The sequence below is a fragment of the Mustela nigripes genome, chromosome 6, assembly GCF_022355385.1.
Source record: "Mustela nigripes isolate SB6536 chromosome 6, MUSNIG.SB6536, whole genome shotgun sequence".
In the NCBI taxonomy this organism is placed as follows: Eukaryota; Metazoa; Chordata; class Mammalia; order Carnivora; family Mustelidae; genus Mustela; species Mustela nigripes.
Genome location: NC_081562.1, coordinates 5,921,766 through 5,992,109, shown reverse-complemented (window position 1 = coordinate 5,992,109; position 70,344 = coordinate 5,921,766). Strand labels below are relative to the sequence as shown.

General features: G+C 51.3%; 2 protein-coding genes and 1 long non-coding RNA gene across 11 annotated transcripts in view; 1 reads left to right on the top strand and 2 right to left on the bottom strand.

Annotated features, from left to right (window-relative positions):
* Positions 1–11,438: 11,438 nt before the first annotated feature.
* ARFGAP3 (ADP ribosylation factor GTPase activating protein 3) lies at positions 11,439–57,657 on the bottom strand. Its single transcript, XM_059401856.1, has 16 exons — positions 57,461–57,657; positions 51,932–52,050; positions 48,121–48,193; positions 47,002–47,133; positions 45,783–45,866; positions 42,615–42,702; positions 37,221–37,280; positions 35,766–35,812; positions 35,028–35,170; positions 31,858–31,986; positions 31,085–31,207; positions 26,172–26,303; positions 20,839–20,962; positions 20,103–20,193; positions 13,795–13,916; positions 11,439–12,506 (listed from the first exon to the last, which is right to left on the bottom strand). Exons 1-16 carry the CDS (start codon positions 57,527–57,529, stop codon positions 12,489–12,491), a joined length of 1,554 nt encoding a protein of 517 aa, XP_059257839.1. The 5' UTR covers positions 57,530–57,657; the 3' UTR covers positions 11,439–12,488.
* Positions 57,658–57,803: 146 nt separating this feature from the next.
* Positions 57,804–63,746, top strand: LOC132019147 (uncharacterized). Its single transcript, XR_009404711.1, has 2 exons — positions 57,804–58,227; positions 60,551–63,746. It is a non-coding gene; the product is annotated as an uncharacterized LOC132019147 (long non-coding RNA).
* Positions 63,747–69,455: 5,709 nt separating this feature from the next.
* PACSIN2 (protein kinase C and casein kinase substrate in neurons 2) overlaps positions 69,456–70,344 on the bottom strand; it is a 134,189-nt gene continuing 133,300 nt past the window's right edge. For all 9 annotated transcript variants that reach the window (XM_059401853.1, XM_059401852.1, XM_059401851.1 and 6 more), the window contains one exon: positions 69,456–70,344. This exon is cut by the window's right edge and continues 809 nt beyond it. The gene's annotated coding sequence lies outside the window, so the exon portion shown is untranslated.

The window sequence follows — 70,344 nt, the reverse complement described above, 5'->3', positions numbered from 1 at the left end:
TTTAAAGATTTTATGTATTTATTTGACAGACAGAGATCACAAGTAGGCAGAGAGGCAGACAGAAAGAGAGAGGGGGGAAGCAGGCTCACTGCTGAGCAGAGAGCCTGATGCGGGGCTCCATCCCAGAACCCTGGGATCATGACCTGAGCTGAAGGCAGAGGCTTTAACCCACTGAGCTACCCAGGTGCCCCTGGATTCAATTTGTTTTGATTCTTATCTTTCCCCATCTCCCTCCCCACCAAAGCAAGGCAAGGAGGGCTCTGTTGCGTCATGGAAAAATGGAAAGACCTTTGTGCATGACCTCTCATTCCAGTTGTATTTGGTGCTCCCTCAAGACCGAGGTCAGTATGACTTTTCCTCTGTTGAAACAAAGGGGGTGGTTCATACACGCAGCACACACGCACACACGCTTTCTCCCGAGCCTGGGTTCTCGGTGACACTCAGAAGCCATCAAGCACTTCTCGCTCATCTGCAAACTGTCAGAGGCCAAGAACTGAGACGCCAGTGGTTTCGTCCAAAAGACAAGAGTGTCTACTAGTCCCCTCACGTGGTCTTCCTTCCCATTCCACCCAGTACGTAGTTGACATTCTGGGACCTCCAACCACGTATTTGCATTAAGGAATTCTGCAAGCCGCATGTCATACTTCCTGGACATGACACCTGACAGTCTGTCTTGGGGTGTATGCATGTCCTCAGGTCCCCGTGGCAAAACAGCATGCGCAGGGCACGTAAGCAACAGAAATTTATGTCCCCCAGTTCTGAAGGTCAGAAGTCCAAGACTAAGGTGGCTTCTTCTGAGGCCTCCTCTCTCATTGGCTTGTAGACAGCCGCCTTCTCCTTGACCTTTGGGTGCATCTGAAGACCCTATGTGCAAACACGATCACGCTCAGAGGTACCAGGGTTTAGGATTTCAACTTCCGAATTTGGGTGGGGTCACAATTGAGCTACAGAGTTTTTCTACCTTCTCAGATCAGTTTCTCTTTTTCTGCTAGAAGGAAGGGAGCGTTGCCTGGTGTCTCTCTAGAGTTTGGACATCTCCTCTGCCTTTGGCATCAAAATTAATCAATTTTGTAGTAGAAACAAGGAATTTTTTTTTTTTTTTTTTTTTTTTTTTTGCTTGTTCCAGAAATCACACTAGGCTACGGTTTACGGGAAGAAGCCATGGTGCCGTCTTCAAAAACAAGCCACCAGCCCTCCTATCCTAACTGGCAGAGTTGCATCCCTACCGCAGTGGGGGGCAGGGTCTGATTAAATCGGTCTATTTCCCATTGTCATCCTTCCAGCTCCTTCCACCTCCGGCTGCTCTGGGGAAGCATTGCACCTGCGGGTTTGCTGCCCGGGGCACGCAGTTCATTGTCTGGTTTTCCAGCCTTCTCCTGCTTCCGTGTTCCTGCTCACCCTGTTGTTTGGAGTTCTAGAATCCCTATGTCTCATTGCAGCCCCACATTTATGACTGAGGGAGTCACATGGAGCCGTGGATTCCGGCTCTGAGTTGGAGGGCTATAATGCAATATTATAGTGATAAAGAAAACTCAGATTTCACACATGCAAACTCTAACAGGCAAATGACATGCAAATGCATCTGGCTGAGGTGAACCGGCCAGGACAGTCCTTGGGGCTCCCGTGCTATGATTATTTTTTTTTAATAAAAGATTTTATTTATTTATTTGACACAGAGAGATCACAAGTAGACAGAGAGGCAGGCAGAGAGAGAGAGGGAGAGGGAAGCAGGCTCCCCGATGAGCAGAGAGCCCGATGCAGGACTTGATCCCAGGACCCTGAGATCATGACTCGAGCCGAAGGCAGCGGCTTAACCCACTGAACCACCCAGGCGCCCCCCGTGCTATGATTATTGAGGGCAATGATTATTAAGAACACAGGGAGATGTCTGCGAAATATCGTTATCAACTTCGCATCACACATTGGTGAATTTATATCACAAAATGTTTGTTGCTTTTTTCTCTACGAGGGTGAACTCCCTAGAGGACCCCTGGATAGACGACTAGGGGTCTGCCCAGATTGTTGAATCGCCTTGCTCTAGGGGCTGGAGACCAGATCCGCTGTGGTTTCTCCACCTTGGGAGTCTCACGATTTTGCAAGGAGGCATGTGTAAAGATGAGGCAGGGGTGCTTCGGGGCCAGGCAGGCCTTGGCAGCCAGAGACGGGGGCTCTGAGCTGGGCTCCTCCATTTACTAACTGTCCTACCCCATATGGTCTAACAGCCTTGGTTCCTTCCTTCACCTGCGTCTTGAGGGTGAGAATATCTCATGGGGTTTCAAAGTCCCTGCACAGAGTAGATGCTCAGGCAATGTGCCCCCTCCCTCTGGAGGGCACCCACCACTCTCCTGCCCTGAACCCTCCCCCTTCATCCCAGAGCACCCCTACCCAACAGCGTGGTGCCCATGGGAGCCCCAGTTCTCCTCCTCCTTCTTAAGATTTTATTTATTTATATGATGGAGAGAAAGAAGCAGAGCATGAATGGGAGGAAGGGGCAGAGGGAGAAGGAGACAGACTCCCTGCTGAGTGCAGAGCTCTAGGCAGGCTCCATCCCAGGACCCCAACATCACACACAACCGAGCCCAAGTCCGATGCCTAACCTACTGAGCTACCCAGGCGCTCTGGGAGCTGGGACACCACCCTCAGGTCACTTTTGATTGGTCGGGGGGCGGGTCCCAACTGGATGAAAGCCAATCAGAGTCCTTTCCTGGAAGTCCTTGCCAGCCTGGAACCAGGAGGGCTGGCGCAGAGGGCGACGCCTGGCGGCAAGTCCAGGAGTTGCAGGCCAGGGGCTCCTGCGGTTCAAGGAAGCAGTCCGGGGGGAGGGACCGGGGCAGGGGAGAAACTCTGGGAGAAGGTGCCGCCCACGCGGGAGCGCCGGCGTCTGGCTATTTCTGAGGCTCGTATAGCCATCTGTGCTCTCCCAGCTTCAGATTCGCTCCCCAGCCCCTCCACGGGGTCTGGGGGGACCCCCACGGCAGACTCCGCTCTCATTCACCCCCCTGGGAGGCCACCCTCGGCCTCTGCCCCAATCTTCCCCCACACAGTTTGCGTGGATAAAGTCGGTTTTCTGGGAGATTCAGCGGGTGACAGGCCACCATGCAAGGACTCCCATGTCGTTCCCTGTCGCCCCCTGCCGCCACCCCCACCCCCACCAGCACACACCGCTGTCCCAGGCCCTCTCCCCCACTGCCCCCAAACCCTCCTCTTTGCACAAAGCACCAAAGCCAGCCTGAGTCGCCCACGGGACCACCCAAGGTTCTGCAAACAGGAACCTAGCTTCTTTATTCACCTGACGCCCAACCCTGGAGGAATTGGGGTTCTCCTCCCAGAGAGGCTGTGCAGTGTTCCCCGGGGAACCAGAATCTTCTCTCGTTCCTGGCCCAGCCTCCTCCCCTCCCCCATAGCTGGGGCCTGCGCTTTCTGCGGAGCCTGGCAGGACAGGTGGCTGTGGCAGGGGGGAGCCAGGCCTCGCAGTCCATTTCATGGGAGTCTTGGCTCCTGTGCCCTGGTGGCTTGGGCCCTCCCTTGGCTCCTGAAAGGCAAGTCACAGGGTGAGGCCTCCTGGGTAATGCCCAGCGTCGCACAAGGAGTGGAACAAGGTGGCGTGCCCTCCTCCTACCCCTGGGAAGCCCTCTTTGTCCCTGACTTTGTCTTCTGCCTGCAGGGCCTTGGAGGACTCAGCAGGTGGTGCCCAGGTGGCCCGTGGCCAAGCTGGCTCTGTGGGAATAGACTCAGGTTGAGATGTCTGATGGGACCAGGCTGCGGCGCCCACCTTAGGGCCTCCAGGGACCGCTAATGCCACAGCCCTGACATGCGGCTTTGTTCTTGAACAGCTCTCTTTCTTAAATGAGTCTCATTGACAGAGGAAGCTAGGAGTGGGGTGGCCTCTGGGTCTTTGGTGAAGTCCCCAGGTTCCTACAGGACACGTCTCTCTAAACTGCTGTCCCCTGGCCACCTCCGGCCAAGCAGGCTTCTCCATCACCCTTTGGGGCTAGCCACAGGTTTCTCTGGTCTGAGAGAAATTCAGGGATCTCAGGCACTGTCCCAACACTAGCCATGTCCCTGCCGAGAGCTGTTGGGCATTGGGCCCCTGGAACACAACTTCGTGACTTCGTGACTCTGAGTCCCCAGGCCTTCCTGGTGGTCTGTCATTAGTGTACCTCTGAGCCCTGTCGTCTGGGGCCTTTTTGGTGACTTGGTTCTTAAGGTAACCACAGCCTCCCCTCCTGGCCCTCTATTCCCCTGAGCATGTTCTGCCTCTGAGACCTGCCCGAGGGCCGATCAGAGGCTCCGAGCCTCGGCCGGTGGGGCTGACTGGGCGGGCAGCTTGACAAGGGCCTGAATTGCGGACCGGAGCATGTCCGCTGCCCATCTACCCACAGTCTGCTCGTGTCTGACTTCAGATGTGGTGTTGTTCTGGCTTCCACTCAGCACACGACTTTATAAGAAAGTTTCTTGAACTGCCTTGACCAAATGACTTCACACAGCCCTGAGCCAGAGGGGCATTTATGCAAAACCCACAAAACTCAAACCTTGCGACACACCATGGGGAGCGCCCTGAGAAGGCACGCACGCAGGCATATTCTCTGCAAAATTCGAGGAAGTGAGACATTCCTATCGCAATCGGTCAATCCCACCGTCTTTTTCCACACTTGACCCCACCTGCCTCTACAGCTCTCCCTGGGTGTGGGCATCGGGCGAGCTTTGGGGTGGGCAAAAGTATGTTGATACCCAGCTACAGAGAAGCGGAGTCTGGGTGTCTACGGTTTGGGTTGGGTGGGATGCATTTGTGTGGTTTGTACTCACCGCTCTGGCCCCCCAGGTGCAGCCACACAAATGGTGTCCCATGGTGACAGCATCCCCCAGGCCAGGCCCAGAAGACATACGGGGAACGGGGGAGGCATGTGGCACTCCCAGCGGTGTGTAATGTACAATGTTCAACGAAGCTTGAAACATACAGAGCCACAGGCCAGCTGGAGGAATATTCTCCCAAACACCAGGAGGTCAAAGCATATGCAGGGAACTAAACGGTCACCAACGCGTGGTCAAAACTATCAATAATAAAATAATAATAATAATAATACCTTCAATCGACCATGCTGGAATCAGGCTGAATTAGCCTTCTGTTCTGTCTATTAAAAATGATATTTCAAGATGGTCATTTTACAAAGAGGCGATCAGAGAGTATATAGGTCAAAAAAAAGTATCATAGAGATGCATTGGGCACCTCTGGTGAAACAGTGTTAAGTTTTTGGATCTTATCATTATTTCTTTACTCTTAATATTCACTTCAGTACCTCATCTGGCATTCACGGTTTTGCATCTTTTTCTCTCAGAAAGAGGCATCCAGACAGTCCGTGTAGTGTCGGGCTGTGCCCTTCCTGTAGTTGCCAAGGGTTCCTTAGGGATGCCGGCGGGGGCGGGGGGGCCCTCCTGGGTCAGGTGGGGTCTCGCTCCATCTTGTCAAATGTCACAGGGAGGGTCTGCTCCGGCTCACTGCCCAGTGGCTGGATTATATCCAAGATCCAGGTCAGTCCTGCCCCGGAGTTAAGAAGCCCCAAGTGGTCCCAAATGTCACCAGACTTAACCCTCTTCTTGTTCTCCGACTGTTTCTCTTTGCTGGAATTCCGTGCTTGTTTAAGAGATGCAGTACTGTTTCCTATCTCGCTGAGGATTCTTTTTTTTTTTCCCAAGATTTTATTTATTTATTTGACAGTGAAAGACACAGTGAGAGAGGGAACACAGGCAGGGGGAGCTGAAGAGGGGGAAGCAGGCTTCCTGCTGAGCAAGGAGCCCGATGCGGGGCTCGATCCCAGGACCCTGAGATCAGGACCTGAGCTGAAGGCAGAGGCTTCACGACTGAGCCACCCAGGCACCCCTCTCTGAGGATTCTAATTATATTAAAAATTTTTTTTTTTTTTAAGATTTTATTTATTTATTTGTAAGAGAGAGAGAGTGAGAGCGAGCACAGGCAGACAGAGTGGAAGGCAGAGTCAGAGGGAGAAGCAGGCTCCCTGCGGAGCAAGGAGCCCGATGTGGGACTCGATCCCAGGACGCTGGGATCATGACCTGAGCCGAAGGCAGCTGCTTAACCAACTGAGCCACCCAGGCGTCCCGATATATTAAAAATTTTTTAATCTCCTGCAGCATCACCTCCTTCCACATCTTCCTGTTTATGACTGTGTTCATTCTTCACTTTATGTACATCCCCAAAGTGTCTGGTGACCCTCAGCGTCCGCCCATACTTAAGGAGGGGGCACCGGCACGTCCTGTTTGCACTCTGGGCCCCTGCCCGGGGTGCATGCGCGTGGGAGTTACTGTAAGGTAGACCAGATGGACCGTTCTATTGGGAGAACTGCTGATGCCAGTATTTTGGGGTCTTTTCTCTTGGGGGGCTCAGATTACCAGAGAAGGATGTTACAATGTCTTGCCTAGAGAGCAGCAATCCGGGGGCCAAGGGGAAGACCAGGGGTTTTATGGAAGGTAAAATGGCCCTCACAGATGCCCATGCCTTAATCCCTGGAATTTATGAATATGTTTTTTTTTTAAGATTTTATTTATTTGTTTGAGAGAGAGAGAGAGAGAGAGAGCAAGCATGAGTGGGGGAGGGGGAAGCTGAAGGAGAAGCAGACTCCCTGCTGAATAGGGAGCCCAAGGCAGGGCTCAATCCCAGGACCCCAGATCATGAGACCTGAGCGGAAGGCAGACCCTTAACCTTAACCCTTAAGGCACCCGCAGAATTTGTGACTATGTCATAAAAACAAAAGGAGCTTTGCAGGTATAATGAAGGATTGTGGCCAGCTGCTGGCTCTGCCATGGGGAGGTTCCAGCTGTGGAGGGCGACAGGAAAGCCGGCAGGAAAGCAAGACTTTGGTCCCAAAGCTGCAGTGAGCTTCCAAGAATGAGACTCCCCGCTGAGCCCGCAGCCGGGAAGGCAGGCCCTCCCCGCCCCAGGCAGGTCTCAGGCCGCCTCCCACCTCCCTCTGACTTTTTCAGGGGACCAAAAGATGTCACTTGGGCAGAAGAATTACTTTGAGCTGGAGGCAAATGAGAATCGACAGTTGACAGAGGCAGAAAGATGCCGCCCCGGAGCTTCCTTTATCTGCCTAAAAGCAGAAACTTTGGGGGCGCCTGGGTGGCTCAGTGGGTTAAAGCCTCTGCCTTCGGCTCAGGTCATGATCTCAGGGGTGGGGGGGAAGTCTCTGCTCAGCAGGGAGCCTGCTCCCCCCCCCCCCCCCCCCCCCCCTGCCTACTTGTGATCTCTGTCTGTCAAATAAATAAAATTTTAAAAAATTAAAAAATTAAAAAAAAAAAAAAAAAGAAACTTTGGAAACCTGGGATGGCCATGAGTCCCCTCTCAGGGGACATTTTGTACCAGGAAGGAAACAGAAAGTCAGCTCCCAGATGCACCTGCACCAACAGACCTTCGTCCTGGAGGTCCCCGGGGACCTTTACCAGTTCACAATCTCTGGCCCTTGGAAGCCCAAATCCCTGTTTGGTTGTCCTGCCCCTTCTCCAGGGATGCACTCACGTCTGGTGGGAGCCCTGTGGGAGCCCAAGGCCCACCCGCTCCGAGGAGATGCTCGCTGTGGGGCCTGCTGCGTGCTCGCGCATCGCGCACGCGCCCGTACACCTCTGGTTGGTTTCCTCCCGGCGGTCCGACGTCCGACGTTCGTCTTCTATTCCGGCCTCCCAGCCAGAGAGCCTGGGAGCGTGGAAGGAAAAAGAACTTCCTTCACTACACTTAGCACACTGACGCCAGAGAGGAGGCCTCAGGGCCATGTTTGGGCCTCCCAGACCCTCCCCTCCAAAGCCCGAGGGACCTGAGGGGTGAGCAGGACAGAGGTCCGCACGGTGCCTGCATTCGGGGGGCAGGACCAGGCTTGGGGAGCCCGCTGGGGCGCTGCGTGATGGTGACCCGGTGTACCCGAGGGCACGGAGCAGGCACTGTGGGGAGTGAGCGGGGCTGCTGGAGCCCTCGCAAAGGGAGGCCCCTTGGCCCCACTCATGACCTGGGCACGCGTGGACCCGCTCCTTGCCTCAGTCGCTTCCTCTGTGGGGCGGTGTGTGGTGCCTACCCGCCTGCAGGGGCCTCGCCCATCCCCCCCCCAGCTGTGGGCCTTGCAGGGACCCCCGAGGGGAGCGCAGGCATTTCTTGGTTTCTGCCTGGTTTGAAGGATGAAGTGATTAGATCATTATCACCTGTCACAGACTCCTAGCCTCCAGCACGGCCCTGAGGGCTCCTGGGGAAGGGCCCGGAGGAGGGTCAGACTCAGAGCAGAAAGGAGCCAGGAGGGTCTCAGCTGGGAAGACGGGAGCCACGTGAGGTTCCAGGGCCACTCCGCAGGGCCTGGGAGGCTGCGGAGGGCTGGAGGAGGGGGTGGGTGGCTGCAGTGACCTCCAGGTCAGCTGTGGACCTGGGGCTGGGGACGCTCCGGAAGGAGGCTCTGCAGACCCACGGGCTGCCTGTGCGTAGAGGGTGGGAGCCATGGCGGGAGGCCCGAGCAGCTGGCAGGTGCTGCCGGCATTCCTAGGGTTCCAGGGAGGGGTGTCCTGGGGGTTCCACAAGAACATCCAGAGCCTAACTTGAATGCCTGGCCGTATTGGCCTGAGGTGGAGCCCCATGTGCCCGGCAAACCCATGCCTTCCCTAAGCCCGGCCGGGGCTGTGTGCAGCTGCCGGGGGAACGCCCCGAGGGACGCCAGGCCCCCCAGCTGTGGTGTGTGGTGCAGATGTAGGTGCCGCTGGCCAGGCCGCGGGAGAGTCAGAGGGGGCCAGGGAGGAACTGGGGCTTAGGAGACTGAGGTCATGTCTTTTGCAGGTGCCGGGACAGAGAATCAGGGCTTCGGGGCACAGCTGGGATACTCACCTGGGCCACCCCTGAAAACCCAGCTCGGGGGCTGCGGCCAGGTCCAAGAGCGGCACCAGCAGAGGGAGGGGGAGGGAGATCAGGCGCTGGAAGCCTGTTTGCAAAACCAGCCTGTGTGGCCAGAGTCCGCTGGAGTCCGCTCCCGTGCCAGCCCTGCCTCCGCCCGTCTGTCCATCCATCCATCTACGCCAGGCTGCTCTTACTTTAGGTGAGATGAATGAGCCGGGCAAGCAGAACGACAGGAACTACAGACAGAAGACAAAGGACCGAGAGTGGAAGGAAGGGAGAAGGCGAGTGAGCCTTTGTACACGGATCACACGGCAGAGCAAACACGCGCAGCTGAGCCGGCGACTGCAGAGCGCGGCAGGGCGGCTGGGGGAGGGCAGCTCGGCCCCGCGTCCCAAGTGCTGGAGCAGCTGCCCTGACACTGGGAGGCCACAGTCACCCCAGGTCCCACACCCGATGCCAGCGTGCCTGTGTCCTCATCTTGCCCCAGTGGCACGGTCCGCCATGTGCCCTGTGCCTTGGGAGCCGGGTGTGAGCAGGAAGAGGGCTGGAACACACCAGAATGGGGGTGGGGGTGGCAGCAATGGCCTGAAGCTCCCATATGGAGTCTTGTCTCCTGTCATCCTGCACATCACCCTCGGGGGGGGGGGGGGGGGCGGGGGGCCGGACAAAATTCCTCCATTCGAGATACATGCCAGGCACCGTTCTGGCCAGGCGGGAGTCAGGGACCGGGCTGGAGCCGCAGCCTGCCCTCGGGAAGCCTGTGTTCTAAGGACAATGCCAGTGCTCTGGAAACACACAGACGAGAGAGGGAGGTCTGGGAAAGGACGGGGATCAGGGTCATGGAGGGGACTTTAGAGAAGATTGCTCCTGGGGAAGGAGACTGGAAGAGAAGGTCCTGGGGCAGGAGAAAGGGACACAGTGGGTTAGCAGGGGGAGTGCAGGGGGGAGGGTGAGGACCCCCGCCTGTGCTCTGGGGCGGCGGAGCCAGGGAGCAGACCCCCGGCAGCAGGCTCTGGGTGCGCGAGACTCTGGGTGCGCCTTGGGGTGGTGCTGCTGGATTCCTGCGAGGGGCGGGGGTCACATCGGACCGCCAGGTTTCCAGGCTGAGCACCTAGAAGGGTAGGAAGGGCACAGTGGGCAGGGCAGGGGTACAGGGCTTACTCCTGAGAGCTAGCAGGGGCGGGGGGAGGGGGCTGAGCCCAGAGGCCATGAGAGCTCAGACTGCCTCCTCTTCCTCCTGGGGGCCTGGTGGTGCGAGGTAAAAGCCCGGGGAAGCCCTCTCCCCACTACACCCCCTCTCCCCACTACACCGGCTACACTTCCCAACCGCACTTCAAGGTGATCAAAAAATTCTGCATTTCCAAGGAGAATTTGTTCTGCTCAAGGCTGTGAAAATAAGCCCCGCCCCCTGACTTTCTCAATTTCTCAGAAACATCATCTGGTCCTTACTGGCTTTGTTCCCAAGAACTGCAGCACAACAAACACCTTTTTTGAAAGTACCTCGCTTCACTCTTCAGCCCAGCCTGGGCCGGTTTCCACCAGACCCACCAAGTGGGGTAGCACCATTTCCTTCAATCCATAGGTCCAAAACACGTTTTGTTAGAACAATTATTAACTAATATCCTTACTATATACGAAGCATTCACACGGATACTGAAACCGAATACACACCACGGCCCCGGGATAAACAGGTCAGGACCACAAACACAAGTCATGTGCGTGTGAACATGAACCCACAGACACTGGGGGGAAGGGTGAGCCCCACAGCCAAAGGCACTGAGAGGTCTCCTCTGAACACCTGTGACAGTTGGGCCATCAAACCAGGTATAGGAAAGCCCAGAAAGGATGCCCAGGTCAGGCTGGGGATGCGGCCCCTCGAGGCCTTTCCTTGGAAGCAAGTTCAGGGATGGGGAAACCGCCAGGCCACGTGGGCGGCACCCCCCTCCCCCGGAGATGGAATGAGCCAGGCCCCAGCTTGGAGTAGGGCTAACCCAGGGTGGGGATTTTTTAAGAGACACTGTTGTGGACTGTACTGTGTCCCCCCAAAATTTGTATGTCCAAGCCGTAATTCCCAGAGTGAGTGTATTTGGAGGTGGGTCTTTAAGGAGGTCCTTAAGGTTAAGAGAGGTGAGGCCCAGATTGTAGAGGGCTGGTGCCCCTGGGAGAGGAGAGGCTGCTGGAGGACAAAGCGGCGGCAGCCTTCTGGGAGCCAGGGGGAGAGACCTCTCCAGAAACCACCCCCGATGCCACCTTGATCTTGGGACTTCCGGTGGGACCTCCAGCGGGGTGAGAAACTCCAGACGCTCTGTTGAGTGCCCCAGGACTGTGTCACCTTGTCACAGCAGCTCCTTGGGCGTGGAGGAGGCCACAGTGCGCGTCCTCACTTTCAACAAGGACAACCGCCTGCCACCGCCTGGGCGACAACATGACAACCAACATCCACTAGGAACAGGTGCGTCCGTAGTTACGTCACGATTCAAATGTGCACTCATGTTATTCCAGGAACCCTGAGTTACCGGATTCGTTACAAAAGTTTTTGTAAAAAAGAACAGCGACACAATCTGCTGCAAGGGTTTATTATGTTGAGTCTACAAATTTGATCTTTTAAGAAAAATTCACAAAATATTCAGTGGAAACCACATTTCTGGTTCATCAAATTTCAAATATATTTTACTGTGCTGAACAATATATTCTAATGCTGTCTAAAACACAGCCAAATTATTTGTCTTTATTCATTTATACACATTCTGTAATTTTTTGAAAACCAAGATTAAGATAAAAATATTAACAAAACTACCCAGTTACAACTACTCTTCTCCCATATACTGAAATCTTTTCCGTGGGTCTCTCTTCTTCGTTTTGAATTCAGAGCTCTCTGTTTGTAAACACTCAGGGAATTCTCACCTCCAAGGTCCCATCGGTTCAAACAACACCATGTGGAAAGACTGATTCCCTTGGCAATGCAGAAGCTTAGGTTTGTTAAAAGTACTCACTGAAAATTATTTTTTAATTTATAAATCATACAAAATAAACATTTACAAAGGGACAGACGACTTTCAACATTATTTTGAAATCCCCTTAATATGCGTAAATATAAATGAAGCAATCTGTCAAATTAGACATTTTTGGTCTTTTGTTTTTATTCTTTGCTTCCTTCTGAAGGAAATGCATGCTGTGAATTTTGTTTCTCCAGGTCCCTGGAGCATCAGCGGCTCGTGGGGCCCTCAGCCCATAGGTCACTCAGCACCAAGACCCTCGACACCCCCTGACCCCTACAAGGAAGGCTCTGTCCTCGGAGTGGGGAGAAGCCCTGGTCTCCAGGCCCTCCAGCTGCTGGAACTAGATTCCACAAAAATCAAGCAAGGATCTGCACGCCTCTGCCCAACTGCGGGGCGTGTGCAGGAGGAAATGCACAATAGAAATTACGATAAAGCTTCTACTACATCAAAAATGAGAATTTCTCCAAAGAAATGCTAAAGATCAGTAATGCATATATACCATGTGACAAAGTAGCAAAACAATCTGCTGGTCCCAGCTGCGGTCTGCGATGTGGTCACTGGGTCACAGAGGGAGGAGTTTCCCTGGGGAACAGGTATCAGCCGAGGGGGTATTAGGAGCCATAGCGATCCTGCCGGGAGAGAACCGAGAGGAGGGCGGATTCGCACTGGGCGTCCCGGCCGGGAGCACACTACTCGGCATGGCTGGCTCCCGTTCCCCCACCCGCCACAGTAACTGGAAGCTTTGTGGCCGTGGCTTCCTGAGCCACAAGAGCACCCTTCCCCCAGCCTCTGACTCGCATCTGCGGCTCCGCGCTGTGGGAGTGTGGGGGGAGAATCTGGGGGGTGAGCCCCTGGGAGGCAGGTGTCAGGGGAGGGAGGCAGGAGCCCCCACTGGAGCCTGAACCCTGAAATGCTGGCTCAGCCAAGCCGTCTCCCATGGAAGCCACTCGGCCTTGCACGTCTGCTTTTGCAGCCAGGAAATGACGCTATGGGGGGTGACCTAGACCATGGGGATGACCTTCCACAAGCTATAGATGTCACCTGCTTGGAAGGACTGGCGTGGGCTCAGCGGACCTCAGGGACATGAAAGATCCTGGGGATTCTGACCCACAGTTATAAGGGCAGTGAGAAGAGCAGGCGGCTCGGGGCTGAGGGGACGTTCCCTGTGGGGCCATCCCCACCCTCCACCCTGGGAAGCCCCTCCAGAAGCACCAGGGCCACATCCATTAGGTGCTGCTGCCCCTGGTCAGGTTTTTATGTTACTAATAGCATCCGGGGCGGGGGACTCCTGGGGGGCTCAGTGGGTTAAGCGTCTGCCTTTGGCTCGGATCATGATCTCAGGCTGCTGGAATTGAGTCCCACATCGGGCTCTCTGCTCAGCGGGGCATCTGCTTCTCCCTCTGCCCCTCCCCCCTGCTTGGGCACACACGTGCATTCTCTCTGTGTCAAATAAATAAAATCTTAAAAACAAAAACCTAGGAAATGCTTGTAACAAAACATCATAGAAAGTGTCAAATCATATATACAATATAATCCTATTGGAATTTTAAAAGGATATGGATGGGAATCTGAAACTAACATGAAATATACTAAAGCATTAACAGAAGTTTTCCTCATGAGGGATCATAGGTCATTTTTATTTCCCTCTTACTATTTCTCTGTCTCAGTATAGGAAAGAAGTCAGTCAGGATCACGACAACCCCTGTAACCGTTCCCCGAGGGTCACCAACTAGAAAATGTAAACAAGAATAAAACGACAATTTCTGGTGTTCACGACTGCCTGCGTCACTCTGTCGCACACCTATCAGTCAAGACTATGTGATCGAATCTGCCGGCAGTTGAAGAGTGGTCCAAATCTCCCTTTCGAAGCTTTGAGCCACCACCCCGCTCCACTCCCGTCACCCCAGCGTCACCAACCTGAATGGAAGTCATGACTCCGTTAGCAAAGACCGAGAGCTTCCCAGCAACGGACCTCACTCCCTGCTTGAACTGGGCCATGTCGGGCGCCGTGGGTAGCACGTTTGCGAGGCTGTAGTTCCCTGCACACAGAGCAGATCCCACTGTCACTCCACAGCTGCGACAGACAGCACGGCCACTGCCCGGGGCCCTCGATGACCTCAGGAACGTGGGGTCCCCTCCCCTCCCACTGCCCACGAGCAACGCCTGTGGTTATGGGCGAGGAAGCCTGTGCTGGGGTCAGGACTTGGTGCCAGCCTCACCACGAACCAGCTACAAGACGCCACATGAGAGGAGATGCAGTGCTGGGCCTTGCGGCCAACAGGGGTTCAAAGCTGGCCCTGCACTTTGAAGCTGTGTGTCTGTGGAGAGCTTCCTCAGCGTCTCTGGGTTCCTGGTCCCCCCCGCCCCCCCGAAGGTGTTCAACACCAGATCCGACAGGTAAGTACTCGGTAAAGGGCAGACGGGCAGACATCTCTACTTCGCACGTGCTCAGCACCCCTTCCCCCTGTTTCTGTGCAAGCCCCCCTCCTTCCTCCGGTCAGAGGGGTGGGCATGGGACCCAGGCCTGGCCAATCAGAGCCTTCCTGGGCCTTGTGTATCTCCAAGGGAGAGGAACTGTCCACTTGCTCCGGGGTCAAGGGTCAGGCTCCGGCGTGGGGGCCAAGGCTCTGCTGCAGCCACCAGATCCCTGTCTTGCCAAGTGTGGGGGTGGGAGAGGAAGCATGCCACAGGGCAGGAGGAAGGGAGGGTCCCCGGGGAGGGAAGCCAGAGCCTAAGTGTCTCCCTGAGGCTGTTCTGAGACTCTGAGCTGGAGCCCCGCTCGCTGGGTAGAGCCAGACGCCCTGCCTTCCTTCCCGAGGCCGCCGCGGCTGGGTTTCTCCGCATCCACGTTGGGTGCCCGACACAAGCAGAGGCGCGTTTCCACCGACGCAGGTGGAGAGCGTCAGTGTTATCACGACAAGGGGTGCGAACCCAAGCTGACAAGCAGGCTCTCGTGGCGGACCTTTGTCACGGAGGTGTGACGAGGAGCGGGAGGGGCTCGGGGGCCCCAACCCTGCAGGACCTCTGGGGAGCCACGCCCAGCGGCCCCGCACTGCCACGCGCACCCACCTGCCCTTTCAGCAACAGAAGCCAGTCCCCTTCCCAAGAACACACGAAAGGGACGAGTGTATCCTTCTGCATGGACGCTGCCAGGAAGGGACGCTGTGTTAACCCACAGCACGGGAGGGGCCTTTGCTGTAACAGAGTGGAGGCCCAGCCCAGCCACTGGATCTCAGGTTCAAATCCCAGCTCAGCCACTAAAGCTGGGTCTTCAGAGCCAATAAGGAGCCAGCGTGAGATCCTGAGTACACAGGGCCAGGGTTCCAGCCGCGCCACCACCCAGCGAGGCCCAGGGGGCTGGGTGGGTCTGGAGCAGGGGTTGGCAGTGGGGACAGCAGGAGCGTGTCCACCTACAGTTTCCAACTGGAGAAATGTGTGAGGAGGCGAGCGCAGCTAAGGCAGACGCTCCGGGCTATGACCCCTCCCCGACCACGTGCAGCCCGCAAGGGGCCCTGACATGACACCAGCTTCCCAGCGTCACTACCCCCCTTCCCCAGTTCTAACCCCACAACAAGGTGTGTCCAGGAGACAGAGTTCTGGTCACTGGTGTGACCAGAACTGAAGGGCCTTACAGGGCTGGGGCCTGGTGTTTCCTCGCCCTCTTCCTCCTTCCTGCTGCCTGGGATGCAGGTGTGATGCCTGGGGCTCGAGCAGCCATTATTGGCGTGAGGTGAAGTACAACGTGGAGGTCGTGAGCAGTAAGGAGGAAAAGCGCCTGGCTCCGTGGCATCTGGGAACATCATGCACGTCCCGAACTGTCCCCCAGAATCACACGAGAGAGAGAAACAAACTCGGATCTGATTCAGCCTCTATTAACATGCACCTTCCTTCCTTCCTTCAACCTCACTAACGAGCTAAGCCCCGGGGAACGTAAGCAGCCTGCTAACTCCCAGAGCAGCTGCCAGGTCCCCGGCAAGGAGGCGCCTTCCCACCCTCCGCCCGCGGCCCTAGGCTCGACTGGAGGTCCGCTGTGGGTGTGAAGCCTCCTTCCTCCGCAGCATCTGGGTGCCGTGTCCCCGCTGAGGGCTGCAGCACCGGCTAAGAGCTCGGCCGCACACGGGGCTCCAGGAAATGACAGCCCGAGCTGCTTCCTCAGGAAGAGGCTCCCCGACCCGGGGTCTAGGTCACGTGCCCTATCGCTGCTACTCGTTGAGGCGGACAATCCACTGACAACAGGAAGAGAGCGTGGCCACAGTCAGAGCCTGTCTTGGCATTTCTGCTGCGGAGCCCAAGTCCGTGGCAGGGAGGGATGCGTCTGAGTGTCCCCAGGAGGCTTCTGGATCAACTGGCTGTTGGGGGGGGTGGGCAGTTGCTGGCAAAGAGAGAAATGATGGATGATTGACTCCCAGGATTCTGGCTCAAGCCATGGGGAAGATGGCAAGAGGGAAAGAGGCCCTGGAGGGTCCAGGCCCGGGCAGAGGCCATCAGTGTGGAGGCCCCAACGTCGGGTCCGCAAGGCCGGGGACACCAGCGAACACTTGCCCGTGCCCACCGTGGGTCGGCAGGGGTCTGCCTGGCACAGCTGCTCGAGATGCAGGCCTGGGGGTGACCCTCGACACAAGCTTCCAGAAGCCTCACAGCAGAGCAGGCGCAGGCGTGCACTGGCTCTCACAGCTCGGGCGGGGAGGGCAGCCCGTCACTGCTGCCCCGCGCAGGCCCCGCGACCTCACAGCTGTCGCAAAGTCTGTTCCGAGCTGTGCTGGAAGGGGCGCTAACACCATGGCGGGGGCCTGGGGCTGTGCCCCACGGCCCCAGAGCACTCATGGGCTCCGTAGACCCCAGGGCCTTTCTCTGCGCCCGGCATGCAGAGACGAGGTCGGACAGGTCCTATCCCAGGTGGGCTCCGGCTGCAGAGGGGGAGAGGGTCCTCGGAAGGCCTGGCTCCGGGGGGCGCACAGGGCGGTGCGCGCCACTCCGGGAAGGGCGGACGGGAGCCAGGCACCAGCTGGCGCTCGGTGGCGGAGCTGCATGCCAGCCAGGGGCAGGACTGGACCCCCCTGTGACCAGGGTGAACTCTGGGGACAAGCGGGAGGGCAGCTCTGTAGGGCAGGAGCGGGAGGAGCGCAGGGCAGTTCCCGGCTCCTCAAACAGTAAGGCTGCCGTGAAACATCACGTACCCATTTCCCTGAAACAGAGACGAATGGAGAGAAAGGAGGTCCGCGGTGACAGGACTGCCGAGTTTCGGGAGGAACAGAGGGCCGCGGGGGCACCGTTTGCGACCAGCCCAGCAGCCCCATAGGCGTCACCAACACCCCAGTCTGCCACCGCATCTGAGCCGGCAAGGCCACCACACGTCTATGACGCAGGGCACACACGGCCACCCACGGACCAGACCGAACCGCCGATGCTCAAAGATCTGCAGGCCCTGAAGAGGCCGCGTGCCCGGGCTCAGGGCCTGAGTGAAGAGGAAAGGGTGGGTAGCTGAGGCGCCCCGAGGGGACAGGAGCAGACACGCAACCTGAAGGGCGCACCGAGCCAGCGTGGAAGAACCACCCCGAGGGGAGAGGCTTCTGCCCGGAGCCACTTCTGCTCCAGGGCTGCTCCCAAAGGGGCCTCCGCGGTCCTTCCACGCACTTAGGGGCCGCCATGCAAGTCCGCACGGTTGATGGCAGTCCCACGTCCCCCAGCTGACCCTGCTCTGGGGTGTGACCACGGGGACCGACACTGGGCCAGACGGGCTGTGGGTGCGCGCGGCTGTTTCTCATCTGGCCCTTTCAAGACCCTGAAAGGGAAACACCCTCAGTCAACATCAGGACTCTTGGGTTAACCACATCCCCAGGAAGCATTTTACTCACCAGGAGGCCTTTCAGATCCGGACCTGTCCCCCCCCACCACAAAGAAATTATAAAGGTTTATCAGGATCTACTCGATGACACTGATATGTCATAGACGGGAAAGCTTCCAACGTAAGCAACACAGAACAGTCTCAGAACAGTCTCTTAAACCAGCTTTTGCTGTTTGCTGAAACCCACTCCAAATAAGAAGTAAATATTTAATAAGAGCCGTTCAATGCCCTTGCATTTGGGCCAGTTCCTGAAGGCAACTTTTCAGACGGGCCTGATGGAAGAGCCACAGTGAGGGTGGCCATGGTCGGAGCCGTGCGCTTGGTCGGAGGGGAGAGGGCGGGGGGCCGGGGAGGGGAGGAGGCATCCTCTGTGGGCATGCCAGGGGGCACCTTCACCTTGACCGTGAGCTCCCAGGGATGGAGTCTGGGACCCACACAAGGCCCAAACAATTAAAGGGCCTTTGTTCTCTGAAAGGGGACAGGAAAGTAAACACAGGCCGACCACGATTTTCCTTCAACAATTGGAAAGGCTGTTTTCATCTGATCTCCAAATATTTTTTTTGCTTTTTTTTTTTTTTCTCCTAACAAACAATGTTTCAGGACAAAACTTCCAACAACTTGAATTACAAAAACACACACAGCTGGGTGGGGGGCGATTTTCAATAGGTCCGGTTCTCCGGGCTGATCTGACTCCTACTAGGGCTGTGAGGTGACCCAGAACAGGCCCACGGTGGGGGGCCGTGCGTGGGGCTGCGGAGAGCATCCCCTCCCGGGGGGTGCAGGGCCAGCACCCCTCTGCTGGGGCAGGCCGAGAAGGAAGTTGCCTGGACAAGAGGCCACGACGCTGAGAGCCTTGAGGTGAGAACACACGTCCGGGAGCCACCCCTGCCCCCACCCGGACTCAGTGTAGAAAACAGCTCAGAAAGGGGCCTGCGGAGAGCCCCCACCCCACTGTGTGAGGCCGAGGTGCAGCATCGAGCACCCCCACCCGTCCCTGGGGTCGGTGGACTCTCCAGGCTGGGGCGCTCCTTCCCACAGCAGCCGGCAGCCCGGCGCGCTCACTGTGCTCCGAGGGCCGCGGGATCCTCTGACATCCCCGCACCCCATCTCTGAAGGTCCAAGGCACTCGGGTCTGCCCTATGACCTTCTCTCTTGAGGCCGTTTCTCACTGGACTCAGAAAACAGCCGTTGTTGGTGGCTGCCCACGCCGGTCAGCTGTGCCCACGGGCAGCCCCTCCAGGGCCGGGCGCGAGGGAGAGCAGGTGGTCCTGGAGCTGGGAGACCCCCTCCCCTTGGGCTCCCCTGCTGAGCGAGTTCCTGAAATGACCCCAGAGGACACTGCTCCTTGACCCTTAGCTGTGACACAGGAGGGAACATAGCCGTCCCCTAGCCCTGCGGCCTGGCTGAGGCTGAGGGCGGGATCCAACACGGCTCAAGAACCCAGAGGCACAAGTGGAGAGTGGCAGGGCTCTGGGTGTCCATGGTGGGCCCGGGCTCTGAGGGGCCCTCTCTGCGGCTCCCAGACTCTCCTCAAGGGGGTCTGGACCCTAAGAGGGTTGGGGAGACAGCAAGTTCCTCTCCAGCTGTCTGTTCCCAAGGCCACATTCTGCCTTCCCTGGAAGACGGAGCCTCGTGCAGTCCCCTTTCTATCTGCTTATGCCTCCCTCGGGCCCCGCGCCAGACCCCCACGTGACTGAAGCCTCAGTGTCACCTTGTGAGGAACATACTACCCAGCCACTTCACAGAGGAGAATTGGAGGCTATAAGTGCTATGAAAGGCTCAAGGTCTTAGGCAGGGAGTGACCAGTGACGCTAGGAGCCCAGAGCTGTCCCCCTGCAAGGCCGCGATACCACACATCAGACACCACGTTCCCAATGGACTAGGAGACACTGTTTTAGGAAGATTTGCCAGGCAACCTAGGGGATGCTGGTGAAATGTTGTGACCCGGTTTCCTGATACACAAAGCCTGGAATAACAGTAATTTCTGCTCTAACTCACAGAGGAGGAAAAGCATCATATAACAGTTGCTGATAATCTTGGAAAAGTACAAAGTTTGGGGCACCTGGGTGGCTCAGTCATTAAGCATCTGCCTTCGGCTCAGGTCACGACCCCAGGGTCCTGGAATCGAGCCCTGCATTGGGCTCCCTGCTTGGTGGGAAACCTGCTTCTCCCTCTCCCACTGCCCCCTGCTTGTGTCCCTCTCTGGCTGTCTCTCTCCTCTCAGTCAAACAAATGAATAAAATCCTCAAAAAAAAAGAAAGAGTGAAAGAAAAGTATGAAGTTCTGTGCATAGAAACTGCATTGGTGCCGTGGACACAGCAGCCACCAAGCTTGTGAGCCGCTCCCCCCCGCCCCCCACAAACTGTCCCACACCCCGTACCTGCCGGCTGCTTCTGCTGCTCGTCGAACAGATCGGCTGAGCTTATGGAGGAACTCGCCGAAAGCCTCTCCAGCCGAGCCCTGGTCTCATACTGGAGAAGACAAGGAATAGGAAACGTTAGGTTCCAAAGACCGTGAGCAATTATGCAAAAACCATCAGCTCAGAGCCGACATATGAGCACTGCTGAGTACGAGGGGAAAGCGGAGAGCCAGGAGGACACATCAGTCAGTGACGTGCCCCGCCCAGAGCTCGGAGCAGGTGCGCCTACGTTAGAACAAAGCCTCAGGGCCCCCTTGTTGCCGTAAGATCCCTCTGCTTGGCGAGACTCCTTAAGATGCAACAACCTGAAGGTAAGTATATCTACCCTCCAAAAACATGTCTACTTTCTTTAACTTCATTAATAATAATTTAAAAATTAAGTAAATTACATCTGCATTGAAAATTGCTGGAAATTTATTCCAAAGATAGGAAATGGATGTCTGTTCAAAATACTGAGAAAGGAATTAGAGAAACATGAGACCTGGTCCCTACCTGCCAGCTGTGCATCCAGCTGGGGCTGCCTGGGGGAGTGGTCAGAAAGACCTGGGTTCCAGTCCTAATGCCAGCTCCCAGGGGCAGCGGCCTCTCGCAGCCCGAGTCCACCTCGTCCTGCGCCTATCACCTCTTGCCCCGACCCTCATGTCTCTGCTCGCTTCCTGCTCTGCGGGGCCCACATGCAAACTCTCCGGACACTTACATCAGCTTGGGCTTGTCTTCCGAAGTACATATCTGATGATATGGCTTTGACATTCCCGAACTTCTTCTGAGCCTCATCTGTATTTCCAACTGGCTCATAGTCTGGCTTACGGCGAGCAGTAGATCTACAATGAACAATGGCCAAAACAGGAGTGATGTCAGCAAGACAAGGGAATAGAAATTTTTTACCATCATCCCCCCTATAGAACACCAATTTTGGCCATCGTCCACAGGCAAGAATGCCTTCATGGGTGTGCAGGAGAGCAGCAGACAGGTCCCAGCACACTGCTGGAGCAAATAATCCAAGATCAGACCCACTGAAGAGGGTAAGAGGAACAGTTTCGCTTTGCCTGGGTCACCACCTGCCCCCCGCCCCCCACTGAGACAGCTTAGCACCACTGGAGATCCACTTGGCCCACAGTATCTCCCACAGTGGGAGGTGGGAGGGTGGTAAGTGGGTGCCTGATTTCCCAGCTGTGGGGGGCACTGCACAGGAGGCCGCTTCTTTCCCACCCTACCCGGAACACTGAGGTGATCTGCATGGCTTAGGGGCTGGGAGATGCCAGAAGCACAGCAGTACTCATCAGAGGCTGCGTGATGGACAATAGAGGGTATGTGCTACAGTGGGTGCTGTGAAGTGTGTAGGACTGATGAATCATGAACCTGTATCCCTGAAACCAATAATATATTATATGCTAATTTATTTTATTTTATTTTTATTTATTTTTTTTTTTAGATTTTATTTATTTGACAGAGATCACAAGTAGGCAGAGAGGCAGGCAGAGAGAGGAGGAAGCAGGCTCCCCGCTGAGCAGAGAGCCCGATGCGGGACTCGATCCCAGGACCCTGAGATCATGACCTGAGCCGAAAGCAGAGGCTTTAACCCACTGAGCCACCCAGGTGCCCCTTATATGCTAATTTAATTTAAAAAAAAAAAAAGGAAAGGTCTGTGAAAGCTTCAGAATCCCTAGCATGTCTGCTGCTGAAGGCATCTGTCACCCCAAGCCAGTCAGTAGAGACAGAAGGGGGTGACGCTTCTTCAAATGCAAAGACAGCAATGCAAGACCCCAAGGAGCATGAAAAATCGAGGAAATGAGATGCCACAGAAGGGACGCAATAATTCTCCAATAACTGACCCCAAGGAATTGCCCGACAGATTTCAAAGTAATTTTTTTTTTAAGATTTTATTTATTTATTTGACAGAGAGAGAGATCACAAGTAGGCAGAGAGTCAAGCAGAGAGAGAAGGGGAAGCAGGCTCCCCGCTCATTGAGATCAAGACCTGAGCCGAAGGCAGTGGCTTAATCCACTGAGCCACCCAGGCACCCCTCAAAGTAATTATTTTAAGAAAGTTCAGCAACAGGACACCTGGGTGGCTCATTGGTTGGGCAGCTGCCTTCGGCTCAGGTCATGATCCCAGCACCCTGGGATCGAGTCCCACATCGGGCTCCTTGCTCAGCAGGGAGCCTGCTTCTCCCTCTGCCTCTGCCTGCCTCTCTGTCTGCCTGTGCTCACTCGCTCTCTCTCCCTCTATCTCTGACAAGTAAATAAATAAAATCTTTAAAAAAAAAAAAAGAAAGTTCAGCAACCTACAAGAACACATCCAACTCGACAAAATCAGGAAAACAGTATACCAGCAAAACTAGCAGTTCAACATGGAGACAGAATCATAAAACTGAATCAGACAGAAACTCTGGAGCTGAGAAATCCAACAGTGGACGTCAGTGGCAGACTTAACCCAGCAGAAGAAAGAATTTGTGAACTCGAAGACAGGTCATTTAAAATTACCCGGGTAGGAGAAAAAAGAAAAAAGAATGAAAAGGGGAAGAAAACCGATGTGAATTATGGGACACCATATGAAAAAAATGTACGTATTATGGGAAAGCGATAATACAATATGGGAGAATCAACTCCATCAAGAGAAGAGAGGAGAAAAGAGCAAAAGCTTATCTAAAGAAATAATGAGCACACACGTCTCAAATCTGAAGACGTGGGAATTCAGGTACATAACGCTCAAAGTCCCCAAAGGGATTCAACCCAAAGAGATCTTCACTAAGATACATTTTAATAAAACTGTCAAAAATCAAAGACAAAAAGAGAGAACGATAAATCCCACATGACTCCAATGGAATCTAAAAGCAAAAAGAATAAACAAACAAAAGGCAGATTCAGAACTAAAACCAAAACAAACCAAAAACCCCACAAAAAACAAACAGAAAAAAAGAATTAAAACCACAGAGAACAAATGACGATAACCCGACAGAAGGTATAAGAGGGGGTGAGCGAAGCGGGTGAAAGGGAGATGCAGGTCTCCAGTTTCAAAATGCGTAACTCACGGGAATAAAAAGCAGAGCATGAGGAAAAGAAAATTTTTGAAAGCTGCGAGAAAAAAAACTCTTCACGTACAATGGAATCCCTGTAGGGCCCTCAGCAGACTTTTCGGCAGAAAGCCAGCAGGCCAGGGGACAGTGGGACGACATACCCCAAGTGCGGGAACACCAACAAGACAGGGCGCCCTGCCGGCCACCAGACTGGCATCACAGAAATGCCGAAAGGAGCGGTGCGAGCTGCACTGATGAATGGTAACTAACAACATACGAACGTGAACGGAGGGGCACCTGGGTGGCACAAGGGGTTGAGTGTCTGACTCATGATTTCGGCTCAGGTCATGATCTTGGGGTCGTGGGGTCAAGCCCCATGTCAGGCTCCACACCCAGCGGGGTGTCTGATGGAGACTGTCTCCCTCTCCCTCTGCTCCTCCCTGCCTCAAAATAAATAATAAAATAAAATAAAAATAAAATACAAAAACTGTAACAGGAGACAAAGGTCATTATGTAATAAGAAAGAGGTCAATTCGTCAGGAGGATGTAATAACTGTAAGCACAGAGGGGCTCCCCTAAATTGATGACACAAATACTAACAGATCTGAGGGGACAAAGAGCCCTGCGATCACGGCAGAAGACGTCAGATCCCCACTTTCAGTAGTGGACACATCACTCAGACAGAAGATCAAGAAAAATTGGACTTGAACAATACCATAGACCAAATGGACAAACGGACATGTCCCAGACGTTCCATCTAATAGCAGCAGAACGCAGATTTTCAAGCACACACACAGAACATTCTCCAGAAAAAATCATTTATCAGGTCACAAAACACATTTACATCATATGCTAGATCTTCCCAAGTCAAGACTGAAGTCCTATTAAGTGTCTTGCAACCATAATGGTTGGCAGTAGAAATCAACAACCAGAGGAAACCTGGAAAATTCACAAGTTAACAACACACTCCTGGACAACCAGTGGGGCAAAGAAGAAATCAAAAGGGCAATGAAAATCTCTTGAAACAAATGACAATGGAAACACAAGGCACCAGAAAGTATGAAACACAGCAAAAGCAGTTCCAAGCAGTTAGTGTACGGCCAACGAGTATCTGAAAAGATGCTCCACGTCACTCATCGTCAGGGAAATGCAAATCAGAACCACAAGTGAGACGCCCGCTCACGCGTGCTCGGCTGGCAATTACCAGAAGAGCCGCGGACGGATGGGAAGTGGAGAAAAGGAAGCCCTGTGCGCTGCTGGTGGGAATGAATGTGAATTAGCACAGCCGCAGAGACGCCCGCGCCGCGGTCCCTCTGAACACGGAAACAGACCCGGCACGGACCACTTAACCCGGCAATCCCGCCTCTGGGCGTTGAGCGAAGCAAACAATGTCCGGACCTCGAGATCTCTGCCCTCCCAAGTTCACTGCAGCGTCGTTCACGGTGGCCGAGACCCGGAAACAGTCTAAGTGTCTGTTGACGGATGAACGGGCACGAAAATACGTACTCAATGGAACACTACTCGGCCATTAAAAAAAGGGAATCCTGCCATTTGGGACAACATGGATGAACCTGGAGGACATTGTGCTAAGTGAAATAAATATTATAAGAGAAAGAAAAATACTGTACAATTTCATTTCTATGTGGAACCTAAAATTTAAAAAAAAGTCGGGGCACCTGGGTGGCTCCATTGGTTTAGTGTCTGCCTTTGGCTCGGGTCATGACTTTGGGGTCCTGGGACTGAGTCCCACCTAGGGCTTCCTGCTCAGTGGGGAATCTGCTTCTCTCTCTGCCCTTCCTCTTCCACCCCTGCCTGCTTGTGCTCTCTCTCTTTCTCTCAAATAAATAAAATATTTTTTAAAAAAGTCAAACTCGGGGCGCCTGGGTGGCTCAGTGGGTTAAAGCCTCTGCCTTTAGCTTGGGTCATGATCTCAGGGTCCTGGGATCGAGCCTCACATCAGGCTCTCTGCTCAGAGGGGAGCCTGCTTCCCCCCCCCCTCTGCCTACTTGTGATCTCTGTCTGTCAAATAAATAAATGTCAAACTCACAGAAACAGAGTAGAACAGTGTTTCCCATGGGCTGGAGGTAGGGGAAATGGGCAGATATTCAAAGAGTTCAAACTTGCATTTACAAGAGAATACGTTCTGGGGATGTGAAGCACAGGACCGGGCTGCAGTAAATAATACTGTTGTATGTACTCGGGATTCGCTGAAAGTATGGATCCTAATGTGTTCTCAGCACATAAAATGAAAACAAACAAAAAAATCCAGACCAAATAGGTTAAACTAATTTGAGGTGAGGCAAATGCATTTCTCATTTATAATGCATATCAATGCCATTTTATTTTTAAAAAGCTGACAGTGGTCATTTTGTAAAAGGATTCTAGACCACTTTAAAAAGTCTGAAAATTCTAATAAAAACATGAATAAATATCCAAAGCACCCAACATCTGAAGGAATTTTCCTATTTAAACAGCCCAGTCATCTCACTCGTCGGCACCACAGAGCCATCAGTAAACACCGAGCACGTGGTAATGAACGTTAGCTGTGACCCCACATCACGCGGGACACCAAAGGAGAATCCTCCTGTCACCCAGCACATGCCCAGGCTGCACCTCTTGTCCAACCCTCGTCATGTCTCCTTGTACTCTCAACAGCAACCTGGTTTGGACAGGAGGGTAAAAAGTGTTTCATTCATAATCACGAACAACTAGAGATGGTCCTTCGGCAGGTGAACAGAGAAATGACTCAACAGAGAAGAGGAAGACACACAACATCACGACCAGAGTCTCAAATGCACTAGGAAAAGAAAAAAAAAGCCTGTCTACAAGGCCAGTTACTGTATGATTCCATTTATAGGACATTCTGGAAAGGCAAGACCGCAGTGGTAGAAAAGAGACCAGGATGCAAAGAATATTCTTGCGATTGTTGAATAAAATCATTGACTAATTTTTAGAGAATTTCCCTAGAGATGTGTGGCCTCACGAGTTCCACTCCCTCTGCTTTGTGTTCGTACCTGTCTGAATAGCCTGTGGTCTTCAGGATGGCGTCAGCATCTTTGATGGTCTCTTTTCTCCAGTAGGAGTCTGAACTGTCTTCCCAGCTAGAAAAAGAGCTGCTTCGGAACTCCACTGGCTCGTCCAAGTACCTGTATGTAACAGAGTGGCAGTGACTTGGGAGACCTTCCTGGTGTCGTCCACACTGTACTTCCTGGTCCTTGAATGTGGGAGTGGCCACGGGACTAGAGCTGACCACTGAGACAGGAGCAGGTATGAGGAGAGCCATTTCCCAGGCCTCTGAAGTGCCCAGTGCCCCCTTCCCACGCCCCACGGAAGACAAGGTGGTGTTTTCCAGGTGCTATAGCCTCAGGCAGGAGAAGACTCCATCCATCAGGAAAACCAAGGTGCCACCCAAAGGCCAGGTAATCTGGACAACCACCTGTACCCTCAGCTGAACGAGAAGTAAACCACCATCGTGTCAGCCTTTAAGATGGGGGATGGTTGTCACTGCAGCAAAACCTAGCCCATCCGCTAGCACACGACAGCTCTGAGTGTCTTTACCCACAGGAGGTGACTTATTTTGCTCTCTTTGCTTCTAGTTCTACCTAATTAGGTAGTCACAACAAAAATCCCACCAAAGCACTAGGACCTTGTTGGCACTCCCTGCTGTCGTAGCCCCCGTGGAAGCCATCAGTCCCAACAACTCCCCATCACTTCAGGTAAGGGATGCTCCCGGCCCCCTCCTCGGGTCGGACGCATGGCTCTGGACGCCCGATCCCTGGACCACTCTGCAGGCTGGAGCTTGGAGCAAACTTGGTCTGTAAGATGCCGGCCTTCTAGATTAAGATGCCGGCCTTCTAGATCAGTTTACCCTCTCATCAGCCGAGCCTCACCGAGCAGGGCCTTGCTCCGAGAGCACAACTCAATGGCAGCTTTGGTCCTGTGTGGTGACCGCGCACTCTCTGACCACGAGCAGCAGGGTCTGTCTGGAACGCGGCAGAGACTGATGGGGGAGGGGGACGTGCCTGGGCTCCTCAGGATTCACAACAGCCTGGGGTGGAAAACGGCTCTGCCAGATACGCGCTCCTTTTAAAGGTGGGGTTCGAGACGTTTGGAAGGGGCGGATTCCAAGGCTCAGGTCCTGGGAAAGGAAGGATGGTGCAAGAGGCTGTCCAGACTTTCAAACATGTCACCCAGGCTTTCTGCTCAGTAAGGAAAGCAGCTCATGGGATACGCGGTGAGCACCCAGCTCTGACGTCCTAAGAAGTCCTACAGAGACGGAAAGCCCGGGTGGCCAGAGGGGCCTGTAATCAAAGGGGGCAGCAGGAACCTTCGAGAACAGACAAGCCAAGGGCCCAGATGAGCTAAGGTTTTTGGGGGTGGGAATGTTGAGAACAAACATCCTCTTCTTGGTTTAAAAAAAAAGGCAAGAAGGGATAAGCTTGCTGTTTAAAGCAGATGGTGTGTGACTTTACATGGCTAATAGAAAGCAAGCAGAATTTCCAAAAGTGGCTTCTGCTTTCTCTAGCGAGGGGGTCATTAAGAGCAAAGAGCAAAAGCTCGTTACACGGCCTTGTCTCCCCAGGAAGGCTGATGGAGGTTCAGAGCAGATCTGCCTGTCAGCGGGGAACGGGCCCAGCTCTCTCCGTGAGCCTGGAGCCCTGTGCTCTCCCCTCTTGAGAGGAGACTTGGACAGAGTCTTCAAGTGGTTCAGAGAAACAGGGCTTCCAAAATGTGGGAGGCACACGGGCCCGGAAAGTCACCTTCAATTATCTGAGAGACTTATTTATAAGGCCCAAGTGAAAGGATTAAGATCAAGTCAATGAGAAATTTAAAAAGTACTTAGTAAGCATCCATGAGGGGCTGGTACTTTGCTGGATGAGGATGCAGGGTGAGGACACATGTCCAGTCCCTGCCCTCTGGGCTGGCTGATTCAAGCTCACAAACCCAGGGAGGTGTGAAGCAGAGGCATTGTTCCTCAGGGAGCTGCCCCTGGACCGGACGGCTACCTTGAGGATGAGAGGGAGTGGGGGGCGACGGGGCCGTAGGGTCCCCTGGAGGATGCTGGGGGCGGGGCGGGGTGGGGCAGGAAGCACTGGACAGGGTGTGGTTGGGGCTTCCAGACTCCTCACCACTCGGAGCGGCTAGGGTTTAGGATTTTGTAGATCTAGTTGTCACTCCAAGGAAATAGTCTTCATTCCCATAAGCCAAAGTGCTTATCTTGGAATTTAAGGGCATCAGTTTTTCAATGACTGGACTGCTGAAGATTCAGGAGGGCGCGAGCCATTCTGCTGGGCTCCTACTGATCAGCAGGGACACTGTGCAGCGTTCCGGGTGCTGGGATGCCTAGGCGTAGGGGTGAGCTCTCCGTGCGTGGACAGATGCGAGAGGCGTGCGGCACCCCTTGGGGGCACAGTTGGCTGGCCCACCAGGCCACAGGTCCACTGGAAGGGCTGACTGACGACCGGGGCTGTGGGACACTTGCCTGGCCTCAGAAACACAAGAGCCGTCTCCAATTTCCAAATCTTTACTGATTTTCTAATTCTCATTCCTAGATCCTGGTTCTCAATTCTTGTCACTCGTGTTTTTGCTCTCGCGCTCGGTCCGCATCCAACCCTGAGGACGCTGTTACGACCCCTTGATAAAGCACCCCAACAGCAGCACGTATGCGATGTGTTGCACGGACGACTGACTGTCTACCCCGGCCGCACGGGGCTGAGCAAATTGTTCTGGTGTCATTATTTTGTACTCAGTGTATAATTATGCTGTTTAGATCCTGAATGTAATGGAACTCAATTTAAAAAAGCCCAAAGATACGGTGGATCTTATTTTTAATAGAAACAGCACTCTTTCATAATTCATAACGTCCAAGTTCTAATGGGCTAATGAATAATTTGGAGGCAGTGCGAGCTCTTGGCGGAGCTCAGACGCTGGCTCTCCCAGGGGCCATGTCTGCTTTCCCTCAGCTGCCGGAGAACTAACAGTGTCCTTGTCCCACTAGCAGTGTTACGACAGAGCAGGGCTGGAAAAGGGACCCCTGCTCCTGGGACACAACCTGCAGGGGAGGACCCCGCGCTCCGGTGTCTCTGGTGGGAGCCCATCAAGTGTGGTGCGTGTGTAAACACCTACTCCCTCGTTTCAAATCATAATTACTGCATAGAGCAAACGCCTTAGGACCAACTCTCTAAGCTTCTGGAGAAAGAGAAACCTACATGATTCCTGAGACTCCTGACAAAGGCAGAAAAAAGTCCCCCGGGAGCCGATCAGTGACCTAGAGCCAGTGACATTCTCCAGAAGTTTCTCAGGGCCCATCCCATGGATAACTTCACTTGCAGCCATTTGTTTGCAACTTGGCTGCCAAGCAGCAGGGCTGATTTCACTTGAAATTTCTTTACTCTTCTATGCTTCTATGCTCGCTCATTTAAGGAGAGAATCTGAAATAAGCTGGCGTGCGAGCAGCTCCCAAATCAGGTTAGAAGTCGAGTTTGATTCTGTAGAAAATGTATTTAAAAACGTTTAAAAGGCATGCTTTGGGAGCGACCTGTAAGGAAACCAAAACCTGGTGTGTTATCCAGGTGACCCTCGGCAGGAAAGAGAAACCCGCCCGTCTCTGACAACACTGACCAGGAACACCACTGAACTACTGAACTACTCGGGTTTTCGGGTAAAACATCTGGACTTGAAATAATGGGAAGCTACGTGAGAAGGCTAGGACTAGTCTTGGGACTTTGAAAAGTACCTCTCACCACTGGCCTGTAGTTCACAGTGAACAGGCGTGTGTACGCGCGACACATGTCAGGTGTACTGTCCACTTTATACGCAGGAAAACACCTGAAGCCTACGCAACCGCCAGATGACAGCAATGCCCTCCCAGGCATGAGGGACGGAGCCCATTACTGACGGACACCTCCTCGGTTTTCCTGGACTCCAAACCTGAAGGACGCCCTCGACATGCGTAAGCATCTAACAACAGGGATTAACCATTCGGACTGGGCCGCAGGTCTCTCGAGCTGAGTTTCTGTATCATAACAGCAACTAAACATAACACGAGCAACAGTGGAGCACTGTTCCAAAAGCTCCGTTTGCATGAACTCACGTACCCACCCCCGCACCCTGCGCGGCAGATGCCAGTATCCCTAACTTACCGATGAGGAAGCTGCAGCCCAGAGGCTGCGTAACTTGAACAAGGTCACACAGTCACTAAATGGCCCAGTCAGGATCTGAACCCAGGCCGTCAGCGCCGGGGCCTACGCTCTTCTCGCTGTGTCCTCCCGGCTGGCGGCCACCTCCAGTTAACAGCCCAGGGGCCTGTGGTTCTTTTTAAAGCAGGACTCCCCTGTGCTGATCAGGTTCTCGAAAGAACCTCAGAGAGTCGGTTCGAGTTTAAACTTGTCCTCTCTGCCCCCTCAGGCCCCTGAACGTGAACCACGGCCCTCAGCCATGGTCGGCTTCACACTGGAGTCAGGCAACTTGTCCCATCTGACGGCGAACACTGACCCACCGGAAGCCAGCTCAGCCCGGGAGCCGCCAGCACACCAGCGTCTTCCATGAATTGAGGCGCACACGCTAGTGTTGACTTAATGTTCCATCCCGCCCGCTGGAGGCTCGGAAGCAGGTATCCCAAGACGAAAGGATCTGGACGTCTGGGATCCTCCTATATTTCTCCCGTTTCACACTTAGAGAAACATAAATTTCTACCTCTAAATTTAACTCTTGTTGGATGATTTTTATTATCAAACACCTTAGTATTAGCAAGCATGGGGTGAAAGCCTCCCCAGTTTTTTCCAAAGGACACCCTGGACTCCAGCTAGAGCTCTTAAAAGCCATGAAACAAAGGATTTGTATTTGCTCCTAACGCCAATAAGTGAGTAAGTCCTCGCTAACCACTGCTTTTCAAAACAACACTGCAGGTAGATTTTTAGCGGGTTACCTTGAGCTGGAAGTAAAGTATGAATCATCATTGTCATCGCTGTACTTCTTTCTGGGTTTTGCTATGATTGGTGTTTCCTGTTCAATGGTTTGCATGTCTGACGTCACGGAATGTGAAATGCCACTTGAGGAAACAGAGAATAAAATGGGAAAAAGTTACATTCGCTCATGAAGACATTTGGGTTCACTGAAGAACGAACGTCTTACTTTTTTTTTTTTTTTTAATTTTAAAGATTTTATTCATTTGACAGAGATCACAAATAGGCGGAGAGGCAGGCAGAGAGAGAGGGGAGGAAGCAGACTCCCCACTGAGCAGAGAGCCCGATGCAGGGCTTGATCCCAGGACCCTGAGATCATGACCTGAGCCGAAGGCAGAGGCTTTAACCCACTGAGCCACCCAGGCACCCCAAGAGCGAACATTTTAATCTATACTCTCAACAAAAAAATGTATTAGTGGGATTAAAAACATGAGCAATAAAAATAGTATGTATATTTTTTGGCATCAGCATCAAAAAGCCTTAGTGATGACCAGAACCTGATTACACAAAATATAGTCACAGATATCAATTCTGTCTGTGGCATCTGTTTAGCGACCAGTCAGGCCTATTTCCTTTTTTTTGAGAATCAAATTTGGAATTTTTCGTGCTATGTTGAGTATTAAGGGAAAACGCTGAAAAAAGGAAGGAATCAAGAAAAAATACTTTTCAAGCTGATGTTAATAAGGAAAAACCATTCACGGTCAGCAACTGGGTTTAATTCCTGGAAGCCACGTACCTTCTGCAATTTCCAAATCCCATGCCGAGTCTCTCGGACTCGGTCTTTTTTTGGCCGCTCATGTTCACCTTCTCGTCCTTTTTCATTTGAATTTCAAGATCCTTGTAGGCTAATCGCAGTGATGAAACGCTGCCAGAAAAACCAAATCTCCTTAATTTGGTTTTAATTTTGTGTTCTCGAGTTCAAACACTAAGCAAAATTAAACATGTCGCTTATAATTTGAGCTTTGTGCTTCTTTCCATAATTAATAATTAGGAAGGCAAATTGGCTCCACCCCCAGGTCTTTTTTGAGTAGATGCTCAAGAAAATTTGAACGAGTTTACAGCCACTTTTTGGTTGCTGCTGATCCCACCTTCCTGTTCTAGTTCATATCAGCTATCATCATATAATGGTTTGTACCATCTGCTACATAATAATACAACATATACGGAAATTATGTTATATAGGATAGTAAAAGGCAGAATTCCTTATCTGGATTAATATTTCATTTATATTTCCACATTACAGAGCAAAAGGATAAGATGAGTCTCACTGGTTTGCTTGATTTAAACACACACACACACACACACACACATTTGACTTTACAAATAGATAAATTAAGAAGGAGTTACTTAATTGCAAAAGGATTCTTCAGAGGATCTCTATATAATCAGGCTTCTGAGAGCATTTAAAACTGTGCTGCGAGTCAGACACTAATGATCTGTTATCAAATGTCTGTTATGAATGTTGCACCAAAGGGGAATGCACCTGTCCCAGACTCCCAGAGTTCTAAAAATGTTATGAATACTTAATTTTTCATAAGGAAAACTATGCCTCTATCAGCAACAGCAGAACTATTTTATATTAGTAAGACAGCGACAGAATGTCGGGGTCCTGAAAAGTGATATACGTATTTTATCAGGAACTCTATGCTATCATCCATTTTATAAAATTGTGTAAAATGTCATGGATTCCTCGTAAGTCACGGTGTAAATGCCGAAGTAACATAAATATATTTCTCTGTATTAACAGTCAACGACAATGGTATGTCTTACTAGAAAAACAGTCAATAGAAAATAGGGGAAAAAATGAAAAAAAAGAGAAAATGCGTCTGCTGTTTTCTTCCCTAGTAAGCCAGGCAGAATTTGTTTTGTTTTGACCGAGCAGTTTGCTCTCTTTACTATTATTCCTACTGAACACACGGATTCTGGCAATGCACTAGGTTTTATCACTCAGAAAATAAAAAACAGCTTTGAGTATACTTTATGGAGGAAGACAACAGATTTGCTGAAAATCGTGAACAGATAAAACTGTTGCAACAGATTCTTCTGGAGAAGAGGAACGGATGTGGGGAGAGGTTCTCCTGCCCAGGAAAAGCACACACTTGACTGCCCAGGCTTCCCGTAACACGGGGCAGCAGCACTGCTAGAATTAAGAAGTCAGGATTCCCTGCTTCCCAGTCCCTGGCTCAAAGGAGGGCTTGCAGCCGCTCAGATCACACAAGGGAAGAAGCTCTGCCTCTTCCCATCACACGCCCCCAACCAACAACTGTGCACACTCCTGAGGGTAAGCCCAGGAGCTGCGTGCCAGGAGGTGAGGCCAGGCTCGTGCCCGGCCAGTCGGAATTTCCCAGGCCCGATAAGAGGAAACTGCGGTTCCTGGCTGCTGAACTGAACTAACTACTCATGGCCATGAAAACATTAACTTGCAGAAGTTAACCTGTCTGTCGCATCTTAAGGATAAAGTGTGTGTTTTCTTGGGCTGGCACAGCTCTGCTTTGGTAGAACTGGGCTGCCCCGGGGCTGAGCGGGAGGGCACAGTGGTAGGGCTGTCCTGAATGGGGCCAAGGAAGCCGTCAAAGCAGGTTCCCAGGTCAGATCCATTAACACCCGGGCCCACATCTCTGCGTTCCTGCTGTACCTGACCGACCTAACGAAAGCTACCAGCTAGGGCTGCTGGCCTTCTAAGGTCACTGTGCTCATCTCCAGCCCCCTGCACCGCAGAGAGCGAGGGGATCAGGCTCTGGATTTTACAGGCTCCAGGAAAACCAGGCACCAGCAATCCGCACACAGCTCGATCCCAAACACCAAGAGAAGCAGTCTAGAGCCTCAGATTTGGCCTCCCCAGGGTTAAGAACGTAGCTTAGAGAAATTAAAGTGAGGTCTGTGACCGCTGGAAGAACATTTTGCAGAAAGCATTTCAAACCATATGTACCCAAAGATGGTTTAGTGCTGCCCCCTACGTTCTTTGAGTTAAATGACAAGGAGAAATATTATACTTCTTTTTTTTTTTTTTTTCAAGATTTTATTTATTTATTTGACAGAGAGAGGGAGATCACAAGCAGGCAGAGAGGCAGGCAGAGAGAGAGGAAGGGAAGCAGACTCCCTGCCGAGCAGAGAGCTGGACGTGGGGCTCGATCCAAGGACGCTGAGATCATGACCTGAGCCCACTGAGCCACCCAGGCGCCCCTACACTTCAAATTCTCTGGGCTTAGCCATCAGAAAGTTCCTTCACAAACTGTTAGTATGAACAGTAAGAAAGCACACCGAATGGGCACGGACTCCGCCCCAGGCACTGTCTGATGCGCTCTGATGAGCATTAACTAAGTTAATCCTCACAGCATTAAACCTCATAAATTAGTATTTTCTTCATTATGCAGTCTACAGTAACTCAAGCCAAAACTGACAGAACACACATGAAAGGAAGAGGGAATAGCACATAAGTAAAACAAACACACATAAGAACTAGGAACCCAAGTTGCTTTTCCTTTCTGCGTTGTGCTCCCCCTGCATCTCTCCCCACGGTCTTTTATACCCAGCACATGCACTCTCCAGAGGGCCGCTCCCTTCTGTTTCCAACACAAACAAAGCCTCTAAGAGCCTTCAGTGAATACTCACAGCCTTCTCTGGACTGGCCCCGGGGCTTCCAGTTTCTGCCCTATTCTGTCTGTCCTGAGCTCACTGAGGAACTCACGCTCCAAAATACATTCCCTCATTCCAGTGCTCCTCTTAGATAAAATGTGAGCTGACTGGCTGGACTTCAAGGGACTCCACATTATCATTCCAATTTCTCCAGTCCAGGCAGCCCCCCTCCCCACAAAATTCAGTGGCATCTGGAAAGCAAATCTCCGAGTTGTATTATTAATAGTTTTATTCACTAAAAACACACTAGGAGAAGCAAGTCAGACTTACATGGATTCTTCCTTAGGCGCCGCCCTGGCCAGAAGGTCTTCCTGTTCCTTCATTTTATCTACAGCCCGGGCTTGTTTTTCAATCTCATTAAAGCATGTGTTCGCCACTTTCTGGGCGCCCAAACTTCCTTTTTTGGCCCCAAGCTAGAAGATATACAGGATTAGGTTCTGCCCAAACTTTTGGAAAGCTTCGCAGCAACAGCTAACGTGGACTGGTGTCTATGACGTGCCAGGCACTGTGACCTGCGCTTCACAAGCGTTCTCTCACTCAGTCCTCACGACCCTGTCAAGCTGGCATCACCATCGACCCCAGTTCACAGATGAGCAGCTCAAGCTGAGGCAAGTTAAGTGGCTTGACCGAGATCATGTAGCCACTAAGTGACAAAGTGGCTGCCTTGGCGCCTGCCTCCAGAACGGGGACCCTAAAGGGAATCGTGGTCTCTGAAAGTTCTGCGGATGACAACCCTCTAAGTCTCGAGCGATAGCATCGCTTACAGAAACGCAAACACAACAGACACTCCCACGGAGCCTCTGCTGATTTTTTTTTTTTAATTTTGTCATCAAAGGAAAAATTTCTTTGAAAACTCATTCTAGAAAAACTTGAGTACGTCTAACATTCATCTCATTGCACAAAGCATAGGTTCTTCATCACAGCCACGTGTATGACACCACAGTGTGGGAAGTGACAAAGGTGGCTATCTCAGAGACGAGCTATTAGGTATTTACACGTGATACTCACTCCTCTTTTGGCTTGATTTGGTTTCTTTTTTATGATAGAGGACACCTCTGCCAAAAAATAAAAAATAGAAAGTCAGGCCAATAGAAATACATAATTTTTCTATTTTTAGTGTATCTGAAAAAAAAACTAAGATACATATCATTATTTAAGAGACTGTAACATTTCCCAGAAGACCCGAACATGAGTGTATTTTAGAGTTAGAGCTTGGTTAAATGGAATTTCTCAGTATTTCCAAGTAGTATCCAAACTTAGAGAAAACATTTTCTGCATACCACCCTGAAGAGAAATTAAGAGCCTGGCCTGGCCCTACACACTGCTTTCTTCAGGAGCATTTCTTCTGTATATTAGAACAAACCCTCCTATTAAGATCTGCTCTTCAAAAACTTTTAGAATTACTTTAAAACATTAAGTTAGCCAGGCATTACGTATACAACTAACTGAAGCAGCAATGAGCTTTTTCACCTCGACTTATATACAGATTTTATCTATTAACCAATAAGAATTATAAACCATTCTATTATTTCATACCAGTACTTTCTAAATTGCACAAAAATATATACTTTAGAGTTCCTTAAAAACTGTTTTATGGGTAAACTTTAATCAAAGACTATATATATTCTATGTTTAAGAGACTCAGTAGGAATAAAATTTTAACTTTTTTCTGACAAAGACGAGAATGTATTTTAAGAGGAAAAGACAGCATAAAGCCACAAACAACGAAAGATTCAAATTTAGCCCTAATATGAGAATTTAACCCCATTACATTTCAAATATGAAAGAGGCATCTAGGGAAGTTTTCCTTTCCCTCGCCTCCTTTTGGAGCCGTGTGGCAGTAGTCACAAAATCTGCTCCCAAACTCCTACAAGGCCATTAACACCGGATGAAAATATCCAGAACATTTCTAATAGTTTAGCTATTTTTCACCAAAGTATTGCTTTCCAATTAATGCCATGTAATACGCACTAATATCAGAATAAAATTCCCTAATAATGCAACATTAAAGATCACTAAAATGAAATTAGGAGAAGAAAATACTAGAAAAGTTCTTGAGTCAACGGGAATGATGGAGCTGCTCTGCCCTCCAGGATTTTTTGCTCAATAAAATCTTACTAATAGATTAATGGTCATGATGCCGTATTAGACTACAAAGTCCTGGCAGAATGTAAAGACGGGATTCATTTTTTGTCTTAATGAATCTCACTCTCGAAATCAGAATGTAAGATTTTTTTTTTTTTTTTAGGATTTTATTTATTTACTTGACTGACAGAGATCACAAGTAGGCAGAGAGGCAGGCAGAGAGAGAGAAGGAAGCAGGCTCCCCGCTGAGCAGAGAGCCCCAGGGGGGGCTCGATCCCAGGACCCTGGGATCATGACCTGAGCTGAAAGCAGAAGCTTAACCCACTGAGCCACCCAGGCGCCCTTCAGAATGAGAATATAGAGTCGTAGGCCTGTTACCTAAACCAGCCTTCGTTGGTGCATTAAGACCTTCCACACTCGGTCCTTGCTCTGGTCCACCTGAAAGTTAAATATCTTGGTATTAATACAGAAAATATACTCGTCAAACACGCTTTTAAATATGTAACAAATTTTACTTTTTCGGTCATATATATCTTACCCAATTTTGCCAATGATTGTTTTTCTGTCTCCACAGAAAATTGTTTTGGTCTCCAAAGAAGATTGTTTCTCTTTCTCCACATTCTACTTTATTATTATAAGAATTTTGATTAAAAAAAAGAATTTTGATTTAAAAGTCTGTCGAAATGGAAGTATGCTTTTTATCCAGTTGCTTTATAGGATAAAACTATTAGTGGTCTAATTAATATTTGACATTCTACCTTATGATCTGGTGTTTTAAAATATACTGTTCTGAGACACCTAGTATGTATGTGGATTAAACACCCAATATGTGTTAAAATTTGCAAACTCTTTTTTTTTTTTAAGATTTATTTATTTGAGATAGAGCGAGAGTGAGACAGAGAGAGCACAAGCAGGGGAAGCAGCAGGCAGAGGGGGAAGCCGACTCCCGGCTGAGCAGGGGGCCTGATGCAGGGCTCGATGCCAGGACTCCAGGATCATGACCTGAGCTAAAGGCAGACGCTTCACCGAGGGAGCCACCCAGGCGCCCCTACACTTGCCAATTCTAACACTAATCATATCAGTAATAGAAATCTAAATCTCCAGGTACCAGGAAATCTGCTGTTTCCTAGTTGCCTAAAAAATGATTCTGGGGGTGCCTGGGTAGTTCAGTGGGTTAAACCCCTGCTGTCAGCTCCGGGTGTGATCTCAGGGTCCTGGGACTGAGCCCCGAATCGAATCGCGCTCTCTGCTGAGCAGGGAGCCTGCTTCCCCCTCTCTCTCTGCCTGCCTCTCTGCCTACTTGTGATCTCTGTGTCATATAAATAAAATCTTTTAAAAAAAAATGATTCTGGTTAGGAAACTCTATTATGACTTCATTAAAAAAATATTTTGTTATCTTAATTTTATCCCTTTCAAAAGGAATAAACAAGGGGCACCTGGGTGGCGTCTGCCTTCGGCTCAGGTGTGATCCCAGGGTCCTGGGATCGACTGCCTGCATGGGGGGGGTGGTCCTTGCTCAGCAGGAAGCCTGCTTCTCCCTCACCCTCTGCCTGTCACTTCCCCTACTTGTGCGCGCTCTCTCTCTCTCTGTCAAGTAAATAAATAAAATCTATAACAAAAAATGAATAAACAAAACGTAGTCTCTCCAGGCAATGGGTGATTGCTTGGTCAGAAAACAGAATGAGATGACAACACTGGCTATGACATGGACAGACCTTGAAAACAGGACACTAAGCTCAAGAAACCAGTCAAAGGAGACCCCGAGCCAAAATCAAGGGTTGGCCACTTAACCAGTGAGCCACCCAGGAGCCCCTATAAATATTTAAAAGGTAAGCTTTAGTTAAGGCATTTAAGTAGGCAAAGCAGGACGAGTGAGAACAATAGCATTTTGTGGGAAAAGAACTGACTCCACATTTCTTGATTCCCTACCACGGGCCGGGAGCTGCCGGGCACTGGAAAAAGGCCAGGGAAGAAGGACACTTAAGCAAAGGATGTCAGGACCCACATTCCAATGGCCAAAATTCTTTTGATCTCCCTTTTTATTATGCAGCCCTTAAGTTGACTCCAGACTGCACCCTGTCACCCCACGGGGACACAAGAAACTCTGGGCTCAGCCGGGGGAGCTGAGAGCTGCTGGTGAGAGACCCTGGTTGGGGGAGAGAGGAGGAAGTGCCGTTGCAGGGGTGAGGGGGCATGGAATTCTAAAGAATAAAACCTTCAGGAGGAACTCTTCAGCTAAGAATGTTGATTTTTTAAAAAAAGATTTTATTTATTTATTTGACAGAGACACAGTGACAGAGGGAACACAAGCAAGGGGAGGTCGGAGAGGAAGAAGCAGGCTTCCTGCTGAGCAGAGACCCCGATGCAGAAATGGTCCCAGGACCCTGGGATCATGACCTGAGCCGAAGGCACTTAACGACTCAGCCACCCAGATGCCCCATGAATGTATTTGCAAGAACACAGGAGCCTGGGTACTCGGCTGGCTGCGCGTCCAATCCCTGGCTTCGGCTCAGATCGTGATCTCAGGGCTGTGAGGTGGAGCCCCGAGTAGCATCGGGCTCTGCACTTGGCGAGGAGTCTGCTTGAGGGTTCCCTGTCTCCCTCGGCCCCTCCCCGCACTCGCGTGCAAGCACACACGCGCTCAAATAAATAAATCTTAAAAAAGATAAAATATGTACAAAAACAAAATCTTGGGGCGCCTGGAGGACTCAGTCGGTTAAGCCTCTGCTTTCAGCTCAGGTCATGATCTCCAGGTCCTGGGATCGAGTCCCACGTCAGGTTCCCTGCTCAGCAGGAAGTCTGCTTCTCCCTTTCCCTCTGCTGCTCCCCCTGCTTGTGCTCTCTCTGTCTCTCTCTCTAATAAATAAATAAACCTTGGGGAAAAAAAAGAACAAAATCTTGTTCTGCATTTGGTTACCGGAAAACAGACGGGACACCTGGACTCCAGAGGGCACAGGGGCCTCCGTGGCATGTGCGCTTCAGCCTCAGACGGCCTTTTATGCTAATTAGCTGTAAGAAGAACAATATTCAGATTGTCACCTGTACTGTCTGGCAGGCACAAAGCCCGCCTTTTCTCTGTGGTAGTCGGGGGAGTGTCAGGATTACTTTTTGTCCTCTGTCCTTACGGAAAATGACAAACCGATGCACAACCGATGCGCGGCTCAGGCAGATTCCTCATCTGCAGAAGCCGCCTCTCCTGGAGCAGCTCACGGCGCAGCGCACGGCCACTCTGAGTCAGGGTGTGCTGCGCTATGAGGAAGTCTGGACACATAAACGTGGTAGTGACCCGAGTGCCCGTGGGGTGGACAGGGCCTCGCTGAGGGGGGCCCTTGAGCAGCGACTCCAGGAAGGAGGCAGCGTCATGGCAACCGGGGAGACATTCCCACCGCAGGGACAACATAAGCAAACAGTAAAGGACCAAAGGGCAGTGCGGCCGCAGCAGGGTGCAGGTCTAAGAATCTGAAAAGCGAAACGCCACTCGGAGATGAGTTCTTAGCAAGCATCTAGGGTCATATGCACAAAAAATGAAACGTGCAAAAAAGCCACAAATTGCAAATCCTACAAATCCAGCCATGTCAGAGTGTTTTGCATATTTAGGAAACAAGCTTCTGTGTACGGATTGCAAATATTTATCACTTGTCTTTCAAGCATTTCTTCAGAACAGAAATGTTGTATTTGTAACAGATTTGCTAATCTCTTCTCGAGAGGCTTGCATATGTGTAGAAGGACTTCCCCATTCCAGGGTGACAAGAAAAGCTTCCCCCATGTTTCTTTTAGTACCTCGTATTTTCATGTTTATGTTTAAATCTTTGATCCGACTGAATTTAGGATGATGTAAAGAGTAAAGAAGGAATTCTGCTATATTGTTTTTTCCAAAATGCTAAACACTTGTCCCAGCTCCATTCACTGTTCCCCAGGAGGCAAAATGTTCCCCTCCTGGTTTGCTGATAGGCTGACTCCTAAGACCAGTAACATTAAAAACAGTCATCCTAAAATCTGCTGTTTGATGGCATCTCAGACGTTCCTACCCTTATACCTAGAATTCAATACCAATGAAGTGACTTTTCCTTCCAGCATGCTCCCAATCCCACTCTCCCAGAGACCTGAATGACCACTTTTCTAGAACTCTCTTCTTGATAAATACTAGGTACTCGCCAACCCTCCAACCCTCCAAAAAGACCCTTGCCAGAAAGTTTCTCAAATTAGAATCTTGGTCCTAGAGCTGGTTGAGTATTTGGTCCTTCCTGTTACACGAGGTCCCCAAAAGTAGTTCCAGACTCAGTATACCAGCCCACACTCCTGGCGCCAGAACCCAGGGGTTTCCTGCACAGTTGTGAAACGGAGCTGTTAATTCACATGAACTTTCTGGCTGATGAAAGTGTCAGACAGAAAAAATTGATGTCTTGATCCTTGTTACTCTTATCACCTAAGTGATTTTCTAAAATGCAAGCAACTGATATAAGTATCTCATTTATATATATAATCCCGGAGCACCTGGCGGTGGGGGGCTCAGTCAGTTGAGCGTTTAATGCTTGCTTCGGCTCAGGTCATGATCTTGGGGTCCTGGGATCGAGCCCTTTATCTGGCTCTGCTTGAGATTCTCTCTCTCCCTCTCCCTCTCCCCCTCCTGCTCATGCTCTCTTGGTCTCTCTCTCACACATAAATAAATGAAATCTTTAAATAAATAAACAAATAAATGTTTATTATAAAAATCCCATAATAAAACCACAAAATGCAAGTCATTAGATACCAACTATTTACAGGATCGTTTTTAAAATTGAAATCTTGGGGGCGCCTGGGTGGCTCAGTGGTTTGGGCTGCTGCCTTCGGCTCGGGTCATGATCTCAGGGTCCTGGGATCGAGCCCCGCATTGGGCTCCCTGCTCCGCAGGAAGCCTGCTTCCCTCTCTCTCTCTCTCTCTCTCTCTGCCTGCCTCTCTGCCTACTTGTGATCTCTGTCTGTCAAATAAATAAATAAAATCTTTAAAAAAAAAAATTGAAATCTTGTTTTCTGAGTATGGAAGTAACATACACTTGTCACAAAAGCTCACTCACTTCACAGCTGTATCAAGTTGAAGGTAAAAGTGATTCATTCAGTAATTTCATTCTCCAGTTTACAATTTGGTATGTACCTTCCAGAATGTTTTCTTTTTCTTTTTTTTTTTTTTTAAAGATTTTATTTATTTATTTGACAGAGAGAGATCACAAGCAGGCAGAGAGGCAGGCAGAGAGAGAGGAGGAAGCAGGCTCCCTGCTGAGCCCCCCCATGCGGGACTCGATCCCAGGACCCTGAGATCATGACCTGAGCCGAAAGCAGCGGCTTAACCCACTGAGCCACCCAGGTGCCCCTCCAGAATGTTTTCTGTGTGTGTATGTTTTTTTCAGTTTTTTTATAGAAGTGAGATCAGATTCCCTGTTCAGTAATTTTGTTTTCCCACTAGATGATCTACCAGGGCAAGTTTCCTCATGAAATACAAGGATCTTATTTCCTTTCTTTCTTAGATTGATTTATTTATTTTAGAGAGAGAAAGGACATGAGTGGGAAGTTCGGCAGAGGGAGAGGGAGAGAGAATCTCAAGCTGATTCTGCACTGACTGTGGAGCCCGATACGGGGCTCGATCTCACGTCCCTGAGATCATGAAGTGAGCCGAAACCAAGAGGCGGACGCTCAAGTGACTGTACCACCCAGGCACCCCGAGGGTCTTATTTTCTAATAGTTCCATAGCAGCCATCAAACCAAAGGAGAGCATTACAGGACAGTCCTTAAGACTACCTTCGTTATGAGCCGGAGTGATTTCCACATCCCGAGGTGGCAAAGGTGCTTCTGGCTGTGCCGAGGCCCACCCTGTGCCACTTGCTGCCTGCAGCGAGGTGAGAAAAGTCAACAGTAAGCAAAGTAAGACGAGTCCACGAAACAGTCAAAGTGGGGGGAAAAGCTAATAATCTAATAGTCACCTTCTAAGTACCCAGATTAGTGGGAAGGAAAGATAATATTAAAAAAATTAAAAATTTAAAAATTAAAAAAATTAAAATGTATTCTTTTAAAAAAGATTTATGTATTTATTATCTATATATAGAGAGAGTGTGCACACACAGAGGGAGGGGCAGAGGGAAAGAGAGAGACAGAACCTCAAGCAGTCTCCCCACCAAGCAAGAAGCCTGATGCAGGGCTCGATCCCATGACCCATGAGATCATGACCTACTTGAAACCAAGAGTCAGGCACTTAACCAACTGAGCCACGCAGGTGCCCCGAGAGCACACTCATCTTGATGAGCACTGGGTAATTAATGTACAGAGCTGCTGAATCTTTACATCGTATATGTGAAACTAATGTAACACTGTGTGTTAATGATACTTCAATTATGGTCACCAAATCATGGATAAACAGGTGGTGCCTGCCGGGCTTTTCCCTGGTGAAGTTACCACTGTCCCCTTCCCAACCCCTAGGATTGGGAAGTGAGTCACCATGGGTAGCCTGCACTCAAGGCGAGGGGGCCTCCTCAAAGGCAGAGTGTCTATGCACACATGATTGATTCTTCTCTAGAAAAGATCGTCCCTTCTCTTCATTTATTTATTCAATCATCTATTTATATTAGTGTAGATGCGTGGATATTTATTTTATTCTTTGGATTATAATCCAAATGGTCATTATCTATTTTGTTGTTGAAACTGTTCAGCTTTGACCACTGGGAACGCTTTCCGGCTGGTTCCTGAGTCCTTCAGACGTGCCCTCCTCTGTCTGTCAGCCCCTCCGCCCAGCACTTCTTACTCTCGGGCACACCAAGATGCTCTAGGCTCAGCTGCCCCAGCAGCCCCCCTCCTAGAATCTGCCTTTGCTCCACCAGTAGCCCCGGTTCCTCGCGGTGTTTAGAAATCGAGAGGGGGTGTGGGTGTGTCCCGTCTCTGGGCCTCCCGGTGGACAAGAGCCCAGTACTACATCCGTGTGCGCTCACCCAGGGACACACACATTTGTCATCAGTGCTCCACTGCGGGTCTGCATGTGTGAGTGTGCGCAGAGAGCCACACTAGAACAAACGTTGAGTTCACGCTAATACGAATTCCAATGCTCGTCCACATCAGACTGTTCCCCTCTCTCCTCCTTTTAGCCTGTCATTTGCATGACAACACTTCCCAGCTACTACCAGTGAACACTCTCTCCCTGTCCCGTCTTAAACAGGCACTGCAGAATGTGACAGATTACCTCACCGTTTCTTTGGTTTCCTGTTGATAACTACTTCTAGTAACTACCGACTCTGTCAATGAACCTGTACGCACACATTATAAGAACAAAAAACAAAAAACAAAAAAAACAAAATCAAGCGACAGCAATTTCACGTCTGTACTTGAAAACTGGTTCAAGAATGGGCTGCACAGCAGTTAAGTGATTGTGCCCCTCCCCGGTGGGCCTGGGAGGAGGCAGGGCAGTGACAGACATCTGGGGCTCTAAGCCAGGGGTCCGCACACATTTCCCGAGAGGGCCACTCAGGAAATATTCTAGGCTGTGGAGGCCTTCTGTTCCTGTCTTTGTGATCTGGGGGTGATTATCATTGCTCCCAACAGGCCACAACACCGAAGACAATGGTTCTGGCCGCATTTACTGGAGGCTTACTCGGGCCAGCTCCCAATTTCTCACACCAGTCCTGACTTCATTCTTTTGTTTAAATAGGGAGCCCGATGCGGGGCTTGAACTCACAACCCTGAGACCAAGACCTGAGATGAGATCCAGACTTGGATACTTAATTGACAGAGCCTCTCGGACGCCCCTGACTTCATTCGTACAACAGCTTTGAGATACACTCTGTACACAGCTAAACTGGGACAGTGAGATTCAAGTCCCTATTAAAATGTGGATTTAGGGGTGACTGGGTGGCTCAGTCAGTTCAGCATCCGATTCTTTTTTTTTTTTTTTAAGATTTTACTTATTTATTTGACAGACAGAGATCACAAGTAGGCAGAGAGGCAGGCAGAGAGAGAGGAGGAAGCAGGCTCCCTGCCGAGCAGAGAGCCCGATGCGGGGCTCGATTCCAGGTCCCTGGGATCATGACCTGAGCCGAAAGCAGAGGCTTTAACCCACTGAGCCACCCAGGGGCCCCTCAGCATCCGATTCTTGATTTTGGCTCAGGTCATGGGTCTTAGGGCTATGAAACTGAGCCCCCATCATGCTCAACGCTCAGCACGGAGTCTGCTTGAGATTCTCTCTCCTCTGCCCCTCCCCTACCCACTCACATGCTCTTAATTAAATCTTAAAAAAAAAAAAGTCTTGGGTACCTGGGGGGGTGTGGCTCAGTTGATAGGATGTCTGCCTTCAGCTTGGGTCACAATCTTGGGGTCCTGGGATTGAGCCCCATGTTGGGCTCCTAGCTCAGCAGGGGCTCTGCTTCTCCTCTCTCTCTCTGCCCCTCCCCACCCCTCATGCTCTCTTTCTGTCTCAAATAAATAAATAAAAAATCTTGAAAAAAAAAAGTCTTCATTCTTTGTCCATAGTTCTCAGCTGAACTGTGGCAGACTCCTGGAAATGATTTCTCAGCCTCCTTGGCCGCTAGGTATCGATGTACAACCAAGTTCTGGCTATGAGGATGTGAGCGGAAGAGACGTGTGCCACGTCTACATTCTTTTAGTAGAAGGATGGGGCACTAGCTTTCTTAGATGCTTGCCCCACTCCCACTGCTGCGAAAGGTCCTGAGCTGCAACAGACGCTTTGGACCCTGCGATGGAAGCCAACAGTGGAGAAGAGCCAAACAGATCCCGCCCTCGCTCAGCCCTGCACAGCTGACTTCAGAACCACAGATGGAAATTAATTTCTATCTTGTTTAAGATAGAAATATTTCAGGGTTGTTATACAGCAGCTTAGCCTGTGTCCTAAGTGAGACATTTAAATATACACCCTTTCTAAATGTGAGAGTAAGCATACTTTAAAATTCTATAAAAGATACTACATACCTCAGGAGAAACATGAGAGGCAAAAAAATCTTCCTCTTTCGGTGGAGGGGTCGAAGGCGGGACCACGCAGCTATCCAGCCACAGCTAGAACATAGAGCACCGCTTAGCCCTTTCCCTGGCTTTAAAAGGTTTTACCTAATAATCTCACTCCCTTTCTAGAGATCTGTTTGCTAAAGATCGGTACTTTCCACTCCTACACAGTCAGTAATAGTCCTTCCAGGGCCCCTGAGCACATTTTAGTGATGTAGCAATCTAGTAATTCCTACATCCAGTCCTTGAGGATGTCAAGTACCAGATTCACAAGCTGTTTCTGAGTAGGACAGATCGAGCGCTTAATTTCCAAGTGTGGGTTCCAAAGTGTGGTCAATCCTCATCAACAGTGGCTTCCATATTTGCAAATTCACCTTCTTGCCACAATTTCCTTGTAACCCCCAAATCGATGCTTGAGACACCTCTGTGGTCCTTTCACAGACGCGTGCAGACCAGCGAAGAATCTGAGCCGCGCCAGGTGCCCGTCCCCGGCTGAGACGGAACAAGGTGGCGCTCTGTCTTCCTGCTTTAGCTCTCCGACTGCAAATAAGGGTCCTTTCTGAGGTCTATTTAATGCCACATTTTGCACATTTTTGTTGGTGATTTCACTGTCTAGAATGGCTCCTAAGCCTAGTGCTAAATCCCACGTAGGCCTCCTAGACACAGGGAGCCCATGATGTGCCTTACAGAGAAAATACAGTGTTAGGCAAGCTTCATTTAGGCCCGAGTCCTATATAGTCTGTGGGCAGCAAGTTCAATGTCAATGAGCCAATAATTATATATTAGTAATATATTAAATTGTATCTCTTGTCTAAATATTATTATATCAATATACTATTAAGTTTATGTACTTAGCTAAATAATATACCCAATAAGGTGTCCTTAACCAGAAGCACACATAAAATAAGGCCACGTATTCATCCGTTGATGGAAACGACCTGACCAGAAGCCCTTGGGACCTCGCTCTCTAGCTCCCCTAGGAGTGATGCTCCAGCATTTCCTAATTCAGGACTCACAGCAACCTCGTAGTGCACAACTTCCACAAACAATGAGAATCAGCTACAGGTCATGTCCTTGCAAGCGAATCCTATTAGAAGGTCTTACTGTCTGGGATGGTTAAAATCACTTTTTCTACTGAAATAAATGTCATCTGATCTGAAGAAGATGATCCAACCTGCCCGTGACTTACGTCAGTGCCGTGCTTCCGTGTCGCCTGGGACGCTAGTGACTTGATTCTCTCCCGATAGAGCTGGGCAGCGCGACTGTTGTACTTGGCATTGGTGTCACTGGTGGCACAGCCGTGCTGATGGAAAAAGGAAGACTATGGAGGAAAAGACACGGATTAACAGCAAGACTGCATTAAATCTAACACATGACTGAAAACAGTACTTCCTGTCGTGAGGGATTTTTTGGGAAAATACTGGTGAAAACAAAAGTAATTGAGTTACATAATTTACAAAAATAATGTAAACCGCACAATTTAATATAAAATTTTTCTTGTAAAGGGAATGCCTTCCACACGTGCAATGTTAATATCTCAGTAAAACCAGACATGAGACTCCCTGGCCCTTTGTGCCTCTGTTTAAGGACTGCAATCGTTCGGGTTATTTTGTGACTCTGGGGGACTCTCTCCACTCTGGGCTGCTTTTAGGTCATGAGAAATTCATTTCCATTGGAATTCCACTAAGTAGAATCAGTTAGGAGCTACGCTGACCTTCACCTTGTGCAGAACTCTCTCTTCACAAACAGAGACCGCAGCATGAACAAGGCAGTAAAACAAAAGTTGAAACAACTAGAGGAAACTATTCAACAAGCTCATAAGGGTCCAAACGTGGACATGAATTACAGAACTCGTGCCAGGATTCAGGCAGGCGTGCTAAAAACCTGTATGAGCAACACAACTCGATTCATCAGGTAAACTGAATTTGTAAATTAAGTTTTACAGATTTGAGGATCCGTATTTAGGTTTGTAAGGGGGGTTAAGGAAATCTGCTTTTGTAAAATTGTAAGTTAATCGGACACTTAAAATTTTTTTTTTAATTTCACCCAGAAATTACTAAATTAAAAATGGGGATCGCGTTTGTCTTGCTTGTCACTATATCCCCGCGCCTCGTCCGGGGCTTTGTGTGGACTGGGTGTTTCACAGATGTGGGGAAAAACAAGTCGCCAGGGCCACTCGCTGCCAAGTCCCCCTAGCCTTTGCTAGCCAGTAGGGTCCCCAAGCTCATACCTGCAAACACCAAGCTTCCTTTCTAGCCTCACACGTATTTATACACGAAGGGAAGCGGCGCGTCCGCCGTGAACTTACCGCGTTAGCATTTCCTCCAACCTGCATGCATCGCAGCTGAAACCAAGACCAGTTGGAGTCCAGCTCCGTAGATCTACATGGAAAGAATATTCGCAAATGTGAACACATTTCCGCCCTGGCATCCAGCCACTAAACCTTAGAAAGAAAGAGTTCCGTGATTTTGAGGATCCTGAAGACTTCTAAGTTTGTGGGAACAGTGACACGGGACGCTGGGCCCACGTGGCACACGACAGCTGTGCCCGCAGCTCCCGGCCCCTCTCGCCCTTCCTAGCAGCCAGGTCTCCGGTGGGCCGGCCGCCGGCTCCCCTCCACGCCTGACCACAGACAGGCCCGGCGCCGCCAGCAGCACCCTGTACAGCGCGGACTCCAGCTTTAATCCTAGGGCGCAGGGACACAAGCTTCCCGGGGCCGGCGGAACCACTGACTCAGCCTCGCATCCTCAGTGGCTTCTGATCTAAAAATCAGTAATGTGTCTCTGCTCAAAACAGATGTTCCGGATTTTTCCGATCAGCTCTCCACTTGTCCAGTGTGACCTGTAACGGGAGTGTCTGGGGATGCTCACAGCCTTCTCACCGGGTGAAAGCGACCTACCCAGGGTGAAAGGGACCTGTCCATCGTCACCACCATCAGGGAGGGGAGAAAACTCAGGATTCAGTGTTCTTAAAGGGAAATCTCTGAGTGTCTTCTCCCCGACCACACGTTATGCCCTACCGATCTGCAACCTGAGACCAGAGCAGGGCAAGGGAAAGGCCATAGCTGTATTTCTCAATAATAAATTTCACCAACTCATCACTGTAAACAAGATACGATAGGACAACAATGTCAGAAGGTCTTTGTACAGAATCCATAGATAGGTGTGAACAAAAAGCAAGGCTGTTCCGTATTCAACAACAGCCTGTCCCACACTAACCGCAAAGGCCTGCTCCCCCCTTTACCCCCAGCCTACGCAGGGAGGACTGGATTCCATTTACCTTCTACAAGCCCAAGAAGGACTTAACAGTGAACTTGAGAAGAGACAGAGCCGGAGGGAGAGGAGCCACTCGGTGAGGCACAGCTGCCCTGGGGGCCCAGGCACAGAGCTGGTCGAGCCGCAGGAGGCGGTGGGCTGCGGCCAGTCCCATTACCTCGCCCTGCTCCAAGTGGCAGCTGGTCATTTCCATGGATGTCTAACCCACTTTCCCTTGCTGGTTGGCAAAAGCAACAGTTCATAAATTTTTCCCTTTGTAAAAGTACTGACTTGAAATTATACTTAAAAAAAAAAAATCTCCATTTAAATAAACATTCCACCCAAGCCAAACTGTTAATCTGTTAACGCCTGGAGGGCAGGCCAGGGAGCACAGGGGTGCGTGGGGGTGTCTGTGTGTGTGTCTGGCAGGTGGGGAGAACAGAAAGGAATTCAGAGGAAGGACTTTTCACTTCTCACTTTATAAACTTTGGGGCTGCTTGGATTTTTTTCCCACGGAGCTAGCGTTTGTAACTGTCTTAACCAATAAAAAACGTCCGAAGAGCAAACTCTACCTTCTCAAAACAAAAACACGAGCCTTATCATCCTTGACTTGCTCTTGCCCAGCTCCTAGACTGCTGCCCTCCAGCTCTACAGGACTTTTTAACAACCGTTTCTGAGTCATTTATAAACATTGTGATTCATAGTTATATTTATCTGACTTTTTAAAGGTTAGTCATTAAGCCTGCAGGAGTCCAAGCCTGCTATCCCGGCCCATTAGGCTTCCGGCTGGTCCGGTCCTTTACTCACCGGGTCAGTCCTTCCCTCACTGACCCTTCCCTCACCCGGGAACACGTCAGATTTCCTGGAATGGTTTGAACTGGAGGTGTGCTTTGGTGGTGAGGCAAAAGGAGGGCCACATTACAATGGGCGGGACTGGGCAGAGGGGAAGAAGGAAGAACAAAGGAAGCCCCGCCCACTATATATGATTATGTCTTGTCTTGCGTTCAACCAACCCGGGGCTGGACAGGGGTTGTCTAGCGTTCAACCAACCCGGGGCTGGACAGGGGTAGGGGTTAGGATATTAAAAAGAAACTTGCGGGTGTCTGGGTGGCTCAGTGGGTTAAGGCCTCTGCCTTTGGCTTGGGTTGTGGTCCTCGGGCACCGCATCAGGCTCTGCTCGGGAGGGAGCCTGCTCCCTCCTCTCTCTCTGCCTGCTTCTCTGCCTACTTCTGACCTCCGTCTGACAAATAAATAAATAAAATCTTAAAAAAAGAGAAAAGAAAAGAAAAAGAAACTTGCCTTGGCAAGTAAATACCTCAACATTAAAAAAAGAGAGAGACAAGAATAGAGTAGTGTATTTAAAATATTCTGGGACCAGCATCTCCAAGAAAAAAGAAAAGACAAGACATTGATAGATACTCTGAAACCAGGAAGAACACACAAAAGACCTCTCTCTTCTAATTAATTACTTATGGAGTTATATAGCCATAAAGCTATAAATATTTAGTCCATCATGCCTCTGTGGACTGATTTCTGAAAAAAGAACTCAGGAAAGTACAACAGGAAAGGGTTTTTTTAAAAGTTAATATATTAAAAAAGAAAATTAAGCTATTATTTTTACTACACAGCTTTTATGCCATCATATAAAATATCTCATCACAAATTATAATTGGTTTTATCTTATAGAAACTCAAGTTCTTTTTTAAAAAGATTTTATTTATTTCTTTAAAGATTTTATTTATTTGACATTGGGAGAGAGAGACAGCAAGACTCAAGCACGGAGAGTGGGAGAGTGGGAGGCAGGTCTCCTGATGAGCAGGGAGCCCAATGTGGGGCTCGATCCCAGGACCTGGGATCATGACCTGAGCCGAAGGCAGACACTTTACTGACAGAGCCACCAAGTGAGCCACCTGGGTGGCTCTGGCGCTAGTGCTCTTCATAGTAATCACATTTGTGACTATTCCTTAAGTCATGACACAACTCCAAAGAGCCTGCCTGCCTCACTGGTTCACTCCCTGGAAAAAGAAGTGGCAGAAGAACAGGCGAACTGGTTGCAGGGGGTCAGCTGGGCCAGGGCTGCTCGGGGGTGCCCTGCGGCATGTGGCCTGGCCAAGGCCCACGGGCGCTAAAGCGCAGGCCTTGCTGGGTTTCCAAGGGATCCTAGGGATCCTTTTATTATTTCGATTTATTTTACTTTACACAAGGGCACCTCGGCCCCCTGTGGGGCTGTGTCCAAGGGGACACGCACCAAAGCCCCATGGAGGCTGCTACCAGACCGGGTAGAAGATACAGTCTCACCAGAAGCAGCCACCGCAGCCCAGCTCCACAGACAGAAAAAGAAGGACTTTCTCTTTATAAGCCTCTGAAATGGCCACTAAGATTCATATAAAAATCACTCACCGAGGCCTTGTGAGGCCAGGGGCCCCGGGAGCCAGGCTGCAGGACTGCACTGGACATACGCCCAGGCTGTAAGGAGGGCATCTCACCCCTAACATCAGCTCTGCTCCTGATGGGGCATGGGGGGACCCGCGGCCCCCGGTCCCCTTCTATCACAAGCTTGTCAGTGAGACTCTCTGAGCTGCTGGCTATCAGAAGGTGATAAAGGGAGAAGATGACCATCTCGAATCCTCCATCGTGACTCTGTCGTCAGCACCGCGGCCTGAGGTCCCTGACAGCTCCACAGAACAGTCACTGAATGGAAAATAATTCATTTTCCCTGTTCGTCTGATTATGAAGATCTAACTCTCTATAACTCATAGCAGCCTCTCGTTCTACTTGATGTCAAAGCAAACATGAAGGAAAAAGGGGGAAGAGAACCTGTGAAACCACAGGGTCCCTCCCACCCCCGAGAGAAGACACACTTACCGAATAAAACTCAGGTGAACGCCGAGGGACCGGTGCGACCCCGAGCAGTCGATGCAGAGAAACACCCCGTAGGTCACGCTTGCCCAGCTGGGGTTCTTGGCACCACAGTCAAAACACACCTGAAAGAAAATTTCAAAATTCAGTTATTAATTCCTACTAGCCAAAAGGGGGATCTCACAGGATACAATAGAGGGTTTAGCTTGAAAGTGACTTGACCCTTACACTTTTAAATCAGTTATTACAAAATCATCTCCCCTAGGGGCGACTGGGTGGCTCAGTCGGTTGAGTGTCTGTCTTCTGCTCAGGTCATGATCCCAGTGTCCTGGGATGGAGCCCTACATCCAGGTCCCTGCTCGCTCGGGGGTGGGTGGGGTGGGGTGGGGTGGGGGGCTACTTCTCCTTCTCCCACTCACCTGCTTCCCTGCTCATGCTCTCTTTCTCTCAAATATATAAAATCTTTTTAAAAAGTCTCAACTACAGGGGCACCTGGGTGGCTCAATGGGTTAAGCCTCTGCCTTCGGCTCAGGTCATGATCTCGGGGTCCTGGGATCGAGCCCCGCATCGGGCTCTCTGCTCGGCAGGGAGCCTGCTTCTCCCTCTCTCTGCCTGCCTCTCTGCCTACTTGTGATTTCTCTGTGAAATAAATAAATAAAATCTTGAAAAAAAAAAATCTCAACTACATTTTTCTCAACCTTAACTTTCACTTCTTTTATTATCATATTGTATATCATTGTATTATATTAATTAAGCACCAACAGGGCTCCTAGCAGGCTCTCGCACACTAGCCAGGATGTCCCCCTGCTGGGAAGGCTCAAGGCCTTGTGGCCCTCCAGGATGGTGGCAGCGGTCATGCGTGCGCCTTCGGCCCCAGCCAGACGAGCCGGCAGGTCACTTGTGCAGGTGGTCTGTGACCAATAATAAGACAGATGTGCCAATAGGTCATTTCTTTTTTTTCTTAACATATACCAATAGGTCATTTCTGAGGTTACGAAAGATGCTCTGGCGTCCTCTCTGCCTCTTGCTCCCTCTCTCCCAGGGACCTCTGGCTCTGGGGGAAGCTGGCCCCGTGTCTGTGGGACTCACGAGCTGCCCAGTGGACAGCCTCCAGTGGTGAGGACCCGAGGCCACGAGTCCAACAGCCAGTGAGGCGCGGAGGCCAGCTGAGCGCCGCAGGAGCGAGCCTGGGAGCAGGAGCTGCAGGCCTCAGAGAGGACAGCCCTGGCCGCCAGCTTGACGGCAATGTCATGGGACCCAGCGGCTTCCTTCCTCAACACTGACTGAAGTCAAACATTCTTCTTCGGAGAGCATCTGGCAACAGGAGCATAAAATGACTTTAAAATATACAGTTTGTCCTGGAAATCAACATTTAGATTTAATTGAAGTCAGAAAATTCCACTAATAAGAGAATATTTCCTTTTTTTCCAGAAAAAGAGCCCCGTATTTTATTTTATTTGTTTTATTTTATTTATTTGAAACAGAAAGAGATACAGCGAGATAGGGAACACAGCAGGGGGAGTGGGAGAGGGAGAAGCAGGCTCCCCACAGAACAGGAAGCCCAATGCAGGGCTCGATCCCAGGACCCTGGGATCATGACCCGAGCCAAAGGCAGATGTTTAACAACGGAGCCACCCAGGTGCCCCAAGAGCCCCATATTTTAGATACACTTTACAGACAGAGCCACCTATGAAAAACTTGTTCCAACTCTAGTCATCAAGAAAGATCTGGCTTCTGGCCCCTTGAGGGCAACGCCAAAGTGCAAACATGAGCTGATTGTCCAAAGCCCCTCACCGTGACGGGCTCGCATTAAGCATGTGAGGCTGCAGAGACAACAGCCATGGAAGGTGCCAATCCCTTTCCTTCAGTATTTATCGATCACCTGCTGTATGCCAGACGCCAGGGCAGGCACTGAGCTACTCAGGACTATCTGGCCTCACGGAGTCCACAAATACTTGCTGAGTCTCTACCCCTGCCAGGCCGTGTGCTGGCCTTTCTGGAGCTCACTGCGCCGTGGGAGAGGAGGACACAGAAATGAGGACACCCTACGCACGTAGAGCAAGGAATCCCCTTCCATGGAACACCAGACAGTGTCATCAACTCTGCGCATGTGCTGTCCCTCGGCAAGAGGCCACCCGCAGCCCCCCCACTCACTCAACTAACAGTTGTGCGCTTACTACCAAGTAAGTAAGGAAAAAGAAATGCCTCTGCTTAACAATTTGCTCTGCCTAATGACGTGTGTGAGTACAGAGAGAGAGAGACAGCAGCTAATGCTGAGTGTGTCCCCGTCAGGCATTGCTACTGACCCACTGAACCATCATAACGTCCCTCTAAGGAGGTATGATGCCTGTCCCCATCGAGGCCAGCTTCTGGGCATGCATGTGACCTGTGCGGCTGCCCAGGGCCCCACACTTAGAAAAAAGCCCCTACTTGCTTAATGCTCCGCGGTCTCATCTGGACATTCTCAATGCTTTTTATTTTATTTCATTTTATTTTTATTATTATTATTTTTTTAAAGATTTTATTTATTTAACAGACAGAGATCACAAGTAGGCAGAGAGGCAGGCAGAGAGAGGAAGAAGCAGGCTCCCCGGCAAGCAGAGAGCCTGATGTGGGGCTCGATCCCAGGACCCTGGGATCATGACCTGAGCAGAAGGCAGAGGCTTTAACCCACTGAGCCACCCAGGCGCTCCTCTCAACGCTTTTTAAACAAGGGCCCTGCATTTTCAGCTCGCACACTTTGTATTCTCTGCAAATTCTGTAGTGCAGTTCTCCACCCCATTTTAGAGAAAACAAAGGACATGGGAAGTTAAGCATCACTGCTGAGGAGTGGTATGTTGGGGACGAGACCCCAGTCGGGGAGCCCCAGAGCTCAATCTTCCTCCCTCACCACATGGCCTCTCACAAGGCTTGGCTGGCCCCGTCTACCACACCCTACACTTGCAGCTCCCCAAGGGCAGGAGCAGAGCCGGTCTCCCTCTGCACCGCACCTAGCAGACTACAGCTGCCCAACGGATGCTTGCTGACAGATTAACTCAAGCTATCAAGCAATAAAACGAAGGAACACATAGAGACCAGGAAGGATTTCTCAAACTAGAACATTTACCCTTCTGGGTTAAAACCTTGGTCCAGAGTAAACACTCCTCACTCATGAGATGAAGAACCCAGATAACAGAGTCTAAAAGTAAACCCAGTTGTTTCTCTTGAAGTTCCTTCCCTCCCTATCTTATGGCAGTCTTTTGTAGCCCCTTCTGGAAAAGGCTTCCTGTTCCCCAAGAGTTCCCCAAACTCTTCCATATTTTAAAGCTAGTTTTCATCTCTGCTTAGGTAATGGTTTCTTACTTACAGTCAGATGAAAATTCTTTTTTTTTTCTTTTTTTTTTAAAGATTTTATTTATTTATTTGACAGACAGAGATCACAAGCAGGCAGAGAAGCAGGTAGAGAGAGAGGAGGAAGCAGGCTCCCCGCTGAGCAGAGAGCCCGATGCGGGGCTCGATCCCAGACCCTGGGATCATGACCTGAGCGGAAGGCAGAGGCTTTAACCCACTGAGCCACCCAGACGCCCCTCAGATGAAAATTCTTAATCAAGAAATGTAGCACAAAACTGTGGAGCATTACTGGAAAATATCTTTGGCCCATGCTTTTGTTAATCCTATTACAGAATATAAAATTTTCCAGAAAGGTGCTGTTTGTCATAAAGATCGTAACAAAAAAATGGCTGACGTTGAAGATGAACACGTGTGGGTACTGTTCTAAGTGCTTCTCTTGGATTTTCTAATTTAATCCTCCTAATAATACTCTGAGTTAGATCCTGCTCAAGCCTCCCAGGGGAGGAAAGAAGGTACAAAGTAGACAAGTAACCTGCCCAAGGTAACATACTCACCACTCATGAGCCTCTTAGAAAAGTGTCATAAGGACAACGACTTCTTATTTAAAAGAGGACACCATTCCTTTGATGAATTCAAAGAGAATACTCACTGGTTCTGAGATAAAACAGACAAAAAATAGAACCTCTACACTCCTAACAGCAGATCCTAATCTTGTCTAGCTATACAGCAACCACTCCCTATAAACCCGTTAATCTAAACTTGCACATCAAGAAAACAGCAAAGAAATTAGCACTAGAGAGTTCCTGAAGACTGTCTCCTCCTGACTTTCTCACACTCATCAGACATCACCTCCAATAAACTCTTTCCTTGCTCACTTCTCTTAGTCTGTAAAAATATGGGCTCCTTTCTACCAAGACTTAAAGACATCTAGATTTCATAGAACTCAGGATCTTTCTATGCCGTGATGTCATGACTCATGACCATGATCATTAACAGCTGTTCACTTTGGAGGTGACAGTGGGGACCAGAGGAGCTCCTGTCATGGGAGGGGAAGGGAGAGTCCACACTGACACACTGACAGCCCTTTGCACTCTCCAGGTTCCAGCCTGACCTGTGATCCTTGGTGGAGGGTGTCACTTTAGCCTGATGTGTCATCACAACATCTCCAGCTCATTGCGGAGAAAAGTTGTGTAAGTCACAGAGGAGAAAACCACCTCTGGAGACAAAGGAAAAAAAAGGGGGGCGCCTGGGTGGCTCAGTGGGTTAAGTGGCTGCCTTCGGCTCAGGTCATGATCTCAGGATCCTGGGATCAAGTCCCGCATCGGGCTCTCTGCTCGTCAGGGAACCTGCTTCCCTCTCTCTCTCTCTCTGCCTGCCTCTCTGCCTACTTGTGATCTCTCTCTGTCAAATAAATAAATAAAATCTTAAAAAAAAAATTTAAAAAAAAAAGGAAGACCCCATCTTCACAAGAGACCCAAAGGGAAGATAGAGAAAGGGTCTGCAGGGGGCCTTCTCAGCAAGAGAAAAGAGCTGGAAGCCATTGCAGAGACTTAGTTGCTCCATCAGACAGGGAAACTGAGGCTGCCATCAAAAAGCGTAGGGGACCAACCAGGCTCCAACAGGCACCCCAGAGGAACTTCGGAGGTCAGCTCCGGCATGCGGAGTCGAGCTTTCCCAAACGCCCAGAGCTGCCAATTGGAGTTTCAGGGCCGGTGCGTGCCTCCCAGCTGGTCACAGGTGGCCTGCGCTGTCGCTCCGCTCACAGGAGCCCCTGGGTATGCACTCCAGTCCTCTGGGGGGGGGGGTCCCCGAGCCCGCCTCCAGCTCTCTCAGGAACTCACGGGGTCCACCGTGCCACCCCCCAAAAGCCGCCCCGTGTGTGCTTGCCCGCCCGGTGTCAGGAACCAAAAATGTGTGCCCCGGGCCCCGGGGCCCCCAGATGCTGTCGCCTCCCGCTCCCAGGACCCCCAGGTGCCCGCGTCGCCCGGGACCCCCGTGTATGCCCCGTTCCCCACTCCTCGCTGAGGCTGGGGGCGGCGCGCGGCCCAGACCCAGGCGAGGCCCAGGCGCGGCGGCCGCAAGTGCGACGTGTCACAGGCCGGGCCGGCTCCTCCTCCCGCGGCCGCGGCCACTGCCGCAGCGGGGGCCGCCCGCGGGGTTCGGCACGGATGTCCAGCAAGCCTGAACACGCCCGGGGGCCGTTACCTTGTTGGTGGGCACCGAGCGGAGGCGCTTGAAGATGGTCAGTATGTCCTGCTTGCTGGGGTCCCCCATGGTCACCAGAGAAACGAGGGGAAGCCGGCCCGGCCAACCGGGAAGGGCCGAACAGGAGCGGTTGCCGCCTCCCGCAGATAGACGGCGGCCGAGGGGGCGGGGCTGCGCGTGACGGGAAGACCCCGCCCCTCCAGGCCCCCGCCCCCGCCCCGCCCACAACCGGAGCTCACGCGCCGCACTCTTCTCGCGGCCCTCGCTCAGGGGCGCCGCTGGCTCCGCCCGCTCGAGGCCCCGCCCCGGCGCTGCCCGCGCGTGCGCAGAACCGTCGCGCTCCTTCTCCCGAGGGCGGCTTGCGGTTTGGGGGGACATCTGTGCGGGGCTGAAGCCGGGGCTGGTCGATGTCCACTTTTACCGACGGACTCCTTGCTTGGCCAAGGTCTTCTCACCTCGTCCTCGTGCCCCGTGAGGGCGCAGAAGAGGAAAGGTGAGGGGAAGGACCCAGCCGCTCCGGACGCCCGATTTTCACTGGTCCTTTTGTTTCGTTCTGTTTTGTTTGCATCGAGCCGAAGCCGAGCCCTGGGTGGGACGTTTTCACCGCCCGAAGTCGTGTGTGGGTATCAGATCGGCGAGGGAGGGCGGTTCTCTGGAGCTCGGTGCGAGCTGGTGGATGCGGACCGGAAAGCAGCGGCACTTTCCCAGCTCCCGGGCTGCGGGACCTGTGGCTGGCGTTGCAGACGGGGTCAGACTCGCGGAGAAAGGTGCCTGTCGTGCGGCCGTGGGCGCAGAGCCGCTGGCCTCCCGGGGTTGGGTGGTGCCGTGCGAGGAGGGCAGGTTTACCTCGGCTCCAAGCCCCATTCAGCCGGCTGCGTCCTGGCTCTGTGACCCTGGTCAAGTCATTGCTCCTCTCCCAAACCTGGTTTGCTCTCTGTGCAGTGGGGCTAGAGATAAAGGGTCCTTGCCAAGCAGCCTGTGGGAGCAGCTTCCCCGCGGGAGCCCCAGAAAAGCCTTTGTGCCTTTCTGCTTTTAGAAGCTGGGAATGCCCCTTCAGCGCGTCCGGTTAGATGCCCTCCGGAGAAGTCGGAGGTTTGCAGGGATGTGGGCTCCGATAAACCCAGGGCTGGAACTTTTCCAAGGAAGGGAAGTGTAGTGCCTAACAGAACAGTGAGTTACTTTTGCAGTCTGCCGTGACCGAAAGTTCTTCCTTCCATCAAGTCAAAGTACATAGTCTTGTACTCTGTGTCCCGTCATACTGATGCAGACTGGCCTGTCCAGGATCCGGAGGGAGTCCCTCAGGACCAGCCAGGAGGGTCTTTGGTTTTGTGCAGGAGAGAAATCAAATGCGAGCTGAGAGGAAGTGAGAGCATAGTTTATTAAATAGTGTATCTGATAGAGCGTGGCGAACCGAGCGTCTGGGAGACTCAGGAAGGAAAGGAGAGAGTCCTTTGCTCGGGGTTGGGGTTTTTATTGAAGATCGCGGTCTGGTGTACATGTCTCAGGCATCCCAGGACGGGTCAAAACAAGGACAAGCGCACAGATGTCCTGCGTAAGTCACTTAACGCCCTGGAGCCAGGGATGTTGGCATCAAGGTAGCTGGAGTCGGGGGGTCTTGGAAAGCCTGCGTGATGAGCCCTCCCCGTGTCTCTCTGGATGATGTTTGTTACCTGTTATGCTGGACGACTCCAAAGAGATGGTTAACTCCTTGACCGTGACGAAGAGGACCTACATTAAGGCAGGGAGAAGGCAAGGGTACAGGTCGTAGCAAGAACAGAAGCAGGAAGAGGAGCAAGAAAGCAGTTTTGGGTTTTTTTTTCCCCTGGGGCCCCTTTAGTTTCCCTGTCTCGATGCAGGTTGGCCCTACGCGGGACACCAGGCGTGTTTATGAACAATTAGAGCCTTCCTGATGGGAATGATGATTACTGTTTGGAGCTGAAATCTTACCAAGTTCTGTATCAGATTCTTGAGTGTTAAGCTACAACATAAAGGTCCCCACGTGATGAGGGAACAGAAGGCAAGCTGAGGACTCAGCCCAAGCTGATACCACAACCCCTATCCCTCATGTGTATCGTGAGATTTGTGTGGCATCCCTCAGGCCCTCCTAGCTGCCCCAAAACGAAGGGAATGGGGGGAAAAATGTTACCTGATCGAGCTCACAGTCCTACAGGACAGGAGTTTCCATCAGTTTAGCAGCGTCTTAGTGATACGCAGGAAGAAGCATTCTTATCCATAGCCTAACTCCCAGAAACCCGTAGTTCAGTTTCCTGGAGCCCTAACATCACCCTTCCATGAGCGACGTGGGAAACAGGCATAAGGAAATGAAAATAAAGTGAAGTTTCTTTAGGACCAGCAGCCTACCGACAAAGACTTGTGATAGGAGGAGTAGAACATTCCTTCAGGAAGCTCCCACCTGTCCTAATGTCAGTGCCATACCGGAAGGAAAAGCCCCCTTAACTCAGCAATCGCCAGGCCTCCATTATCATATAAATCTTTAGTCTCTCAGAGTCCTTTCGGGATACCTCCCTTTTCCTGACTACCCCCCCCCCCCGCCCCCACTCCTGATGAAGTTTTAGAGTATAGGTGAGATTGGTGGGGAGAAGTCCCAAGCTGATGACCAAGAAAGAAGTCTTGAGACATCTTTGGTGCAAAATAGCGGTTTGTTAAGGCACGGAGACAGGACCCGTGGGCAGGGAGAGCTGCTGCCCCGGGGTTGTGAGGGGCGGCAGGTTCTGTACGATGGGGTTGGGGGAGGTTAGGAAAGAAAAAGGGAGTTTTCAACAGAACCTTCATATGCTAAAGAGGACCAATACCGGAGGCCTTGCCATTGCCAAGGTCATTTTTCCCTTCTTACCAAGGTATTAACTTTAAGATAGTTGGGAGATTCCTAAAGGGTGTCATATGTCCCACCCAGGCGTGGGGGTGGGGGAAGGTTGCAGGATGTCAGTTTCTGCCTGGTCCTCAGCCAGCCTTGTGCTCCGTCCCTACTCCCACGTGTCTAATCAGCCGTTGCTCACAGACCTGGGGCAGCAGCCCTTCGTCCCCAGGGTCTTGTCCCAGTGTTTTAATAAAATCATCTTTTTATACCAGAGCCTTCTCGAATTCTTTCTTGGACCTCGGCTCCAGACCTCACCCACGTTCCCAAACAACATCACGAAGAGGGGAAAAAGTGCAGTGAAGTCCAGACGGTGTCTCTGGGGGGAGAAGTACAGTTTGTATGCACAGCCGAGGCTCATCTCTCCTCTGCTTAAGTGTTCTTCGGAGGCCTCACTACCACCCAATACTACCATATGTGATACTGTCTATTTCCTCCCTTCAATTGAATGTGAATGTACCGAGATCAGATCTGTTTTGTCTGCTCCTGTCCCCAGCACCTGGAACATGCCTGGTACATAGTGTGCATTCAAGAAGGGTGTGTGGCTTAGGCTTCGAATGTGGGAAGCTACAAAGAGCATCACCGTCCCCACATGATGACGAGAACAGACGGGATAAGCTGCAAAACCGTAACGTTTCTTTTTCTTTTTCCTTTTTTTTTTTTTTTTTAAAGATTTTATTTATTTGACAGAGAGATCACAAGTAGGCAGAGAGGCAGGCAGAGAGAGAGGAAGGGAAGCAGGCTCCCCACTGAGCAGAGTCGGATGTGGGGCTCCATCCCAGGACCCTGAGATCATGACCCAAGCCCAAGGCAGAGGCGTAACCCACTGAGCCACTCAGCCGCCCTATCCTAGGGTTTCTTAAGCCTGTCAGATGGGAAAAGTTGCAAATCAACCAAGTAAACCGAATTCTGAAGGGAAACGAGCTTCCCCAAAGTTGGATGGAACAAAGGAACTCCTTCCCCTTGGGTAAAGCTTAGGAGAAAGGTGGCAAGAGGAAATAAGTTAAAAATTTTAATGAATTCGTAAAGGCCAAGTGTGGGCTGGCATGTCCTTTTGAAATAGCTTGAGGCCTCAGATACAAAGAGAGGTTATATGCCACAAGCTCTTTTCCATAAGCTTCCACCGGAAATCTTCATAAGAAAGATGGAGGCAAAGAGACTTGAGAGAAGCCCCTTGGGGAGTTGGGCATCCAACAGGTTGGGGGAAGAGGCACAAAACCTCACCCACATCCCTTCTGGAAAACAAGCAGCAAATGTGCTGTCCCCCAGGGTTCAGGAAAAGATGCATTCCTGCCTGGGGAGGAGTAGAAACAAAACCCAGTAATACCAAATCTGAAAGAGAATGAGAACTTCTCCTGCAAAAGAGGACAGGAAAAAAATTCAGAATAATAGCACAGAAGCAGCCGTGAGGCAGGTCCAGACTGCTGTATACTGTCCTCTCTTTTAGGAAGACATCCTGATGTGCCTCTGGCCCCGTGAAACAGCGTTTAGTCCCTTTAGTTCATTCAGTAAAATAGGAACTTGCTGAAACGCAGAGGCCACTCTCAGGAAAAACTAGACTTTTCTGGACATTCATATGATGAATCACAAAGTGCAAATAGGCACAGATCTTGTCCCTTGTCCCTGGGGGATGCCAGTGAACTTCAGTTAGTGCAGAAGAGAAGACACGGTTTCTCACAGGTCAGGTACATTTGACCATGAGCAGATGGGAGCGCCTGGGTGGCTCAGTCGGTCAAGCGTCTGCCTTCAGCTCAGGTCATGATCCTGGAGTACCGGGAGTCTGTTTCTCCCTGCTTGTGCTCTCTCTCCCTTGCTCGCTCTCTCTCAAATAAATAAATAATCTTAAAAAAGAAAAAGGAAAAGGAAAATGCGTGGAATTGTGAGCACCACTGATGAAGTCCCAGAACCTAAGTCAGGTTCAGTGGGGTGTGGAGGGGAGGGTGACATCAGGGCTTGAGGAACTGAGTTCTGTGTCCCTGGAAATTGGGCTATTGATAAGGTAACTTCTTTGTTGTAATCTCAAGGACATTTGCAAACCAAAGGAGACTCCTGTCTTGCAGGATTGTGATCTCAGCAAGTTAACTATTTATCGTTTTATGGCAGTCAGGGGTGCCTGAGCAATGCTACACCTATGGAGGGGAGCGGATGAAGGGGGGGTGCAAAGCGCCAGCTCTCGCTTTGTCCTCAGCCGGCCTCCTGCTCCCTCATCACCACTATCTGATTTCCACAAACCCCTTTACTGCTGAGGCAGTATACACTTAGAGATTCACAAATGCCCCATTTTAGACGGTAAAATATTTAAAGACTCTTGTGATTGAGTTGATGTTATTGATTGATTTTTTAAAAATGTACATTGATGCCATTACTTCCATTAATGGGATCAAGGATTTGGGGTAATAATTGCTTACTGCTGTAATATTTGCAATATTAAAATATTAGCAAAAATAATTACAAAAGGAAATGAAAACTTATATTTATACAAAAACATGTACCTGGATGTTCATAACAAAGGTGTTTGTAATCATTAAAATCCAGAAACAACCCAAATATCCTTCAAATGGATCAGCAAACATGGTGAATTCAATACCCAGAGACCACCTACGATGACTGCTGCATGAAACCACATGGATGAATTTCAAATTAATTATGTGACCCAAAAGAAGGGAAGACAAAGGCTGCATACTGTATGATTCCATTCACAGGACATTCTGGAAAAGGCAAAACCATAGAAACATAGAACAGATTAGCAGCTTCCCAGGGTCAAGGATATAAGGAAAGGTTGAATTACGGAGAAACCAGGACATGGGCAGCAATGGAACGGTTCTATTTCTTGATTGTGGGGGCAGTTGCACGGCAACGTGTTTGTCAAAACTTGACTGTAGGGGCGCCTGGGTGGCTTAGTGGGTTGAGCCTCTGCCTTCCGCTCAGGTCATGATCTCCGGGTCCTGGGATCGAGCCCAGCTTGGTGGTGTAAGGGACCTATTTAGAAACTGTCCCTGCTCCCCTTCCCCCAGGGGATTTACAGGTAACAAAGCCCAGATACAAAAGGTGGGTCAGGCCTGGTGGAGACCTCCGATCAGTGGGGGGCATGCATACTGTCTCCCTGGTTACCAAGGAGTATGGGCCCCGCCCTTTGGGCGCCAATCCCAGTCAAGGTGTAATAGGCTGGTTCAAATGTCTACTAGGGTAAATTGTAACTCAGTTGGTCACCTAGCATCACTGTGGAGTTCCCTGGGTGTGTTACAATCTCATTGGCCACCTGTGCGTGGCCAGGCCCGACCGCATGGCCTTTGCCCTTAAAAGCTAGCCTGTGAAACAGAGGAGGGTCGCCCTCTCTTCTAAGAGTTGCGGCCTCGAACGTTCGGTTAGATTCTTGATGCTTGGCGCGAAATAAAGCTTTGCTTGACCTTCGCTTTGTATCAGTCTCGCTCCTTTAATCACGAACTCATTATTGGGGTATAACAGGTGGGGAGCCTGCTTCCCCCCACCCCCGAACCCTCTGCCTGCCTCTCTGCCTACTTGTGATGTATGTCTGTCAAATAAATAAATAAAATGTTTTTTAAAAATGACTGTACACTAAATAGGGTGCATTTTACTGTATGTAAATTATATCTAAAAAATGAAAACAGAAACGGGAAAACAAACGCTAAGGGATATGGGACTTAGGACCCATGGAATATCCTGCCCCGTTAAACATTTCTATTTTTAAGTTAAGCATATTTAGGGACATGAGAAAATGCCCGTGAAATGCTAAAGAAGCAGGGTTCCACACCACATTTACAGTAGGAGCCCAGTTCTGCAAAACACACACATCAATGACAACCGCAAGAGAATACATGCCCTACACCTGCGTACGGATGGAAAAAAAGACTAGAAAAAATAACCCAGAGTATCAGCAGTGTTGCCCCTGGACTTCCGGACCATGCGGGCTTTGTTTTTCAGAATACTTGTGCTTATTTCCGAATTTCCATCTCCACCTTTGTTCCCTTTACAATTAAGTGAAAACTATTAACATTGTTATTGGAAAATGCCCGGGAGGGGCAGGAGAGGCCTGGCTGTCTTGACCTTGACCGGTTGACCTGGAGGTGTCGCGGTGAGCCGTGCAGGGTGTGGCTTACAGTCAGCTTTGTTTGCCTTGCTGACTGATTGTCTTGTCACCTCCCGAGGGCCACACGGGGCCACACAGCGTCTGCCCATCAGTTATCCTTTGCTCCAAGAGAGCCCCATGAGTTACGCGGTTCATCTGTTCCTCCGTCCCGTCCCTTGTTCATTTCCTAGTCCTTCCCACAAAGGATTTGAACATGTCTGAAACCGTATAATCTGAATTTCATCGGATAGGCCGAAATGGATTTCATTTTATCTTTTCCATCTAGCTCCAGGAGCACCAAAGAGAGGAAGTCTGGGACTAGAGGTGACGGGTGGGTCCCCAAACCGAGGAAATTGAGTTCAGTGGGAGGGACAGTGATGGCACGGTCGGGCCGTTGCTGCCGAGGAGGGCCCTTCAGGGCTGGTGGCTCCCTAGTGGGGACCTCCAGTCCTGGTAGGTGTCACTGACCGAGCATAGACCACGGCGGACATCCTCGCCCTCGCAGTCCAACGGCACAGCCTAGTGGGCAGGGCCTGTACTGCACCCGCTGCGTCTGAATGCGCGCTCGGCCGCCTGGCGGCTGTCACTTCTTGGGCAAGTTACCTAACCTCTCCGTGCGTCAAGGGCCTTGCCTGTAAAACTGGGAGTGATAACATTTACCTGTTCGTGGGGCCGCTGTGAGAATCCAGACAGTTAATAAACGTTGAAGGGTTTAGGACAGGGTCTGGCACATCTGAAATAACAAATGTTAACTGCCCTTACTCCCATTTTATCAGTGAGCAAACCGAGGCTTGGAGAGATTAAGTATTTCTGTCAGGCCCACGATGCTCATTAAGGTCACACAGTTGGAGTCCAGTCTGAGCGCAGGCAAGAGAACCTCACAGTCTATGCTTTCAACCATCGACTTCATTTTTACACCTTTGTAAGACTCTTGTTGAGTTTCAGAGAAGAAAAACCTCTTCTGTCAGATTCTGCTGTGGAAACCCCAGCTTCCCTGCATAGTTTCATACAGGAGTCTGTGGCTTGGAGGCCTTTGTGCCGGGTGACTGGTTGGGGGAGGATTTGGAGTCTCCGAGGTCAGCCCTTGGGGTTAGACTACCTCCATACCACCGTTTCCCAGATTTGTGTTTTATCAAGCACTCTCACACTCCAGGCCGCACAGGATCATGAAAGAGAAAAGGTAGGACCCATGTCCCCCTCGTCCAGATGAGGAAATGGAGGGTCAGGGAGAGGGAGGGGCTTACCTGAGGACAGGCAGCTCATCGGTGACACGGGGGCCCATCTGACCCTGGTGGGACACCGCTCCCTCTGCCACCTGCTGCCACAGCACCTTCTCTGCCCCTTGCCCGGGAATCATAGGAACGGCCAGGGATGGGATGTCACATTGGCCTGTGTCCCTTGCTTCCTGGGCTCTCCTTGGACATACTTTCCCCACCTCCTTGGGCCAGACCGTGGGCAATCAGTCTCTAGGTGCCCAGGACCCAGTTCCCGTGTCCCAGAGCTGGATGGGGAGCATCTGCTTCTATGAACACGTCGAGAGCACAGGGAATTGCTGGTACTTTGGGTACCAGCTGGTTCTTGCTCTTTGGACCAGTGGCTCTCAAAGTGTGGTCCTGGGTCAGCATCACCCGGGACTTGCTAGACACGCAAACTCTCAACTTCATCCCCCGTGTCATAAGTCAGAAACTCTAGAACGTGGTCCAGCAAGCTGGGTTGTAACAAGTCCTGCAGGGGTACAGGAGCTTTTGGAGTTAGGCGCAGGAGTTGAAACCCTAGCCCTGCCCCTAACTTGCTGTACGCCCTCATGCAAGTTGCTCAACTTCTCTGATTTGTTTTCTCATCTGCAAAATGGTGTTCGCACATAGTGAGGAGGGTTATATGACCCTTTGCAGAGAAAGGTGCTTAGCCCTGCACCTGGCATGTGGCTGATAAATGTTAAGCCCAAGGTTGCATGGAAAGGGTCGGGGGAGAAACTGCCTGTCCTCTGTCAGCCTGGTTCCTCTAAGTCTGTGCTTGGCAGCGGCCCTGCCTGGTGGAGGATGACCTTGAACCTCAATAAGAGGCCTGCCAGATTCGGCTTGGCCCAGGCCTGTCCTCCCAGGGGGAGTGGAGCGCCTCCATCCCAGCTGCAGATCTCTCTACCGGTGCCCCACATGTGTCCACCAGGTGCTATGGCCTGGGCCCTGCCAAGCGGTCTTCCTGCCACCACAGAGACCACAGAGCTCCAGCCCAGAAGTCACTGCCTGCCCTTCTAAGGGAAAACAGAAAGTGGAGGGGGGCGTGAACCTCCTGCGGCTGTCTGGGGGAAGGGAGGCTGAGGCCAGGGCACCTGCCCAGCAAGGTGTCCCGCTTCTGGACACACCCCAGGTCGTCCCCACTTTATGGAGTGAGGCTCAGGCACTCACTTAGGCATCTGGTCACACAAGAGTGGGGGTACCCCCCCCGTTTGTGGTCCACTCTGACCTCTTGCCAGGCAGGGATGCTTCCCACTGCAAGTGCGGGGAACAGCTCAAGGACCCTGTAGTACTGTGCCCCCAAGGGCCTTGGAGCTGGGTTGGGGACCCTGTTTGTCCTAATTCCCTGAGACTTGTAGGGTGGCCTCCAGAATCCACCAGGCACACTCTCAGGGGACCATCCTGCCCCATCCTTCCTGATGTCAAAGTGACTTGGACTCTCTCTGAGCTTTCTGGAGTTTCCCAAAGGCAAACTTGGGTCCCTTCATTTTTCCTCCTGTCACCACCTAGACTTGCACACAGTAGGTGCTCAATAATTGCATGGTGAATGACTATGATCCAGGGAGAGAGCCAGCTGATTCCCTGCCAGGAAGGGCTACTCAGCTCGCCCAGCCGCTCACTCTGTGACCATGGGCATGTCACTCCTGCCCCTCACTTGGCCTGTTTTCCCATGAACAAGGCAGGGGTTGGTTAAGTGCCCCATGGGGGCCCTTCTCAACCTCCACCCACCCCCATTCTGATGGATTAAGTGGTCCCCTCCATGTCTGTCCCTAGTACTGAGGCCTTCGCAGAGCCCCAAACCACCGGTCACCCAGCAAGGCCCCGTGCAGGCACAGGGAGAGGCCTTGCACGAGCTTAGGCGGTGGAGAGCCTGCAGGGAAGCCCAGGCCTCGGTCCGCTCTCAAGGGATTCAGAAAGCCTAGTGTTTTCACTCAAGCTGCTGCAGAGCCAGATTTCTGCCCGGGTCACCCACTGGAGCTTGCTTGTCCTCTGGCCATGCCCAGGGGGCTGACGGGAAGATGAAATACCCACTCGCACCCTCCACTGAGAAGGGACTGGGCAGGCTGCTGAGGGTCCTGGGATCCGGGAAGGCAGCGCGCACAGAGCAGTGATTCCGGGGAAGAAGGGGCAGCTTGGCCCCAGGTAGTGGCTCTGGGGAAGGGAAGGACAGAGGGACAAAGAGGGTTTTGGTGGCCCAGCATGAAGGGTGTGGGAGGGGCAGCCGAGAATGCTGGAAGCATCTGGTTGGGGACCAGGAGGACAGGTGATCCTGCATCACCTCGGTCCCAGTTACCACCTCCCTCCAAGCCTCCAGCCAGGAAGGCCCGCGCCACTGTCGCCTCGGGAAGCCGTGCGCTGAGTTAGGATTCCCGAGCTGGCCCCTGAGGGCCAGGATGGGAGAGGGCAGGTAGGCAGGTAGGCAGGGAGGGCCCTGCAGGATTTCTTGCAGGAACTCGGAGAGGACAGGCTGAGAAGGGGCCCAGCAGAGCGCAGGTGGTTTCATCCTGACTTCGGAGGGCTCCCCCTGCTCACCTCCCCCGACCCCTGCGTCTGCAGTCGGAGAGCCAGGACGGTCTTGCCCTCCAGAATCCCGGAGTTCTGTCATGGGAGCTTGGGCGAGTTGTGGAACTTGAGTTTCCAGACCTCCCGGGTCTTCGGCAAAGCGGGGTGACGCCAGCCTCCCCCACAGCGGTCATGGCAGTACGTGAAGCACCAAGCACCCGCGACTGGCCGGCCCAGGTCCCGCTGTGGGGGCTGGGAGCCCGCTCTGACGCCTCCCTTCCGCCCTGTCCTACCTGGGGTCTGTGGCAACCTGGGCCCGGCGGAGGCAGCTCCGATGGGCTCCAAGTCCTCCTAAGTGGAGAGTAGGGGCCCCATCACCCATCAGATCCTTCTCTGCCATTCCTGAGCCAGGCAAGCAGCGGGGCGCCGGCAGCGGCCTGCCTTGCTCCTCTGAGGGCCCGCTGACCGGAGGGGCACCTTTCCGGACGAGTCTTACTGGGTGCGGCGTGTCGGGCTGCGACAGGCCTCACAACTCTCTCAGGCCTTGCCCTGGCCTTCTTTCAACTCCTGTCACCCCAGCGAGGGCGCAGATCCCACAGGATACACTTTAGTGCCACAGACCAGCAGGGACACCTTGGAGGAAGTGCGGCTCTTGGAGCGTCTGTGTCCTCTGTCAAATGGAACACGGAGCTCAGCCCACACACAGGATGTCCGGAGATGGGCAGGCTTTATTTATTTATTTAAAGATTTTATTCAAGTGAGAGGGACAGGGAAGGAGGGAGGGATGGAGAGCACAAGCTGGGGGAGGGGCAGAGGGAGAGGGACAAGTGGACTCCCTGCTGAGCGGGGAGCCTGGCACTGCTCCATGACCCAGGACCCCGGGATCCTGACCCCAGCCGAAGGCAGACAACCGGCTGAGCCCCCCGGCACGCTACTGCAGACACTGTGTGAGCAGAGCACAGGGCCCAGGGCCCAGCAGGCGCTCAGGGAATGTGTTCAAAGAAGCCCAGGTGATGGGTCCTGCTGTTCGGCCTCAGGGAGGGAGAGGCACCGGGCTGGCTGCCGTCTACACTGGGGAAGCCCAGGCCACAGAGGAGCAGGTTTTGGGGAGAGGGGAGTCTCGAAGGGCTTAGGTGCCTCAAGTCCCCAAGCTCTGGACGGGCAGGGCACAGAGCCCTTGGGGGGGGCAGTCACGTGCCCGGGATCTCACCAGCTCCAGAGCTGGAAGATGCCAACAAAGACAGGGCCACCAGCTGACGGGAGCGTGAGGGACGCACGGCTCTGGGACAGTCACACTCACCAGATCAACTGTTTATTGATTTTTTTTTTTTCTAAAATACTATACATTTGAAGAAACTCCTAACTGAAAAGACTTGACAATTTTTGGTAAATCTGTAGCAAAGGAATGAGGATTTCTGCTGGTAAGTTTTCATGACAAACACAGATGCGCATCCACTTTCCAAGCAAGACATCAAGCTCACTGGAAACACTGAGAAAATGCACAGCTTGTGATGGCGGCGGCCACCTCACCGATGTCTGAGTTACACAAAACAGAGGTTTTCCTGCCTCCACACCCCCCCCCCCCCCCCCCACCGCCCTGGGATTGCGGCACAGCGCCCCCTGCCGGCGCGCTCCCGATGACTAAGGCCATTCAAAGGGACCCCGCTGCTTGGGGTGAGACCCAGCTTCCGTGTGCTGGCGAGGAATGGGGAGGGCTGGAGTCTGCAGCTGCTGGAAAGACATGGGACGTTCTACAGTGTTCTGCTACGGAAAGGACTAAGGCTGGTTAGAAGGTGGCCCCACAGCTGTCTCCACTCCAGAGAGGCCCAGGCCCGGAGCTCAGAGGAGGCCCAGCCGACCAGCCAGGCCTGTGCCTGAATGTCACAGTCTTCAAGCAGTTTACAAATGAAACCCACTGTCAAAAGCCGTTAGATCTCATTGAAACAGTAGACGAACTCTTTAGAGTCTCTGAATATCAAATAATATATACAGATACACACCAAGGCACGGCAGTCTCACAGAAAGCATCTAATCCACAGACGCCCGTGCTCGAGAAGTTAGTCTTTTACCGTGTAACCTTCCAAATCACCGATAAAACTGTTAATTTGCAAGAATAAAGTTTTAAACACAAATAGAATGAAAATACTTTTTAAATATGGGGACACTTGGGAGTACTACGTAAGGT

Coding starts and splice junctions, on each gene's coding strand:
- ARFGAP3 (XM_059401856.1), bottom strand. CDS start 57,529: ATGGGGGACCCCAGCAAGCAGGACATACTGACCATCTTCAAGCGCCTC. Junction 42,703..45,782: donor CCTCTCATGTTTCTCCTGAG/GTATGTAGTATC, acceptor ACCTCGCTGCAG/GCAGCAAGTGGCACAGGGTG. Junction 13,917..20,102: donor GCAGCAGAAGCAGCCGGCAG/GTACGGGGTGTG, acceptor CTCTGTGTGCAG/GGAACTACAGCCTCGCAAAC.